The following is a 59,223-nucleotide window of genomic DNA, read 5'->3' on the forward strand; positions in this document are numbered from 1 at the left end:
GTTTATTTATTTATTTATAGAGATGAAAAGCAGTCTATTGTGTCTCTTCCACCATGTGGAATGTGTGTGTTATTGGTTTGCCTGAAGGGCAAATTAGGCATCACTTTTCTGAATTCCTCTAACAGTCATGCGGTGAATGTCTTTGTCTTAGTTCTACTGTTTTTATGCAACTATACCAAACAAGCAAACATTACAAAATCCATCACTGCTTGCCTTGCATCACTCAGTCTTGTGGTATGTTTGCCTGCAAGGCAAACAGAACAAAGTCACTAACAGGTCCAGATGCTATGAGAATAGTGTTTCATTTCATTAATAAAGCATGTTGAGCCATGTAGATGCTTCTGCTGTGCTGCAGTAAGGCTGAGACTTGAAATAATTTCAAATCAGTCCAGATCCAACCTGAGAAAAAGTAAGGCTCTAATCTGAAGCTTACTTGATGATCAATATTCCACAGAAAAGGAAAGAATAAAAGCCCTCCCTCCCACCAAAACACTTCCCCCAGAAATCTTCCACACCCTAAATTCAGAAGGGCTGGATGAAGCAGTAAGTAGAACAGGAACATACAGAGTACACTCAGAATTTAGCACAGATTTTCTGTATTCACATCTTTTTTCTCTGACTCATCCTTTTAAGTCTCTTTTCATCAACCAACCATGCATGTTTTGTGGAGAATAAAATACCCTCATTAATTCAAAGACTGGTATAATTTTCTTATTTTTTTATTTTATTTTTTTAAGATACTAATTTTCTTTGTTACTCAGGAAGTGTAGTAAAAAATAAAGTTTTCACATCTTAGAAAAAGATATTTTTCTACTTCTCAAAAATTACTTCAGTATACTTGAATCAAATACATATTTGTTTTCTACACTAAATGACTGGTACACATACAGGCTAGGGGATTTAAACTGTTATGCACTTTAACATCTTTCTAAAATAAAAAAAAAAATGGTTTAGATGTCTTTTGACAGATAGCATACAACAGAAATGCTAGATGACATGTATGTTTTCTATTGCAGTGTGCTTGTGAAATGCAAGGAATAAAACAACATTGTCATCTCCAAAGCAGTCCTTGCATTAGAAACTAAACAAGGAACTGGCTTTCCAGACAGACGGCCTTTCTCACCTGGTAATTTAAATTGTGTTAAAGCTCAGTGACAAGTGCTACAGGAGAAGGCTTAGCTCAAGTTAAGAAATGAACCATCAGGCAGCAGAAAGTATTTGGAGAGATTATCTTCAGCTGATAGGGTTTGGCATACTCCCAAAAGAATGAGAGCTCAATTTATATCCCCTATTTTTATCACCACACATGCATCTCCAGTTTTACTCCACAGAGGTTTTGGGCATAGGCAAAGAGAAGTGATCACCTAGCCTGACCTGTTCCTGCTGCCTGCCCACCCACCTGCTCAGCTGTCCCCAGCCCAACCGGCACTGTGTTCACAACACACATGGAGAAGCAGGGAGAATCTTCCTCTTTATCCAGACAGGACCCCAAAAAGCCTTCTTAGGCCCCCAAAACCACACTGACCTCCTTTCTTCCACAGCCACAAAATGTAATTTCCAGTAATGAAGGAAGGATAATATACTGTGTTCCTATTACTTAGAACAATAAAATAGATTTTTACCAATGCTCTAGACAATCCCTGTAACTCCGCATGCACTGTGTGGGGCTTATAGCTGCTTCAGGAAAAACTATTGTAGCTATCATCATCCTTTATTCATTTGTCATCTTGCACCAAAATCTAGTAATTTCGCACTCTCTCTGCTGCTGGTGTTAATGCAGTCACATCCCTACAGAGATGGACTCTTTAAGTGTTAAAAGGAAAGCTGGTTTACAATAAGAAGAGGCCTCAATTTCGTCTTTTCAGTTCAACATATATTTAAATGCAAGCTCATGCTTGTATGAGACTTTGCTCAATGAAGTTTAGTCTGGGGTGAATTTCTGTCCTTTTGAAAAAAGGCTGTACTGAAATCATTTGAAAAAAAATGTGTTGTGCACAAAAATACAACAAAATCACAATGGCACCTTTATTCTAATCCTGTTCACAAGTTTATTTATTTTTTTTTCCCTATTCTTCAGAATTATTGTATAACTAAGGTAGTTAAAGATCTGGAGGATTCTCTGAAAAAAAAAAATTTTGAAGAATGGTATCATGGCTAATTTGGTAATTCTGTTTCTTTCTGATAATTCTTTTTTCTGAGAAGGCTTTTTAAGTTAAGCAAAATTTTCAGATTAACCAATTGAAACTGAAGAAATAAAAGCATGTTTGTTGTTGAGATAAAAACAGTTTTATTTATTATTTATTTATTTTTTATTTTTTATTTTTTTTTACATTCTTCCAAGAGGCATACAAGCCACTGGAGCAAGAAAAAAAGGAAAACATTTTCCCATAATCTGATGTCGGCCATCATAATAATGCTAGACCAGCCACCCAGGTGAATGGTTGTTGCTCTGGTTTTGCTAGAGCCACATAATCTGATACATGTGGGTGCACTTTCTATAAACTGAACATCTTATAGGTAGGCCTCCCTTTTTTATAAGGTCAATTTATGGAGATAGGCATTAAAGATTCTAAAGGTCATCTGTAGATCAGATATCCCACTCTTTGTACTCCTATTAATGAGGACAAAATATGGAAATCTATCTGATCTTCCATAGAGTGAATATGCACAGTACACTTAAGCCACCATGCAAAAAGTGTTTGTGTCAACACAGATACTATAAAGATTGGGAGGACAGAAAAGCAACTTTGGGGGGATTAATTGTCAGTGTTAGGCTTTATTCCTCACTGGACAAGAAGAACCAGTATGCGTCTCCAAACACATGCAGCATGCTGGTGTCCCCTGTTGAGGGTGGTTGTTGCACTGTGCATCCACAGAGCTGGCAGGGCTGAGAAGTGGTGGGCTCCTTCTGCTACCCCCATGTCCCCAGCCAGCATCAGTCTGGGCATCACCTTCCTCCTGGCCTTCACACGTGGGGCCTCCCAGCACAGCAGTGTTCCTGGAGATGTTTCTCATGTTGGGTACAAACCTGCTGAGCACTCACCGATCCCAGCCTCCCGTCAAAAGTGAATTGGCCAATTTGAAGGGTTATACCAGTAAACTTCTTATATAGAGGCACCAGCAAAGCCTGGGAAAGGAGTATGGACTCACCAGTCATTTAGGTGTTTTCAACATCTTATCTTGCCTGTAGAGAATGTTCTTTGGACTTGTTTGGTCAGCTTTTTTTTCAGTTTACCAGAAGAATTGCCATGTAGATATGAGATTAGAGATAATCTGCTGCACAGTACAATAGCTGCAGTTTAAGGCAAGGATAAATTATAACAAGCTTTGAGGTCAGCATCAGGTTACAACGCAATGGAATTATTTCAGCAAGGTGGTTGTTTGGGGGCGGTGTTAAGGTGGGAGCAAAGCTGTGAATGATGACAATCACAGGGTTTGTGCAGAAGTTAAGCTTTTGCTGTCACCATGGTTACTTACCTCTAAAACCCCAGAAGCAGGGAGGGAACATACTGTTTGCTTTTTTTGTTTGTTTGGCTGTTTTTTTTTTTTTTTCCTGAAAGTAGCCCACCCCATTGAAGCTCTTATATTTGGGGTTAGCCTGAGCCCGGTAAAATTGTTCAAATAAATGGGACTGCTTTAGATGTGAAAAAACACAGAAATTAATCAGAGCGCTCCTGAAGTCTGGAAAACAACAATAGCCAAAGGAAGGAACTGATAACATGAGCAAAAGAAAATGAAAAAAACAGGTCAAGGTTTTGAAAAAAAAAAAAAAAAAAAAAGTTGACACAAGAATTATAAGATTTCGTTTTCATAAGGTGAAATATGATTCCAACAGACTTTCTGCACAAGGCCAGGAGGATTATTTAAGCTTTTAAAGTGAGTAGCTTATTCTGCATGGGATGTTTTCTAGGCCTTCTGCATTGATATTGAGGCAGCTCCTTCATGTAGCTGCCTTCCATGTCAGAAAAATATTCTAGGAAAGAAGTTAAGGTCTGAAAATAATGATTAAGAGAGTGTCCATGAAAACAATATTTCTCTTTATTTATGTCTACCAGCCAAAGGAAGGACTTTTTTTTATTATTATTTTCTTCCTCTGTCACTTGCTCAACTTCATCAACACACCCCTAATTAGGATGAAAAAGAGCTGGTTATTCTCGGAAATAAATTTCCTTCCATCTTTATTCTGCTTGAATTTAAGAAATTCCTTGAGTCCAATTAGTCAATAGGTGCTTAATTGACTGAGGAATACTTGTCCAAACATTAAGTCTTCACTGAAAGTTAGAACCAACTTATGCAAGTAGTAATAACTCCATATTGCAATTACATCACTAGTTTATTAGCACACTTTTTCAATACCTTGCCATTATAAACCTCTGAAATATAGTACTAAATAACATTATCACCTTGCTATATGTTTTCTTACTTAATAAAGAAAAAAATTACAGAGGAGAACACAGTTTTCTTTTACTATTTCCTGTCTGATCAGCTATATCAGATAAACCATTTCCCATGAGACTACACTGGAAATATGTGGGCAATACATTTTGTAACACTGGCAAAAGGATGCAAGGCTAAAATATGTCTAGGTCTATAGAGGGGCATATTATCTTTCATTTTAAAAAATCAGAAATTGACAAATACAAATGTTTGTTATTTGAAAAGCAAAATGAGTCTTCTTGTGACACGTTGTTCTATGTAAACCAGGAAGAACTTCCTGAGAGAAAGGATTTTAAAAAGCACAAATGTACATGTTTAGAATACCACCATCAGATTTATTCTGTAATAAGAAGAGTTAATTTTACTTAATTGTAATATATATATTAAAAATGTATATTTGATATTAATATCATCACTAACAGAAAACTGCATTGTGAATGTTGTAGGTTTCACACACACTTTCATTTCATGCTTTTGGTTTGTTCCTTAATTATAAATGTTTGCTTGCATCATAATTCATGGCACAAACATGATGACATCATCAGTTACGATTTCAACCAGACATCTGATTGTTATACTTTTATGCTTTTGACTATATATAGGAAGAGTTCTTGACAGCTAAATCATTGCTGGTGTAGCTAATCCAGACACTACATTAAGCAAGTGATTCATGAGTGAAACTGTGAACAAAAATTAAATTTTTGTCTACTGTATCTCCTCTGCAAAACAAAAGATAAAAAAAAAAAAAAAAAAAAAAAAAAAAAGGTCTATCTTTTCTTTTAAGCAAGTCTTAGACTTTAACTATAAAGGTTCAATTTCAAACACCTTTCAACAGAGAAGAACAGTGATGCCCACCCCCAGTGTGATGTTACAAATATAGAAATACTGTTCTGCAGTTACCATAGAAATGGTTTAATATCACAACAACAAAAAAAAAATATTGGGGAATTAAGAGGAAATTTAACTGATGCTGTTAAATTTAATCTAAGTTGCTTTCAGTGTATGAGATACCCTCAGCAGCAAAAATAGTCAAGCCTCCTTGTATTAAAACCACACAAAAAGGGGAGGTAGAGATTGTCAGGACTGTAGAACCTTGTATAGACTTTGGCCACTGGACAGCACGCAGGGGTGGGGTGGAAGTCCGGTCAGCAACAGGAGAGATATCCTCCCTCTTGGAATTCTTTGTAGCTGCCACAACCTGAGAAAGGGCTAGAAGAAAAAAAAATGTGGCTAAAAAAGCAGAAACAGCCAACTCCACCCTGCCCCCAGGTCTTTCACAATCAGAAGACATGTCCTTCAGCTCAACAGTCCGGTGATTTGGCTCAGAGAATTTGTTTCAGAAGTGAGTAGCAGTTATATCAACTTGTTGGGTGGGAAAGAGATTTACACAAAAATCTACTTTGTCCGAGTGTTCAGACTTCTGGAGCAATAATCACTAGCACAATACAAATTTGAAAATGCAAGCTCCACAGACCACTAGATTTAGTAGCCAAACTCATGTTGATTTTTACATAGTCTGGACTTGCCCAAAGGTAAATGAACAATTATGTAATTCTCAGAAAACACATCAGTACTTCCCAGAACATAAAAGATGCTGTGCTGCTCTATGAAGTACCATGCAGACCTTTAATACTAATTAAAACAGCACATAAGTGTGGACGTGGATGCTCTTACACATATGGCTAACTTTCAGAGATTACTGATCAGAATACAAAATTAATTGTGAAAGGAATAAAAAAGAGTTTAGTTTTCAGGAATGGCCGATGAATAGTTTCCAGATTTCTAGCCCCAAGCACTTACAGTTCTAACTTGTCCTGCTCATGAGCATCCTTGTATTCAGATTTCTCTAGAAGACAGATTTCCATGAAATGAAGTGATTCAGGAACATCTAAAAGAGAAAACACAAACCACCTCTCCTCTGCAAACTCAAATGACATCCTTTGATTTCAAATATTCAAATCATAAGCATGCAGCACTTTATGGATAATTATTTTTCTACAGAGCCTTCAAATACCTAACTAATGTGGGATTATTTTTGTTCTTGTTGTTGCTGTTTTTAAGATCTTTCTTTCAAGAAAGTATTTGCTTATCATGCATTTTATGAATACATCAACTAACTTTTAGTGAAAGACAAACATTTCATCAGTTTGATGTATGTGGATACCCATGTGTATGCTCACAAATTGTCTTACAAATTTGCTCAGTTTGTGCCTAGAAATGACCATATTGACAATGTTACAAATATTTATATTTTTGGTACTCAGAGCTGAGATTGCTGTAACTTAGCGACAATTCAGAAGGGAAACTCAGCATGTAAATATACCGAGTCTTGCTGGGATAGAATTGTGTTCATAGCAGACCATATATTGCTGTGCTTTGGATTTGTGACCACAACAGTGTTGATAACTGATGTTTTGGCTATTTCTGGACAGTGCTTGCACAGTGTCAAGGCCTACTTTCTTTCCTACTCTGTCACCCTTCAAGAAATAGGCTGGAGATGGTCAATAGGATTGGGAGGGGACACATCTGACCCAAATGAACCAAGGGGATATCCCACACTGTATGTCACAAAGCTCAGCAAAAGCTCAAGGCAATGAGAGGGAAGAGGGGGATGTTTGAAGATGTTTGTTTTCTCAAGCAACTAGAATGCTTGATGAACCCTGGATATCCAGGGACTTGCTAAACACCTGTCTGCCAATGAAAAGAAGCAAATTAATTCATCATTTTTCTTAGCTTTCACATGTAGCTTTTGGTTTCTCTGATAAACTCTCCTTATCTCAATCCACAAGTCTTCTTGCATTCCTTCTACTTTCTTCCCATCCTGCAGGAGGGGAGATGAAACAAGCAGCTGTGTGGGCATGCAGCTATTAGCCAAGGCTGACCCACCACATAAATAAGCAGGTACTTATTTAGATATAGTTTAGCATAAGAAGTCAGTCTTACTCTTTTTCGTATACTCCTGTTCTTGGCCGCCAGAGGAATTTTCTTCTGTATATTTTATTTTTTGTCCTGACACACACCTGCTTTAGGACCTGCCTACTAACAGCTCAGAAGTGCTCCTGAGAAGCTGCTGCTGAAAACACATTCTCCCAGTGAAATGTCGTTTGGTAGCAATGCTTTTCATTTTCAGGTTTTCAGACTTCATTTTCAGATTCTCAACCACTCTACACCAGTTTTCTAAGACTACTGAAGAAATTTGTAAGCTGAAGTTAACGTAACAATGTGTAGACCTTTTTCTAGGTGTGATTTATAAGTAGTTTGTGGACTGATCTATATATTTATTTATTTTAATTCACATGACAGCAGGCCAGAGTACTGAATAAGGACTTTAACCCTGCCTTTTTGAAAATTCTCTATTTGCTTACGTGCAATATTGCAGATACCAGGCTGGGAGGCATGGCATTTTAAGCTTTCCCTTAAAAGCAAATTCAAAATTTAAAGCAGAATTCCCCAGCTTAAGTGTCGGCAGCCCTCACCTGAGCAGCTGTAAGCACTTGCTAGCAGTGCAGAACACCCATAACCTGCTGCACAGATCAGGGAGAGCTGTACCCTTCTGAGGCAAAATCTGGCCAGCCAGCTGCAGCATGCGAAAACAAAGCACTTTCAGGACACACAGCCTGGAGCCCTGCGGGCACCGGTGGCTTTAAAAGCTCCTATCATCGCGTGATGTGAATTCAACTTCCAGGCCGACCTTTTCACTTTGTTATAGTGACACCTGGTGTTGTAAGGGAGTTTCTGCCACGAAGATGCTCAGAGGGCCGAAGCAGCTCTCCTTAACCTACAGGCTGAGGCAGTAAGGGTCGCCCAGCCTGGAGAAGAGAAGGCTTCAGGGGGACCTTATTAGTTCCCAAGGGCGCCTACAGGAAAGCTGGGGAGGGGCTCTTTGTCAGGGAGTGCAGTGACAGGACAAGGGGGAATGGCTTTAAACTAAAAAAGGATAGGTTTAGATTAGAGATTTAGATTAGATGTAAGGAAGAAATTCTTCACTATGAGGGCAGTGAGGCACTGGCACAGGCTGCCCAGAGAAGTTGTGGACACTCCATCCCTGGAGGTGTTCAAGGCCAGGCTGGATGGGCTTTGGGCAGCCTGGTCTGGTGGGAGGTGTCCCTGCCCATGGCATGGGGTTGGAACTGGATAGGCTTTAAGATCCCTTCTCACCCAGACCATTCTGTGATTCTATGATTCCTCAAGAAAGAAATGTGAAAGCAAGAGAAAGGCCTGCTAAGTTGATGTTAAATTCATTAGGAAAGATATTTTTAACCAACAATATTGTCTACTAAAGATCAGTAAAACGAACTCTTGTCACACAACTTACCTTTAGGAAGGGACAAGGCAGTTCCAGCTGGAGAATAACATGGCTCAGTAGGATTGTTTATGAAGCAAACACAACAGATCAACAGAACTCTGCTCAGTAATGTACATAACATTAAGCATAGCTTCAAGATGGGCAGGGGAGGGAGGGGGAAAGGGGAAAGTAATGAAAAAAAAAAAAAAGCATCAAATTACAGCAATAACTCTATATTTTGTCACTGTAAAGGCATAGCCTCAACTTCAGAAACTGTATTCTTAATCTGAATTATTACCACTAGGTAATTTCCACTTAAGCCCCAGGAGAACAACTACATTACAGAATAGTTTCTGTCCATTACAAAAGTGCTTTCATTTTCACCTAAAATAAAGACAATTCAAAGAGCAACAAGGTTTTTCATTCCTTGGAGCCTGCTTGCAAATCTCATTAAGCATGCTAGGGGGCAATAAACACTAACTTGTTGTCAGACTAATTATGCTAAAGAGGTAGGTTTGTTATTTAGATTAATTTCCATGCACATTACAATGACAGCTGGAGTCTGTGAAGAAGAAGAGAGGCGGTTGCAGGCTGTGTGAACCTCGTTTTTTTTCCATACTCACAAGCTTGGTGCTGTGCATATTTCATTTAATGTCCTCCCTCTCTCTCTCTCTGGCCTCTGAATGGCTTTTGGACAGTCCTGGCTTGGGCACCCTGCCTGACACTCTCAGTTTTTTGGCGGAGACCCTTTTCTCCATTTAAAGGCTAGAGGCATATACATTATCCTTTCTTTTGAGCCACACACTGTGTTCTCATTAATGGCAAGACTAATTTCCCCACTCAGAGGGGGAACAATACACACTTTTAATTCTAACCTCTATAGAAGAGAGAGGTCTGGGCTACCGCATGCTTGGAGCGGCAGGAGACAAGAATGCCCAATGGGACACACTTCTGAAATTGTCTGGGTGAGCGCTGCAGCCCTTTTTGAGTCACAGCCAGTCTGCTGCGAATGGGATTTTCTGAAGTAATGTATGTAGACAGCCGTTGCTGTTGTTTGGCTTCCACAGACCTTAGAGAAAAGGTGAGCAATGAGTATGTGAATGGATCAGCTAGCTGAATGTGGCAATCCAATATGTAATTGTCCTGATGTGGAGAGATCATAATGTCAGTACTATTTATACTCAAATGCAACCCAAGCTAATATAAAGACTGTAGAATGTAAGATTTTTATTTTTTATTTTTTATTTTTTTTTTCCCTGAAACACATTGAAAAGAGTTTGTCTAAGTTTCTATTCACTGCATAACTTTGAGATGACTTAATCATTCCTGTTACACTTTCCCAAAGGAGGAACTTTTTGGCATAATTGTATGAGGTCTTGACAATTCTAGATATTTATGCAAAATTCCTCATTGGCTTGGTCTTTTCAGGGCATAGGGTTACAATTTTATAACATAAAGGATATATTGTGTCTTTTCTCCAAATGTGCAAGCTTGTTCCATTCTGGGAGCATCCACCACTAGCTTGTAAGGAAGACCGAGCCACTGCTGGAGAGTTATTAACCTTTGAGCATGAGATATTTGTTATTCCCAGAGAAAGAGTTTTTTTTTTTTTTTTTAAATCTTTGTCATGTAAGTAATAGTAAATCTGCTGTTGGTGAAAGAACAGATTTTGTCTTCTTTTATGGGGCTTATTTTTCCTTGGGAAATGAAAGGTTTAGGGTTATTCTGCATTTGTCTACTATCACCCAGAGGCCCTTTTATTTGCTTTGCAAGACCTGTGGCTTCATTTCACTTCACATACATCTCAGAAGTGTCACGATTTTGAAGGAAGCAGCTTGCTTTATGATTCTAGCATCAACTCTGTTGCTGTTACTGGGAGTAATCTGGAGTAAATGCATCGTTATTCTCAGTCGAAGGCTGTATCAGCTGTCACTCAAGCTAGCAACTTCCACAGTGCAGAACCAGACTGTGGGATAAAGGAAAAAAACTCAGGAGACAGAATAAAATTTATGAGAAAAAGTAATTCAAACTGTCTTGTAGCTTGCTGTTACTCCTTTAATAAATGCTACAAGTTTCACTATTACTATGTACATTAATATGTAAACTGTGACTACTCTCCATGGACTCTTTTCATACATTATGTCACACTTGTTCACATAGAATGTAGGAAACAGCAAGCTAAGGGATAGAAACAGGTGTGACAAACTTGAGTCTCAGATGTGCAAGCTGTCCTAAAAAGAGAGGTTTAACGTGAGTGCTACTATTCAGCAGCATACATAACCCATATGTGCTTATATGTTTTTGTACAGGAACATGGCCTGTGATGCCATTGTAAAAATATATGAATAAATAATAAAATCATTTGTGCTGCTTTCAAAGTACTTTTAGTTATGCAACTAGACCAGACCCTTCTAACCTGGGTTTCTAAATCCATACTAAAGGTAAATGAAAGTACAGATGTTATGTATCTGAAATTCAGGTCAAATTCTAATGTGTTGGATACGGTCTTCAGACCCTATTTCAGGTTCTAAAATTCAAGCTTTTTATCAATAATCAAATTTCGAGTTCAACCCCCATTGTTACAAATAGTAGTTTTCTCACTGACTTCTGTGGGGAAAACAAAAAAAACAAACAAACAAGTAAACCCCTTTGTGATATCATCCTGTTTTATAGGTTCCAGCAGCAAAATATGGAACCTGAAATATGGCAAGTATTTCATTTCTAGCCCACTACAGATGATTTGTCTGAGGACCCATTATCAGATCAACCCCTAGACAGATCAACCTCACTTCAAATACTGGAGTGTTTTCAACTGTTTTGAGGGCAAGAACCCTGCTTTCCATACTCACCCTATCTGATGAGAGAACATATGCAGTAGTTCTGTATGCAGAACATGTACTTTCTTTTTCATACATAGCTTTTTCCTCTTAATAACTTAAGGCAGGCAGAAGAATGAAGTGAAACAGATGCTGACAGCGTGCATGACCAGCTCCCTAAACGTCTCATTATTAAGAATGTCTCCTCATGCTACTTACAAATATTTCCTCATTAGCTGTGTAAGTCAGCCAGATGCTTCCTGTAAGCAGAGGTAGTTTTGCGTTTTCTACCAGAGTCCATTTATTTGTGAGAACGCCTGAACAAAGAAGACATATAATTGAAGGGCTAGAGGGTTGCTAGGTGGCTCATATTTGACTACCTGCTACTTTTTTCCTCTATTTTCCTTGCTAATGCTAAGATTTGCATCTCAGCATCCAAGAACATGCCCATTATAGGGAGAAAACTAGCCATCCTTTTCTTAATTAACCTGTAGCCCTATGAACCTAGAGAGGCTGATATTATATACTCCAGAGGAATACAGATTAGTCAGTAGCCACGATGAGAACGGAAGAACCCAGCCCCATGCACAGCTAGAAGTAAATCATTGGCAATAATTTTTGTTTCATGTGATACTTAGAAGGATTTGAATATAGGATGTATCTGAGATACCTGTAAACTTTGACAAATAAGATTGTTAGGGAATTATGCTAGGAAGCAGCACTGTGTCCATACTGGATTCTCATGCTACAATGAATCCAGATTGTCCCAAGAAATCCTTATATATGGGAAATTTGTTTTCCCAAAATCTGATGAAGTCAACAATGACAAGTTCTGACAGCTCAAGCCTATGATAAGCATTTCCTCTCGTGAAGTGAGAATCATCTTGCATGCATTACTTAGACAGGCTGACAGTCCATTATCTAAATAATTACTGTCAGTGTTAAGTCACACTAAATGAGAATTGATAACACTCGTAAGGACAATCAGTTAACAGGAATCCAGCTGTGTCAGAAGCATCACTGCATTTCCTTTATTCGTCAGATTACTAATTATTAACATCCATCATTCTCTCCTTCAGTAATGCATTAGGTAAGCATCCACAAGGTTCAGTTAAAATCCTGAAATCCCCCAGTCATCAGATAATTTAAACTACAAAATTACATCTCAATTGGTGCAGTAGCACCAATGGTGGTATTATTTCCCATCTTTCAAAGCTTATGAATTCTTTTTTTTTTTTTTTTTTTTTTTTTTATTGTAAAAGAAAAGGTAGAAATCCTCCAAAATAGGTAGCAACCCTTCAAAATCCTTCAAAATATGTATATATATATTTTTGTTAAATCTAAATAATATTTCTAGTGTGTATCTACCCTAAGGATTGTTTCATAAATCTCTTGTGACTTTTGATCTCTACTTTGATTTTCTCACTATTTTATCAAAGATCAGTACTTAAAAGATGTTCTGCCCCTAGAAAATCCTATTAAATAAGCACATATATATATATATTTTAATTATTTCAGAACTGTTATTTAAGTTTTATATAAATAATCTTACTGTGATTCCAAAGATGTTCTAACTTAAATCAAAAAACAAGAAAACTAAGATTCTTCCTTTTATTCCCCTGCTAGAGGGAATAAAATATAGCAAATATATAGTAGCAGATAATAGCAAATGCACACAAACTCTTTAGTCAGTAGTTCTGTGAGCTCACAACTGCCATTATATGTTGTTTTAGTTGCAGCAATCATATCTAGCAGTGCATGTTTTAAGCACAGGTAAGACCAAAGACAGAACTCTTGCCAGAATCAAGGCCTATCTTCAGAGACAGCGACCACCATAGCTGTACTCTATCACAGCAGTTTCAACATCTGTAGTATCCAACTGCCCCAGTCAACTCCAAGCAGAGGATTATTTACGTCACGTAAAAGTGTTAATTTCAGATGTTTTCTAACTTCTGTGGGTTTTGTTCATCTAGGGGGCATTGCTCTTCCCCAGCACTGGCAGGTCAGGTCACCACTTTGACAAGGCAGCCCTTCCCCTTACTTTCCCATACAGCTATTGCCAGCTACACAACACGTTTTCCTATCATTTCAGGATTTCCTTTCACGTTTGGACAAAGGGCTAGACCATTACCAATTTTTTCCATGTGGAAGGAAGAACGTTTCCTGTACGTATATCACTTTCAAAAGCCACGTTCACTTTTTATGAAACCCATGGCTTCCCCTTCAACAAGCCCCTCTGAAGCTACCTCTGGATTACTTACTAACTACAACCCACCACCAGCAGTCATTTGCAGTGTGTGTTGGGGATATTCCTTGTTTACTCTAACTTTACCAATGTCAGCTGGCAGGACAACAGACAATGTCACATAAAGTCAGACGTCACTGCTGTCCTGGTGGGAGGACATATCTGTCAATGCAATTCGACCTTCAGGCCAGTTTCCAGTGTCTTCTAAACATACCTTATTACTTCCTTTTCTGCCATGAAGCACTTCTTGGTGCCCTACAACTTTGCTACCTGACTCTTCCAAGTCAAGCCATCACCCTTATAAGAATGTTAATGTGATTAATTTTTATTAGTTTTAATTAAGTGAAAGAATCTGTGTTTGATCACAAAGCTATTTATTTAACTTACCCAACATATAACAAGGTATTTATAGAGTGAGTGGGGAAGGAAGGAGATAGGCAGTTTCAGTTATAAACTCTGGTCCTTTAAGACTGCAGACAATTATGTAATAAACAACTCCAGAAGGACAGGCACAGAATAGTACTGAAATACTTAGTAAACTTTAGACTTTGTCTTAGTGGAGAGCCATAAAAGTCATGATGCATCACAGGAATTGAGAAGACCATGTTGTTCAATAGTTTACTGTTCATGGTTATCACAAAATACTTTGCAAAAATCTACCTATGCAAAAAATGCACATGGAGCAGAAAAATTAATCTTAGGTAATCAAATTCTACAAAAGCAGAAGGACAGCACAGAAAAGGAACAAAAAAAAAGCAGAACAAAAAACCATGCAGATTACTAGACCTTACAGATTATTTTAAAAGTATATTTTAGATATAAATATACAAACTTACAAATAGTAAAGGTAAATGGGATGTTTTAATGTCTCATCAAAGAATATAAACAAGAATATAAGAAAAAAGAATAATAAAGAACATAAACAAAGAATATAAGAAAAAGCTTATGCTTAAGACCTTATCTGTAGCAACAAGTATATAAGCAGTTATGAATAAACAGTATGAGCTCTGTGCTCCACGACTGATCACAAGAATTTTGCTGTTGTGTGTCACTGCCAATACTACACACTAAATACTGTCATTTCAACCCGAACAGACTCTAGGGTACTGACTGTTGTATGTCTTCGCACTCCACACCTTAGTAAGTAGATTTTCTTCTCAGTTAAGTGCAACTACAGCAACTACAGCAGCCACAGGGTGGCTATCTCCACCCAAAAGAAGTTTCAGGATTTCCCTCTTTTGATGGAAAAACAAAACAAAACAAATAAACAAATAAAACCTCACTCTAGAGTCCAAGTCCCTCACAATTCATTTGAAGAAGCCAGTTTGGCAATCAAATTTTTGCTATGTCTGCTACTGCAAAGCAGCTGGAGAGCCGTTATGTGGTCAGTAAAAACTCCATAGTATACCGTCATCTGTTCATAGGTCAAACCATTTAATCACCAGGAAGTATTTCTTCTGCTTTATTTATAGATGTAGCAGATGATAAAGAAGAAATTAATCCACCCTGAATCCAGTAAAAGTTAATTTCAGTTACATCTTTAGAACTTAGTCTACACTGAAATAACCCCTAGAAAGAACTGACAACCAGTAAGACTGTAACAACACATCTTGCTGCCTAATGTTAAAACACCTGAAGTAGTAATGAGGTAAATGTAGTTCTATACCAGCATCACTACATGACACCCAAGTGTTTTTGTATAAGAGCAAACTATTTAGACCTATGTTCAAAAGAAAAGCAAGTGTGAAACTTGTACGAGGAACCTCTAAAAAGTCTTAAACTTTTTTCATTTCCACATTGGTAATAAGATCACAAATATGTCATGCACACTTAGTGATGGCATTTAGGCACTCTTTGCACAGAAAAGAAATAGCAGGAGAAAGAGTAATGGGCACTTGGTATGTTCTAGGGTAATGACCCTGTCTGGAAATTTATTGACACAAAATGAAATTTCTTTTAAAATTGGTTAGCTTTTCCTTTTCATGACAGCGTTCTTTACTTGTACTACAGATATCCATGTACCTTTCTAAATGGCAATGCAACAGTCGTGTAATACTGAATTTAGAACAGAGGGTTTATTCATGAGAAGAAGTTGTTACATATAAGCAAAAAAAAAAACCACTGTACTTAAAATATTCAAATTCTGAGTATTTTCACAAGGAGTTCTGTCTTTAATACAAGAAAATATTTATTTGTACAACTTCCCCAATAACTGTCAAAATATACTGCACCAGCATTTATATGTGAAGACCTTACATGTCAAACAAGGTTGTCAGAGCAGAAGTTTATGGCAAACACAGTCTATCACATTTGGTTGCATGCAGTCTCTTATAGAAACTCAACTTTTTAGACCTCTGTCCTTTTAAAATTCATATTTTTAAATCTTTCTTCAAGCACATCAGCATCTTCTTCATTGTCTGTACTACTGAAGTTTGTGTCAAAATCAGGTCCATCCTCTGATCCACTCTCTTGGCCATTTTCAGCAGTCTTACTCTCAGTTCTGTCTTGTCCTTTATCAATCCTGCAGAAATCAAGATTAAGTTATCACCAACACTTTTGGACTTTCTCTCTTAAACAAGAAGATGATGGAGCTTTGAATATTCTACCTGGGATGGAAGGGAGGAGGGGTACATTAACCTCAAATTACTTTCATGTTGAATAGAAAAAAAACAGTAAAGGAAAGGAGTCTATGAGGAAAAAAAGAATATATATAGATATATATTCATATATAAATTGTCTGACTAAATAATCAACTGCTGGCCAATTGTCACATGCTAGCAAAATAATTCAGAATGTTCAGAAAAGACACTCTGCTAGTAGAAGAATAACAATAATAACAAAAGCCCACTAAACACATTACAATAACCTTACTCAGTATCTGTCCTCCTTTAGTTTATTTATGTTCTGAATCATCAAATGACACAAAAAATGCAAACAGTAAATTGTCTCACACATATTTTATGGTGCTCTATTCTTAAATCCATTTTGAAGTACTTTGTTCCTAAAGAAGAAATGTCATTTATCCTTTGGTATTAAAATAAAGTGTCTTATCCAAGTAAGAATTATTTGGCCCAGCCCTACTCAAATCAATAGGCATTCCATCTTGGTTTCAGCAGAAGAAAATGAAGCTGATGACTCCTACTGATTCCTGTCATGATTATTCAGAATATGGCATAAAGTACAACAGCTTCTTGGCAGTTTCCAAACAAGCTTTTAATAAAAGGGAAGAATGAAGCACAGTGCTGAAACTGTATGAGCTACTTACGGAATTACAATCTCTTCTTCCTTTCCACATTTGGCACAAATTTCCAGCTTACAAGCACATGGTCGACAAATAATATGGTAAGGATCTTTTACAGCCTTCTGGAGGCACTTCACACTGTGAAGAGAAAGAAAACATGATTAAAAAAATATTTGTGTACACTTATTAAACATTCTGTGTTCAAAGACACAGTCTTCAAAAGAAGCACTGTTAAAGGCCAGTTCCATATGAAACAGCTGTTTTTTCAACAAGCATCATTATCAAGATCATTGTCTTTTTCCCCTCTCCTTTAACTTTTTCAGAAAGTTTTGCTAAAACTAGACAAAGAAACATGAAAGTGGGAATTTTTATATTTAAAGTGACAAAAGAAATATTTCCATTCATTTCAGTAGGTTGTTTTGCTTTAAAAGCTGCATAAATTAATTCACCTGGCTTACTGATAAAAAAATAAGAATATAGTGTAAAAAGGGGAGAGGACTTTTACAGTTAAAACATTTCAATCCAAACAATACGTCTTCCTCTTGAATTACTCAGAATATAAACGAAGTCTGTGCTGGACTTTGCTTTCTACAAACACTAGTCTGCATGGAACTCTATTCTGAACAAAACCATCATAATTCTGTGGAGGTTTTTAGCTACTCTTTTTTAAGATACGGTGAAACTCTGTAACTTAATTTCTGAAACACTAAGGCTTAACAATCATCTGACATTTCTAAAGCCTTGTATTTTTGGTGAACAGAACCTTTGTTATGCAGCTGTCCTAAAAGTCACAGTTTCTTGGTCCCTCAGACATTCAGAGTCTGTCAGGAAAGCTTTAGCACACAGTTCTGAACAGGGTATTTGCAAACTTGGCTAAAGCAGGCTGAAGACAAACACCAAGTGTTTTTGCACGCCTTATAAGGAAAGATGCACTAGCTAGCATCCAGTGAGACAGAATTTTTACTTCCTTTCTCAAGTCCCATTCCTAAGCAGGATCAAGTTCTCCTTACTATCTGCATCAAGGCTTTGCTGAACTTTCATTATTAAGACACACAATTCCTTAAGAAACTATAAATTCACAAGAATTGTTGTGGGACACATTTGACAAAAGCAGAGTCTGAACTGCCTAAAGTTTCTGGTCTTCCCTCTCCCCCAGGAAAAAACCTTCAGTCAGAGGTCACTGAAAATACCTACTTAGTTGTTTAATTATTATTATTTTTTAAACTTCTTCCATGTTCAGTTGCAGTAGTGTTAATATCTGCAGTTCTTCTCAGACATGTCTCACCAAACAGGGACACTGTCAATCCACTGGACAGATTTTTATTTTCTAATTTTTTTTTTAAAAAATAATAATAATCTGCACTACCTAAATACTTGTTGATCTTTGACTAAGTTGTAGCTGTAATAAAAATCTTAATTTTAAAGAGTTAAAATATAAATAAATTAAGGTGCACAAAAGTCCTTTGTTTTCATCCTCTGTGATGTACAGAATTCAGTTTCTCATCATGAAACATGAATTTCTTATGCCTGTACTGTTTTACTTTATCTAGATGCTTCACCCTTTGAAATTCTTTCAGAACACTGGCGCACTCAGAAAGCATGGTATCCAACTGCTGTAGGCAAAGATAGAAATCACTGTCTGTAGAGTTAGAATGATATGAAATCTAGTTTACTTGTTCAAAAATATGATGGAAAACATCACATATTTTGTCAGAAGCAGCTGTCCCATGATGCCACCTTTTTATTTTATTTTTAATTTCCCACGCTTCCCTGATTTACATATGTTTTTGCCTGCTGTTTTTCCTTTGGGAGTGAGTAGAGAAGAGGTAAAACAACAAGATCGAGCACCACACGATTTATTACAGCTCACTACTTTTAAACAAGGTTGATGTAGTTATTTGAGAAAGAGTTACAAAACTCCCAGCTTCATCAATGGTGCATATAACCCAGTATGCTTACTTTGAGAACTAGGGAGACTGCTACCTAATCGTTTTTTTTTTCGTTAACATGAAAGGGTGAAATTGTTTACTAAAAGCAAAATATTTATTGCATATATTTTCATATTAAAAAGTAAAACTTCTCACAAGTGAGAGATATAGTATGAACAGACATTCCTTTCTTCCTTTTCAACTTCATGAAAACCAAAATAAAGTACGTATTCATTCAGGGAATTGCACATGTACTTACAGAACCTCTTCAAGTGGTTCAGAAGCATGTATTTCAAAAGTATGTAACACAATACCACACACATGCAGAAGGAACAAGTGTGACAAATCTGGTTATGTTGTGCACTGCGTCCGAGCTGTAGTTTCCTTGAGTTCCATGTCTCATTGTTGAGATATTGGCTGTGTCTGGAGTCACAGACATAAGGACATCCACAGATCAGCAGGTACAAGGAAGCAGAGTACCCATCTCAGAAGATTTGCCTATCACAAGCATAGGCTATTTTAAGGTATTTAACACCTTTGTTACGTTCTTATCCAAAATCACTCAATACAGTTCTGTTTGCAAACAATGCTAAGCATTTAATATGTAGGATTATAGTTTCATATATGAAAAGAGAACACACTAAGAGGTAAAGAAATACAAATACTGCAAACACTTTGTATGAATGTTATGTTTTGTAATAGTATTTTATGTTTTGTAACAGTATGTTATATTTTGTAATCAGTATTGCCAGTCAGTTTTGTTTTATATGACACAAAGTTAATAAAGCTTTCTTCTCTCATGATTTATCTGCCAGATAGTGTTTGTGAACAGAAAAAACAAACAAACAAAAAAAAAAACAACTGAGGTGTGCAGATTCCTCCAATACTTTACTGAAGTGCTACAAGGCCTTAGAAAATCACGTTATAACTGGTTCTGGTTTGACTTTTCCTTTGGGAGGACATACTGACACATTTTTGGAAATTTACAGGTACAAAGTAACCATTTAGATTATTCAAATACTCTAACAGAGAAGAGGGAAACAGTTCTTCTTCAACTGTATTTTCTTATCTGAAGTTTAAGATAAAAAGATTCATGAAATTGAAAATTAACACTGCATTTTTATTACTGTTGCAGACTCCAGACTGAAGAATGTAACATAATAGCACTTACCAACTACAAGTTTCCAAAAACGGACTATTTTCCAAAATGTTCACAAATTATACTGTCAATGATTGACATAAATAATTTTAACTCACCATTTTTTAGGTTTTGATAGTAGTTTGTACTTGTTGAATTTTACCCGCCACTCCAAAATATCTTTACAATGCTGACAGACTCCATCATGAAGCTTAGCATTTATTTTCTAAATAAATAAAAAATAAAATAAAGTAAGAGGAGGTTTCCTACTTCTATAATTTTGCTTAGAAAGCATTTCCACTCATCATATGATTCATAGTATATTTAGAAAATTATTTGATATTAATATAAGCATTTAATAATTTACTGCTAGTAATTTTCTTCAGCAGACAGAGTGGTGAGGTCACCTTCTACTTTAAGGCAGCCTGTTATTACTATAATAATATTAACATAGTTAATAGAATTATTTATGTTCTTATATTGTTTACAATATACTATTATTATTTTCTTGTTATTATTCCATCTCTAGAGCTACTACTAAACAAGACTTGAGTAAACCTGAGCCCTGGAATATGCTCTGTTTATTTAGAGAAGGCAGTTCAAAAGACTTAACATTTAGCTTATTATTGCTCCAACTACTGTTATACTACACATTTGAAGAAAGTAGTCTAAGATTTTTTTTTCAGACCACAATAAAATTGAATTGACATACCATTTACTGTCAAACCACTCAATGTTTCTTTTGCTACAAAATTCCCTTATAAAGTAATAGATTTTTGCTCACAAGTATCTAAAATAAAAATCCTCAAAACAGTCACTTAAGCTACAGTGTATTTTCAAGATAATGCCAAATTTACTCTAATATCTTCTGTAACTTTTTGTGTTTAGTTTGCTTGAGAATACAAACTGTCAACTGGCCAGTATGATTTGCACAGAGAAGTTATTTTGAGATGGGAAACCACACTTTTATTTCTTCTCTAACCAGAAGTGCCAGCAGTAATTATAATTATTCTATGGTTGCGAGCACATTCAGAACTATAAAAACAGTAATTTCATTGCAAATAGAAATATATATAATGCCTATTTTAAGAGAGCTTAAAACCGACAGCTGTACAAAAAATTGTAAGATGGTAACAATGGTCTAAAACATATTTATTGCTTAAAATACCCCAGAATTCATTGGGACAGATTCTGCATTGACTGGGATCAGGTTTTAAATTATCCTTTTAGAAATAAGTTCATCTATGCATACAATAGTTTCCGAAGTAATTTCCTGTTTTCATAACCCACAAGAGCTTCTTGCTAATCCACAGAAGTCTACTTCAATACACGAAATGATAGAATAAGCCTAGCTTTAAACACATGGTATCTTACTCCATTCCCCAAAAGGTACGTGGCAGAGGAAATACTACTTATGAGTGAGACTCTGCTATGGGACTTGCTTTCCAATGCTTGCTTAGCATGTTTAAAACAAACAAACAGGAGAACCAAAACAAACAAACAGAAACAACAACAACAACAAAACACAGTTTTTGCAAAATGCTTGAATACAGAAAGCTCTAATGTCAGCAATGTATTATCAATAAAATTTGTCGGGAAACGCAATAATTTGGCTAAAATGGTAACTTTCTGCGAGAAGAAAATCAATTATAAGTCCTCAGTGGGCACCTGTTAAAATGCTGGCAGTTCAACCTACTGCCAGCACTGACTGTACTCATTCTTTAAAAATGCAGGCAATGTGAAGATAAGCCTTCTTTTCAGTGCTTCACCTGCTCAAAGATTCAAAGTAGCATAGCCTCAGTAAGCTTCTAATAACCTGCAAATTAGCCTGAACTTCCCAGTTCTCCCTCCAACTCTCCTAATTTGCATTAATTAGTAATGCAGGAGGGGAGAAAGACACAAACACCGTAATTTGTATTCACAAGTGCACTTTACTGTGATCAACTATTTTCGGTATTTTTAAGGCAGAGCCCAAAAAACTTCAAAAGACTACAGTCACTCACACTGAAGACAGCTGTTTGTTGCTAAATGCTGTCTTTCAAAGGGGAGTTGGCTTCCTTGCTGATAACCACGTAGTTTCCAATAATCTGTCATGTCATCGGGGCTGGGGACAGGAGCCCTGGTACTGTGTGATGCAGGGATTGGCTCCATCATGCGTAACGCGCTTGGAATTCCGGAGGCAACGCTCCCAACTGATTGTGGCATAAACAATGCAGAAGAATAAGATAGGAATTACTTTCACCTCTCATTTGAAGGAAATTCAGTTTGTAAAACTGTCAGCCTACTACAAATTCTACTGAACATTTGTTATGGAACAATAAAATAGGTATACCTATTACTACCAGAGCTTCTTTTTCCCCATGAACACTTATCATGTGGCTCCTGAATATACAACAATCTTACAGTCACTGATTTTTAACTATATATTTTTTAAAGGTAAAATTCAGGTCATGCCAAATTCTGAAATGCCTTTTCCTATTACTCATAGAGCAGGCCTTTGCTTAACAGAGCACCTTACAGTAAGGCCAAGAGACCAGTCACATGTGCAGAGGTTATGTGACTGGATCTTCACCTTTGCTTTGAAGAACAAAGTCCCAAATCTTATCTGATGTCCTAATCCCGAAGATTAGTCCTCACTCTATAGTCCTTAACACATTGTTTCACCACTGAAAAAGGGCTTTAATAAAACATCAGTAACACACAAGAAGCTCTAAAAGAAAGTGAAGTAGTTCAATTTCACAGCAACAAGCATACTATCCACATAAAGTCAATCAATCTATATCAGAGCTGTGCAGTTAAGCTATTTCTACTTTGCCATGTTTCAACTGTTCCATTATTCTGGTTCAATCAAGTCACACTTCCAATATTCAGTGCAAAACTAAGGATTGAGGACATTATCCAAAACACCGTCAGCTATCAGCTTAGACTGAAAAGTCACAAAGAGAAAAAGACAATCATATTTTGAGGTGATAGATGCCATTTTTACATCAAGCTAGCTTGATTAAACAAAGCTTCTGTGAGGGAGGCAATGAAACTGGAGACTCCCTAGAGGAAATGCAGAAAAATGTAATTTAAGTAAAGAGGGCAGTGCTGTAAGAACGAAGGTGGCTTGTGCACTGGCAGATTTTTGAGTTACAGTAAAATGGTAAATACCTCAAACCAGGAGAGCTAAAAGGCCAAATTAATTCCACATATAAAGATAGGGGCCCTTATCAGCCTTTACAGAGGCACTGTGACAGGAAGTATGCAAGGTTGCTCCTGCTTTTTGATGCTGTGCCACCATCTCACATACCACTTCTGTGCATGACTCAAAGAAGAAATTTAATCAAAGAGCAGAAATGAGACTAAAGATAAGACTGAAGGAAAAAAAAAAAAGGGGGGGGGGAAAATTCAAATTTCGTTTAATTTTTTCAGATCACTGGCAAAAGGAACAGAAGTTCCCAAACCTTCCTACCCCACTAATTTTGAAAATATACACTGCAGCAGATAAAAATTCTTTTAAAGAGTTTTAAAATAAGTAATGAATACAAAGAATATTACCTAAAATCCAGACTCAGGGAAACACGGAGTGAAAGAAAAAATATCGTAGCAGTAAAAGCCAGGTCTTCAGGGCATAAAATAGACTGTCTGAGTATACAACACAGGTAATTCCAGTTAAAGTATTTTCCAGAAAGAAGGAATTTTGACAGAAAACAGTCTTAAGCATGTTTAATAAAATACCTTATTAAATCTCAAATGTTCATTTGTAATAGAAGCATGCCATAAATGCTATGGTATTACTAGTAAAAGAACAGGACAGCAAATTAGAGTGTAGCTACAAATATCACATTTATGTATAATTTAAGTCCTGGTTCAGGCATAAAGATACCTGGACTTAAAAGTCGCTTGTGGGACCACAAATCTTACAAAGGACCTTGAGGAAACAACATGGTATCTGCTCCGAAGGGAACAACTGGAATGAATACAACAGCTTTTAAGTTCTCCCTAATAGGATTGCATATAGCACATTCCTTTCCCCCCTTCAGCAATTTCCTGTATTTTTTAGCTCAAAGTTGGCACTTTAGGTATGGTGTGGCTCAGCATATCCAAATATGAAAAAGACTATGACTCTATGTTTAGATGTAGAGCTATTATATAGTGATATGGTTTAGTGGAAGATTTGTTAGTGTTAGGTCAGAGGTTGGACTCGGTGATCTTGGAGGTCTCTTCCAACCTAACCTATTCTGTGATTCTGTGATTCCACCCTTCTACCAGATGGCCATTTAGAAAGTTAATAGAGATGGATGGATGGATGTAAAGCAAGCAAGAAGGCAGATTTACCGTTTTACCTTGGTTTAACCTCAGCTGGATGTTAGGAAAAGGTTCTTCACTGAGAAGAACCAGGCACTGGAACAGGCCTGTTCCAGGCACTGGAACAGGCACTGGAACAGGCTCCCCAGGACTGTGTTCATAGCCTATGAGCTATGCTCTAAGACACATGGGTCTGTTTTTTGGGTGGTCCCGTGTGGAGCCAGGAGCTGGACCCAATGATCCCTTGGGTCCCTTCCAACTTGGAATATTCTATGATTGTGATTCTATGATTGTATTTGTCTTCTAAGTTTACCTTGCTTAGAAATAGTACCCAATTTTAAAATGTCAGTATCACAAAAACAAGCTGAATTATATAATTCACTGTGGTTTTCTATGCTAAATTCAACATTTCCTTTGACAAAAAAAAAAAGTTAACTTTCAAAAGCAAAGCAGGCTTGAAGAAACAAAGAGAGTTGTCCATAATTAAATATTTTGATGATTTTTTTTAATTTAACTTAAAAACATGTAAGAATTAAGTTCTCCTAAAAAAACAGGAAGAGAAACTTTCCTGCTATCTCACTTCCCAGTCAGAATGGAGCAATTATTAGTTAAATAAATTTATCTGCTGCTTATTTTTTCCTAATAATATTTGCCTTAGTATGTATTTTGAACAGTCTTTCACATATTTATCCTCCCTTTCACCCATTTAGTAGCTTGGTTTCCTTTAAAACAAACAAACAAAAACCACCACCAACAAAACAACCCAACCCCCACAAAGACCCAAACAAGGATTGCCAGCTTCATTATTCTGTTCAATCTTTCTTTTTTCTTAACCCAGTTTTCACCCAGGTATTTAGCTATCATGCACAAATACATGGTAATGCTTATGGCCTGGAATGTTTTTCTTGATGCGAAAACTACTCTAACAGATTATTTTTCTAATACAGCAGTTTCTCTACAAGTTTAACTCTCATTTCTCTGTTCTATTCAATACCTCTTTCCTGTTTCCCTATGCCATACTTTCTCCAATGTTTACAGTATTGCTATATATTCTCCCAAGAAATGGCAAGTGCAGACTTATATAAACATTTCAAAGTATATAGTCACAAAATATTCCATGTGCATATTATATACACACAGTCAGGTCAACTGCATCAATAAAACAGCATCCTCTGTCTGCTTAAGTAACCCAATATTAAATCATTTAACAACCTGCCAAAAGCAGTTCAGAATGTATTAAAGTAAACACATGCACCTACACCTACTAACTTGGCATACAAAATAATTCCTAGCTTATGCTAGCATTAAAGCAATCACAAGGAAGATATAATAATGAGGTTTCAAAGAAGCCTCACTGTCTGTCTGGAAGTTACTAATTATGTGTGCGTGCATGTGTATTTTGAGTTACTGTATTGACAGCAGACTTCTACCACTGAACACGAGTGGTTTATTCTGCTGTAAATGAACACAAAGTCAATGCTATCCACAACCACAAACTTCCTTGTCAGAAGCACAGATGATACTACTTCAATCAACAAGACTGAAGGCAGCATTTCAGAATAACTACACTTCTCAAAAAAAGATATAAAAAAAAAAACTATACAAACTCCAGTGTATGACTACAAAGCTGTTAGAAAAAAACAGTGCTAACTAACAAACCTGAAACTCTGTGATACAAAATGGCAGTGTCTCAGGGCTATATACTACACACTTCACAGACTGAAACCAAATACTCCAGAGAACTTCACTTGCTCACATATTGCATCATGGCCTTTAGAACACAGGAACCCAAAATCTTTCTTTAAACCAACTTGATTCTCCTACAGATCTCGGGATGTAGGAGAGTGTGCACACTTGGAAGGACCGACAGTCAACCCCCATAAATTTATGTATGTGTTTGTGCACATGTGTGCATGTTTTCACTAAAGACTTAGAATCCAAAATATACATTCTGTTTGCCCCTCATCTTCCTACTTGAAAGGCTAAAGCTAGGTGTGAATTCATTCTCAAACTCAGTATTGGAGGGATGGCTGGAGAGCAGACTTTAGCCTTCAAGTTGCCCTTGCGTTAAGAACTGAAACTAACCAAACTCCAGTACAGTTACCTGTCAATTCCAGTTGGCCACCAGTTTACCTATATCTTCTCTTCTGAGCTTTAAGTCACATTCACTGACTCAGCACTTAGGCCTGTTCTCTTCCCTTTGCCATCCCACAGTCTTGACCAGTGTCTCCACTAAAAGTGATTATTTATCTGCACAGCTAGCTGAAGAAGTAGCTGGCATCAGCGTTATGATAAAGCTGAGGTTCAGAGTTAATAACGTCTGAAATTTAGGAAAATCTGGATTATCATCTGGGGTGTATTTAATGAGAGGAAGAAATGGAGAAACAGATCAGTCATTTGGGTGTAAATATGAATCACTTTGTGGTTTACCATCTTATTACAATGGAATTCTAAATGCTCCTGTTGAATGCTATTTGCTTTCATCTCTAGCACTACCTTCATTTACAGTTTCCATATTGACTTATGCAATACACTTTATATAAAATGTATATTCATATAACATAATGTATATTCCTCAGCTCAGTGTCACAAACAGCTGTACCAGAATATACTACATGAATCAATCACCCATAAACAAATTCCCAGGTTCAGTAATTAACCACACTGTGTGTCTTACTCTGTCTGGCTCTTCCTTTCAGTTCATTCTAGCAAGCAACCTTTCCCAGTGCTGTTGTCGGCATCTAACGAAACGTAGTAGAGGCAGTGTGTGTTGCTTCAATTCAACTGGGCTATCCCAGAGTAATGCTGTAGTAGAGCCTGATCATGAGAGGAAACATAAACGGATCTTTCAGAATGTTCTGCAAATAATCTGAACTACAGTCTTTAAGATTGGAAAACAGATGCCAAGGTCAATGTCAGACAGAAAGCTCATAACCAATAAAAAAAAAACAAAAACACAGCCAGACAACCCAAACCAGCAACAATAACCTGGATAATGACTACCAGCAAGGAAGTCAGAAGACTAATAGATCAATTTCCTCTGCAGCAACTTCTTCACTGAGAAGCAGCAATAACACTGCAAATAACTTCCTCAACTCCACCCACAGTACAACCCGAAGCAACTGTACTTGATACTCAACCTTGTTGAAGCATTGTACAAATGTAGAAGGATATATATAAATTTTTAAGCTAAAAAACATTCTACAGCCTCTCAAGATGCTATTAAATTGAACTGTGTGTAACAATAGTCAAGGATATGCCAACACCAGACCTCTTCTCCCCACCCCCCCAAAAAAAAATTATTAGTGATTTGCAGGTGATCCACCCTCTTTCAGCAACCCTAACTATTCTATTAATCTAGTAAGAGCTAGAAAGGAGGAACGTCCCAGTCCCACATCAGTCCTCCTGGTCAAACTTCTACTATTTGTTCCTTTGCCTTGTCACAGTTCGAGTGCCTGTGGTACTCCAGATCACTCTGGGCGACAAAAATACATAGAAGTGACAAGACAGAGAAGCAACGCTCACTGTCATCATTAAGCATATTCTGTATCTATCCTATGACACCAATCACCACTTAAACTTTGTTAGTCCAACTCTTGAAATTTCTTAAGCAGTGGAATCAGGCCTAGTCATCACTGTAATAGCCTCTGTTGATCCCTCACCAGTAGAGGCCAAAAATTTGAATTTATATATTAGAGTACAGCAAAAGAAAAATAAATTATTCTGCGCACTGTAATAGGAAGCACCTTCTTCAAGAATCTTCTTTCCTGTATTTAGCAGTCTCCAAGTGGCAGGTACAGAAGGGAAAGCTATGTTCAAAAAATGTGTTTTTTAATGTGTTTAAGTGCATGGTACTGTATAACCACTTCTACGTGATATCAAATATTGGGAAAAATAAAAATAAAAAACACCCATACGTGTATTAAGCTGATTATTTCAGTTACAAAATTGATGTCAGAACTCATTTTTTCTTAAGGACTCTTCTGACAGAACAGCTCTCTAGGATATTTGGGGATGGGGGGTGTTGCAGACAGGAAAATACACTTATCTATACTATCAGGGATTGTACAATGACTCAAACAATGAATAATACTGGTGCTGCTTGGAGTACCAGGAAAGCAACCTGTTCAACTTGCAGAACCAGTTCTATAATCATCTAAAAAAAAAAAAAAAAAAGCCAAAAAAAACACCAACACACCTCCCTCTCTGGTGCCATTACTTTGACTTACTAGTTTCTCCCCCTCCTTGACAGCCGGGTCAGGTTACTTAAAGAGATACTAACACAACAGCAAAGAACACTCGTCCTGTGCATTGTTTTAATCGTGTCTTGAGTCAAAGCATCCCACTTTCGCGGTGTTCTTGCTCAGGCACACTGCTTGGTCTTCATCCCCTGTTATGTTACCACTGCCACAAGCAGGCTCGCAGCATGTTCCAAGCATACATTGTAAACTGTTCCCTTCCTTAGCTTAAAAAAAAAAATAAAAAAAAATATATACAAAAAAGGGGTAACAACAATCTTTTGTATCAATGGTGTGAAACAAATCCAAGCGTGGTAACGAACGCGATGATAACACAACAAGACACCTTGCCACATAACTAACTACCTCTCAGAACACCTCAGACGAGGCCGGGCCGAGGCGCCAGGCCGCGGGGCTGCCGGGAGCCTCCTCACGCACCGCGGGCCCGGGGCCTACTCAGGGCCTCCTCAGGGAGCTCCGCGGCCCGGTCGCGGCCTGGTCGCGCAATCACCGCGTCCCGTCCCGTCCCGTCCCGTCCCGTCCCGTCCCGTCCCCCCGCGGTGCCCAACCTTGCGGCGGCGGCTGTCGTCGTGCCGCTGGTTGCTGAAGGCCCAGACGTTCTGGTGGCGCTGCGGCCGCCTGCGCACCACGTTGCCCCGCTGCGAGCTCATCCCCACGGCAACCACGGCACGCGCGACCCGGAACCGCTCCTCCTCCCGGCCTCCCGCCCTGCCTCCTCTCCCATTGGTCAGAGCCGCCGTCTGTCACGTCCGATCGCCTGCGGCGATTCGCCGTCCGCTCTCCGCTCCCCGCCCACCCCCTCTCAGGAGGAGCCTCGGCGGCCGGGGGCCGCGCGGCCGGCGGCGCTCCCATTGGCTCTTCGCGCGGCTGGCCCCGCCCCCTTCCACCGCCCCCTCAGTGGTGCAGCCGCTCGGCGGGGCGACGGCGGCGCCGCTCTTTTAGGCCGCGCCGCTACCGGGGCAGGGGCCTCCGCCGGTACCGCGCCGCTGACGGACGGACGGTTGAGCCAGCCGCCGAGCCGTTACTCAGCCCAACCGACGCCCCCCCTCCTCCCGGCGGCGGTTGGGGCCGCCGGACAGGGCCTGAGGGTCCGCCGCAGGTACGCGAGGGGCGCCGGGGTGTCGGGGTGAGGCGGGGCGAGGCGAGGCGGGGGGGGGTGGGCGGCGCGGTGCCGCCCGGGGGGGGCGGCCCCCCCTCCCCCCCCCCCCCCCCCTCCAACTCCCCCCAGCCCCGCCGCCCGTCCGCGGGGCCCCGGCGGGCACCGGCTTCTCGCCGGTAGCAGGGCAGCTCCGTGGCGTTATGTAACCCGCCCTAATCCCGCGGTGGGGTCCGCCGGCGGTCCGCGGAGCCGTCGTTTCTCCCGTTGGTGAGCAGGAACGGCTGGGTCTTGCAGGCAGCGCCTCCAGTGTCCCGCTTCTCTTTCCGAGCCTGCCAGGAGGTTGTGAGGTACACTGAGCGACCGGCAGCGGCAGCAGGTCTCTGCGCTGCCATCCCGCAAGCCTGTCTTCCCGAGCCTGTGAGAACACTGAAACTTTCTGCTTTTCATCTCTTCTTTCTTCAAAGTCAGGCTGTTCCAAAGTGAAGCGTTGGTCTTGTCAGGCTGATCGATTTTTGTACAGGCTGTTACGCCCTTTGAGAAGTATATGAAAGCTTAAAGCATTACCTCCCTGTATTTTTTAGTATTTTTTCGTGTTATTATTTAAGAGACTTCCTATGTTCTTTTCTGGACCCACCACACGTACTTTCTTAATTATATTACTTTGTTTTATGTAGTACTTACTTGGATACTTATTTTACACTAAATACTTTGTTCCTTCAGCAGATGAGCTAGTATTCGTGCCCTTCTGTCCCACAACAATACGAGAGTTTCGGTAGTGGTTTGAACTCAAGATCTCACTGCATTATGTTCAGTGAACGTGTGAGGGGAAGTTACATTAAAGTTTCTTATTCCAGCAATGTATAATGAAAAATTATTATTTAGAAAACCAAAACCCCACAATATGAATATCTTTCCTGTTAGACAGTTAGAGCAACACTAAGATTTACAAACTGGCAACAGTATTTATGAGTTTGACTTTGTTCTTTTGAATAGTTCCTAGGTAATTTAATTTAAATACATGATTGGAATAATTTATGTTTAATGTAAATACAAGATTTCTAGATAAGTGATCACAAGGGCTGGGCTTTCAAGGCTAAGCTACTAATATGTAATGAAGTACTTAGAGATGTGAATAATAGAAATCACTCTGTTGTTATGATTTGCAGAGGGAGGAGGACAGGAATAATTGCTTATATGAAAGAACTACATTTGTGTTATCCTAGGAATCACAATATAAATATAAGTATTTGAGGTGTTCTTTCACATTAGATGAATTTTACCCCGTGTTCTGTCAGCCTTAATCATAAGGTTAATTGCTGAAGAATGGATTAAAACTACTGCCTGTAGGCAGTTTTAAATTTCGCATTTTGTATGTTACTTTTTTTTTTTTCATGAGAGAGTTAGATAAATTTGATATAAAATGATCTCTTTCTTTGAAATGCTGTCTCATGAAGGGTGGTTGATGCCACTTAGGTCTCCTTTGTTTCTTTGTCTTTCTTGGAGCAATAGCATAAGTTAATGCATTAGTATTTTTTCCTTTTTTTTTCTCCTACTTATATAAAGGAAAACACAAAATTCTGTACAGTTCTAAAGGATATATACAATTCTCATACTATATTCTTTTCCTTTTTAGTAATCGTATAAGGAACTGCATTTGAAGAACAGCACTGACATCTTTATTACTGTAATAACAAACAGAAGGTGAAATTGTTATGTTGTTAGGATGTGTTGATCTTTGCTTTGGAGATTCTGCTGTAATAAGGACAAAGTTTTACATCATACAAGCTCAAAAGGTGTTAGATTATAACCTAGCTATTCACTACGTATCTTAGAGCCCCATTAAAATTACTCATCTGTACTTGTGGAACTGTATGCTTGAGGTAATTTGTGGTGGGCGTTGTTTTTGCCCCAGTTTTAGTAACTGTGTAGATAAAAACAAAAGTCAAGCCTGTTCGTTATTAGACTGATTTTTTTAATTGGTATCACCTATGATAATTTGTTCATATTCCATACATTTTATTTTAAACTTAAAATAGACATTTTAGACTTAACTATTTGTCTCTTAATAAGACTATTGATCTGTAAGTGGGAAATTTGAACTGCTTTTACCAAGGTTCAGCAATGTTAATTGAAGATTTACTTATGACTCTTTAAAATTTTATCTTAATTTCTGTTTGGATAAGTCACTAGGAAATCATGTTATGTGTTTTCCCAGCCTTTCAATTAAAAAAAAAAAAGGAAAGAAAGAAAACCCCAAACTTTAAGTTTAATCCCTTCACTCAAGTATCTGAGCAGTATACCTTTTGAGGAAAGACAGTGTGTGTTTTACTTGAAGTAAAATTATGACATCTTGTGCATAACTACTAGGCTGAAATGCTGATTCAGTTGAACTTTTAAACAGTGATATCAGAATTACACTATGCACCCTGGGGACTCTCTCACATCCTGGTTCCATTCCAGATCCGGAGGTTAAGAACACACTCATGTGAATACAATGAATGACAAACCAGTTCCAGTATAATGAAAACGTTGTTTGCATTTAGCTGAAGGTATCCTCCTGAGGAAGTTCAGTAGGTGTTTTGTGACCGATTTGTTCGGTTAGTGATGCTAGGGATCTCCTGTGTTGTTTTTTTTCAGGTCTTCAAAGTGGAGAAAACAGCAAGTATTTCTTTCAAAGAAAATGTTGTTGCTAGGTGGACTTAGGTGGAAAATAACTTGGGAATAAGAATCTGTAGTTTCAATAAAGATAGTTCCCATTGGATTAAATGGATGTTATGTAAAGTCTACACTGCTGTCTGCTATAAGAGAGAAGTAATACTTAAGCCAGATTGTTCAGTATAAGTCTCTTGCCATATGTGGCAACAGCCAATTTTTAGTACATTTAAGCTATCTTGGGGCACAGTACCACCTCAGCTGAATAACTGCAGTTACTGCAGTAATGTGAATTCCGCAGGCCAGCTTCCAGTCTCTTGAAATGACTATGACAAATAGCAAATATTTTCTGAGTGAAATCATATTTGTAGTGTTGCTGGGCTGTTTATAGTTATAAATAATGTAAACGCCTGCTTTATTTTTTTTCTGATGAGTTGATTGGGAAGCTAGTAAGAAATTTTGTATCTATTATTTTATGCTAGAATAGAATGCAGTCAGCTATTCATAGAATCCTTTAGATTGGAAAAGTCCTCCCAGATCAACTGTCCTGGGCACAAGAGGTTTTTTTTTTTTTTTCCACTTAAGAAATTGTATTATCTAGCTTTGGCCTTCATCTTCTCTGAAAAGATAGGACAACTTAATTAATAGTTTCTGGTAGAATCATAGAATCATAGAATATCCTGAGTTGGAAGGGACCCTTAAGGATCATCAAGTCTAGCTCTTGACACCGCACAGGTCTACCCAAAAGTTCAGACCATGTGACTAAGTGCACAGTCCAATCTCTTCTTAAATTCAGACAGGCTCGGTGCAGTGACAACTTCCCTGGGGAGCCTGTTCCAGTGTGCAACCACCCTCTCTGTGAAGAACCCCCTCCTGATGTCATGCTTAAATTTCCCCTGCCTCAGCTTAACCCCGTTCCCGCGGGTCCTGTCACTGGTGTTAATGGAGAAAAGGTCTCCTGTCTCTCGACACCCCCTTACGAGGAAGTTGTAGACTGTGATGAGGTCTCCTCTCAGCCTCCTCTTCTCCAGGCTGAACAGGCCCAGTGACCTCAGCCGTTCTTCGTACGTCTTCCCCTCCAGGCCTATCACCATCTTCGTAGCCCTCCTCTGGACACTCTCCAACAGTTTCATGTCCTTTTTATACTGTGGTGCCCAGAACTGCACACAGTACTCGAGGTGAGGCCGCACCAGCGCAGAGTAGAGCGGGACAATCACCTCCCTTGACCTACTAGCGATGCCGTGCTTGATGCACCCCAGGACACGGTTGGCCCTCCTGGCTGCCAGGGCACACTGCTGGCTCATATTCAACTTGCTGTCTACCACGACACCCAGATCCCTCTCTTCTAGGCTGCTCTCCAGCGTCTCATTGCCCAGTCTGTACGTGCAGCCAGGGTTTCCCCGTCCCAGGTGCAGGACCCGGCACTTGCTCTTATTGAACTTCATACGGTTGGTGATTGCCCAGCTCTCCAACCTATCCAGATCCCTCTGCAAGGCCTTTCCACCCTCATTCGAGTCCACGACTCCTCCAAGTTTGGTGTCATCAGCAAACTTGCTCAAAATACCTTCTATTCCTACATCCAGATCGTTTATAAAAATATTGAAAAGTACCGGCCCTAAAATGGAGCCTTGAGGGACCCCACTAGTGACCGCCCGCCAGCCTGACGCAGCCCCATTTACCATAACCCTTTGGGCCCTGCCCGTTAGCCAATTGCTCACCCATTGTATGATGTTTTTATTTAGCTGTATGGTGGACATTTTGTCCAGTAGGATCCTATGGGAGACCGTGTAAAAAGCCTTGCTGAAGTCCAAAAAAATCACATCAGCTGGTTTCCCTTGGTCCACCATACAGGTGATCTTGTCATAAAAGGAAATCAAGTTAGTTAGGCAGGACCTACCCTTCACAAACCCATGCTGGCTGGGACCGATGACTGCTTTGTCCCCCAGATGCGCCTCAATAAGTTCGAGAACCATCTTCTCCATGATTTTACCAGGCACTGACGTGAGACTGACAGGCCTGTAATTGCAAGGGTCTTCTTTCTGACCCTTCTTGAAAATCGGCACAACATTTGCCAGCTTCCAGTCTACCGGGACCTAGTTCTACCTGGTAGAAATAGAAGAGTAATTAAATACTGGATCATGGATGGTACTTGGAAAAGAATAATCCTGTTGAGGTATTACAGCAGTTTCTCTAGGCTGTGAACGTGAACTTTCTGATTAGAGGTGAAAAAAGTGTCTTTTAGTGCTTACAACTGTAAGAGACATAAAGCAGGAAAAAACTCTGGGGCTGCTCTTTTGCATAAGACGGTCTAAGCCTTTTGAGAATCCCTGGACCTCTTCAGTAGATGTCTTCCACTTGTCCTGTCTTGCAGATTGAAATTAATGTCCAGATAATCTCACTTGAAAGGGAACAGATAAGCTGTTACAAGTTTGAGTGACTGCTTTTGCAGATTGCATAAATACATGAGGCTGTTATTTCTTTAACTGGCAAGTCATTTACTCAGGATTTGTTACTTGAGAGACAATCTGCCTTTTTATGGGAGGCAGTGGCCCCTCTCTGCTGTCTCCTGTAAATTGGTAGTGTTGGCCACCCTTGTCTAAATCTCTGATTTCCCTCTGTTTTGCAGAAAACCAGAGGCTTGGAATGAAAACACTTGACTCTACCACTTAAGGCAAATAAACTTTTTTATGCCTTACAAAGGGCAGTGGCATTCCAAGAATGCTCATATTGCATATTAGGCTGTATTGCTGTGTTTGTTTACTACTCTGTATTTTACGTGGCATTTATGGAGCAGTATACAGTTAAACTATACTAAAAGGAATAGACCATTCACACATCCAAAATAAGGCTAATTGCTCAGTAATCTGTATTGAAAGGTTCTTACAGTAGTGCTCTATAAAGCTTTTCAAAAGAGAAGCATGCAGGCATGAAGACTGCTTATATAGAAGTCAGAGAACAAACTTTGAAATGTAATTTCAATATTGCCAGATACTGTAGTTAGCAGAAAGATTTTATTTTTGGTTTCCACAAGTATTTCTGAAACTGTATAGGAACATGGACATCAGAAGCTAACTTTTGTTGTTGTTGTTCCTGTTTTTATGTTTGGATCTAGCAGTTGAAACTGGTACTTGAAACTCTGAGTGTTCCTGTTTGCATGACCTAGTAGGAACTGAGCATGAGATGTGTGGTAGAGTTGGAATGGAAACGTGGAAAAATTTTGTTTGTTTTTTTAAGTTCAGATGAAACATCAGATGCCTTCACACCAGGAAAGTAAATACTTATCATAGGTGTGCTGGTGTCCAGCATGGTTATTGGCAGATTACATCATCCCTCTTACCTCTGAGGAAAAAGTACTGTCACAACCAAGGATTCTTTTCTTCTTTCTTCTCCCTGTTGTAAACTCAGTGGTTGTTTTCCATGGCAGCTGTGTCTTTAACTACCTTGCTTTAGGTCTGTGTGTTTACTTTTTTGTTCTTTTTCAACCTCCCTTCCATCCCTACTCAGTTAGTTAGTATAGACTACATAGATTTGCCAAGTATCTGTGTTAGAGCATTTAGTTTGGAGTGTTTTTGCTAAAGCATAGAATAAAAGCAGTTGTATCATTCAGATGAATAATATAATCCCAATTCCTATGTGCAAGAAGGGAAAACTTAGCCAATAATTTATTTGAACGGCTTGGAAACATTGGTGTCAGCCAGCCTGTAGAGCTAGGTTGAATTTTAGTGGACTGAAAGTCTGAGTGCTTACTATACAGGTAGAAGCATCTAATTTTCCTCCTAAAGTTTTGGCTTTCATGTTCCTTTTCTACTGCTGATATTACCTGCAGGAGCCCATAACTCGTCATGACAGTATATTCTCAGCATTTGGTCTTGGCTATAGAGACCTGCATGGTCTTAGTATCCTGCAAACACTGGAATGTATTTTAATTGTTCTTTCTAACAAATATTTGTCAATGGGATGAATTATTCTGTTATTGCCTGAAGGTGAGGGACTTCATTTCCTCAAAAGAAACTCTAAAACTCATGCATGTTCTTGCCCTGGGTAATCATATTTTAGCTTTAATATCTGGCTGGGGTTTAGAGTTACCATTCTTATTTAACAATATGCACATTCTAAAGTAGCTAATATTATCAAATAAGCTATTGCGTAGAAATTTTCTCACATATCTAAATCTGTGCTGTTTAAATATTTCCACTAAAATTGTGTTATTTTCATGAGAGGTTAAGTTTACATTTTCAATTACTTTTTTCTTTTTATACAGAATTATAACTAGAAACTGATACAACTCTCTCTTCCTCTTTCAGACTAGAAGATGAATAATCTTTCCTTTAGTGAACTGTGTTGCCTCTTCTGTTGTCCACCATGCCCAGGGAAAATCGCCTCCAAATTGGCATTCTTACCTCCTGATCCCACGTACACACTGATGTGCGATGAAAGTGGTAGTCGCTGGACTTTGCATCTCTCAGAGCGAGCAGACTGGCAATATTCTTCGAGAGAAAAAGATGCCATTGAGTGTTTCATGACTAGAACAAGTAAGGGTAACAGGATTGCCTGTATGTTTGTGCGTTGCTCACCTAATGCCAAGTATACTTTGCTCTTCTCGCATGGAAATGCTGTTGACTTAGGTCAGATGAGCAGCTTTTACATAGGACTGGGTTCACGGATTAATTGCAACATATTTTCATATGATTATTCTGGATATGGTGCAAGTTCTGGGAAGCCAACAGAGAAGAATCTGTATGCTGACATTGATGCTGCTTGGGTGGCTCTTAGGACAAGGTAAGATATTAGTTGCCATGTTTATTTTCTAGCACTCTTTCTTAATGGTTGTACTTAATCTGCCTTGGTAGTTTAAACAGAAATGCTTTATTGGATAATTTAATGGATTTATATCAAAGCTGATTGGTAGTGTCTTATACCAAAGTCGTTGCCCGTATTGAGCAGGATTGGTATACAGTGTTGATATACTACAGAGTGACATGGGGTGAAATTTAACAAGATACCATTCAGCCTTACTTGAATAATTAGAAGATAGCATTTATTATCATAGTTTGGGATCTCCTTAGCAGGAAATCTTAGAAGAGAAGAAAAACCTGTAATAATCTTCCCAGTAACAGAGCCACTGGTATGACATGGGTGATAGAAAACACTTTTTTTTTTCTGATATGTAAAGGTCTTTATGGTGGTCTGACCCCATTTGTTTCAGAATTCAGTCTAGCAGCTACAGCCTTTCCAAAAGATATAAAGCTACCATAGCAAAATATGATGTCTGAGAGAATTTGTAATCGATCTGCATAAATACCTTTTAGTGGGAACAAAAAAACAGGAAGTTGATCAGTGCTGTTAGCTCAAATAAATTCAAGAAAAAAATCTGAGCTGTAAGGATGTTGTTTCCAAAGTTTCCGTGTTTTAAGCCTCTCCTTTTAGGGAGGTAAAGTAGTAAGACAAAATACTGTGGATGTATTCTCTAATTATAGTTAGGAGTCCCAGGTATCAAGTAAGTGCAGCACTGAATGTCTGCTGCTTAAATTTAAGAGCATTTTCTAACCATGGTTTGTTCAGTTTAAAGCAAAACTCTTATTGTGTTGTGAGTACCCAAGTGACAAAAAAATACTTTGTAATGATCACCAAAAAGAATCCCATTATATTGTGTATTTAGCACCAGAGAGCTGTGGAAAAACTGAATTCAATGTAGTGAAGCTTGTTATAGTTCAGTCATCACAACTTGATCATACTGTTTAATAATAAAATATCAGGGGTATAACTTAGGGAAGTGTAGATTCTGTAAATCCTGTGAATTGGTAGTTGTCATGGTGAATTTAAAACTCAATTTAATAATAACTATTGCCCTATTATTTTGGAGGGGTTTATCCCTTTTTTCAGAGTTCTAAGTAGTTATTTTCTCTTGCATTTCTTTTACTTTATGGAAGGTAATTTTAATGTAATTCTTTCTGTTAGAAGTGTATTTCATTCATAGATTAAAGTAGAAGGAACACTTACCATAAACCTCATACAAACAGGATGGCTATTCAGCCTTGTATTCTAAAACATCCGTATTGTGTTATCATATTAGTTTTTGGTATTTCTTTTTATTGTAGAGGAATGTTGAGACTTAACTAGACATCTGTTTGATAAGCCAAGAGCTGCAACAGGTGCTCTGGTGACTCATCTGTAGTTGATGGGTGATCTGGAAGACAGCCACTTGGTGAAATACCCAGTAGCAATGACCAAAATATAATGTGGTCTGTGGACAATGTTGAAGATGGTCTGAATTGTTCAAATTGTATTGGAAAAATGGAGACCTAGATGATGAAACTTAATCATTTGCTTTGACAGTTTCTAGGGTCTTTTTTTTATAATTGGTAATGATTGTCTCCATCTCCATTCTTGCCCTTCTCCATTCACCCCTTCATCCCCTAATAATTTTTGCATGAAAACATAAGAGGAAATGTGATAGCAAGTTGAATTCTCCCCTCCATCCGTAACCCATGGTATATCTTCTCTAATCAACTAAGATTAAGGTTCATAATAATATCCCATCTGAATATATCCTTTGTTGAACAGCCATTGAGGGAATATGTCTCTAAATACATACTCTATTTGCTTTTCCATCTTCTGTTTGGGAATGACCTCACCTCAAGCTTATTTGCTGCCTGTGTTTTTTTTTCTATGCCTAAACTTCTTGTACTAACCCCCCTGTAGAAATATATAGGGTGTCTAAAGCTTGGATTGGTCTGCCTAATTTCCATTCATTAAAAAGTGGTTGGTAATACTAGTTTCCACTGTGCTGCTTTCAACAACTTTCCTATTGGTAGTCCTGGTCTTGCTGTTGTATTTGAATGGAGCAGGACAAATTTCAGCACACGACTCTGGACATACTGTCTCATAGAGGATGGTTACCTTTCCATGGTATTCTCTTAAGCCCTGAGATGGTGCTCAGCTGCACTAAAATACTTGATGAATATCTGGACCAGATACCTCTGAGCATTAGCTGTGACATTGATTCACTTTTCTAGTGTAGCCAGTTTTGTCAGTGTTGCTCTGGCATGGTCTTCAATGTTTTATGAAGTTCGTGTTCTTTAAAAACAAATTACTCTATGGATTGTTTGTAGGATAGATGTAAGTATAGCTGTAATTCCTTTGAAATTCATGTTGATAGGAAGAGAGAGGAAGGGATCCTGAACTTACAGTGTCTCACAGATCATATGGTGCGACAAAAAAGGGAATGAAGAATTTGTCTGCTGGAGGTTGATCACAGCCACCCACAGCTCCCTCCATTATCTTTTGTGAGAAATGGGATCACAGAACCCAGCATTAAAAGGTGTTTCTGGGCTTATTGAAATGTTCACGTGGCTGTCATTTCTACAGTTAATGCAGATTCTTGTGGTAGAGACATGTTAGTGTTAAGTTGTATCTTGGAATAACAGTCCTGATTGTCCCTCCTGTAAACTGGCACAACGTCCCTGTGGTGATTGAACATAAGCTGGAAATAGTCTGTGAAGTAATATTCAGGGTGATGCTAAGATTACTACAAAATCGTTTAGTTAAAAGTGGTTGCTGTAAGGGAATATGAATGTCGTCATTCTTGTAGGTGAATATGGAGAGCTATTTTGGCAACATATCTGAAGAGGAAAACAGCAGATGCAAATTCTGAATTGTCCTTATTCCTTACCTGCCCTCAGTGTTTTAATAGCACTCAATAGCTATACCTGTGAATGCTGACTGTGGAAGATGGCAAGGTGATTCATTGGCATCGTGTTTGGGAAAGATACATGCTGTTACATATTCATATGCATGGCACTGTGTAAAAGCTGCAAGTGAGGACATTCTTTTTCAGACTGTCATAGCTACAAAGTGTTGAAATTCCAGTAGTCATTCTGGGATACGCCTATTTTCTGCTGCCCTGGACTCTGAAGGCCTTTGATGACACCCTAGGAAGGGTGGAAAGGTTTAACAAGCCTCAGGCAAATGCAGGGCAAGTGGTGCTCATTCAGAAATCTGAAGAGTTGCCAGAGTAGTCTCATGGCCAGATTTAACTTTGAGAAGCCAAGCAGCCTTGCCATTGTTGCTTAACATGGGCTGCACAATATTTGAAAAACTGAAGGATCTCACTCAAGCTGATGTGTCAAAGTGGCAGAACTTCTACAGTATGAGCATAATTTGAATCTGTTTTGATGTTGGCTGAATCTGTTTTGAGAGTTCACAGATTACATTGTTCATTTAAAAGTAGCTTTTTTTAAATGCTAGTAGATGGGGTATTGCTTTCTGGTGCCTAAACTTTCAATTAGTAGGGAAAAGTAGCCTCAATTTATTGTGAAAAGAAATTTTGCCAATAAAACAAATGTACCAGCAGCACTGTGAGGTTTAAGGAAGTCCAAACCATCATGGAAGAGGCAAAGGATGTGTGGCTTGTTGATTACTACATGCGTGGTTAATGGATGTGCCCCTCTTAAAACATTCATTCTTCCTTTCTGACAACGTTGCATGTTGTATACACAAAAGGGTGCATCTGAACTGTAAGCAACATTCCAGGCCATGAATAAAATTCACGCGATAGTTAAAGGTGTGGAAGATGTTTGTCCTTCATGTTCTACAATTTGCAGCTGTAATTTCATGTGTTATATGAATGATGACAAAAGGTTCTGAAATGTGCATCTAAAACTCCCTCAGGATGTTCCTCTTTATTCCCTGTGCCCCAAGCACTGCTGTCAGTTGGTTGAATCTGTGTGTTGCAATAGCTTCACAACAGTAGCTTCTTTAGAGCATCTATTGCACCTCTTCAGTTGTATGAATCTGAGAGAAACTATTAAAGATCTACCCTTTTAAGGTAGATTGTACTGACACCTTATTTTATATTGTAAAGGGACCAAGTCTTCTAGATGAACAGACATAGTTTGAGGTAATAAGACAAACTGCTTTCTGTCTCCATCAGATCTATCAAAGGCAAAATGGCAGGCACTCTAAGGGCCCACAAACCATACTACGGTAATTTCAGCTGGATTGTTAAAGGTAACTGAAGTCTTAAAAAAAAAGGACAAAAAAAAATCACTACAGCCAGTCATGCCTTTTGCAGTTCTCATGTGATGGCAATATTTATATTCAATAAAAAGGAAAATAATAAGTGACAGTTTGTTGCTAAGACAGGTGTAGAAAAGGTCTTATTTACAGAGACAAAAATGTAAAGGAAATGGAAAAGGAGTTTCTGCTACAGCCCATTGTGAAGGTAGTCACAAAGGAGAAAGGAATATTTGTGTGCAGTTTAGTACAAGAGAAGAATACTAGTTCTTCTTTCCCTGCCAGAAGATGAAAAGATCAAGAAGGAGTGTTTAGAGTTGCCTCTGATCAGCATATGTAGGCTCCCAGGAGAGATCACAGGCTTTATCAGTTGGCCTTGTGTTAGCTTGGGTGCTAATTCTTGGGAGCGGTGTGATGGTACAGTTATGGTGGTGTTTTGGCTTGCTCTTCCCTCTACCCCTCCTGTGTCGTATCAGTTCTTGTCTGACCCTAAAGACAGCACAAAGGAGCCAAAAAGTAGCTGCCCTCTACTCACAGAAGGGATTGCTTCCTAAACCAGCTGGGACAGCCCAGGGGGCACACCACGTGGCTGAAGATACAAATAGGAAAATGGTACTGTCCTGTACTCTTTGGCAGTATCTTAGTTTAGTAGTGACGTTAACCTGTGCCTTTAATGTGGTGATTGCACAGAAGTTTGAGTACTTAGACTCTGTGTGAATGCTAGCATACTTTTGTCAGCAGAGGTTTACTTTTACATTTTACATTAACTTGAAGAGCAGTACTTACATGTTTTCCATGCAGGTAAACCCTTAGGTGCGTAAACATAAAGAAAGGATGAATCAGATGTTGAAAGGAATTGAAATCTCAGTTACTGTGGGAAAGAGAAAAATGTTGTAGGCAGACTGCTGAAAATGTCTGAATTTTATGTCAGATTCAGTCCAGAGTAAATTGTCCCTGAGGAATACTGCTTTCTCTAAAATGCGAATCTGTGCACACCTACTTTCAGGGTTTTGTTCCAAGGACCGTTAAGGTGATCATGGCTAAAAATCCCCACATTACTGCCAACAGCAAAACAGTGAAGGTCTGACTATTCTGGCAGAATTTTTCTAAGATTACCTGAACAGTCAGTAGTGTTATTGATTTGATTCATTATTAATCTGATCAATGTAATGGTCTTTCAAAGGTGCCAACAGTTTTCACAGTATATCTTTGAGCTCTTGGCACCTGAACAGGTGTTTACAGGAGACAGCCCTATCACTTTGCCCTTTTTAAGGATGGACGGTAATTGTAAGGCTTTGTTTAAGAGAGAAGTGTTACTGTCACTTTTTCTTGATCTGACACTTCCCAATTTGGGAAACCAGGCAAAATTTTCAATTCATAATTCATAGTAATAACAGAACTATTGAATTAGTTAAATTAATAATCAAAAATTAGTTGCCTGGTCTCTCAAGTTTAGGACTTGGTCAATTACTAATTTTCTCTGAAATATCTTGGAATTTACCTGCTACAGGACTGCCAAAGGAGAAGTAGATTAATTCTATGAATAAAGAATTTGCCAGCAGCTATCTTTTCTGAGAATTCTTCAATTTCAGGCTAGGAAGTGATACTTCTGAGAGTGGTTGAGGGATGCTTGGACTCTCCCTCTTTCCTCAACTTTTCAGAAGCCTTTGCAAGGTGGTAAAAGAGGAAGCTGAAGACACAGATACTACAGACACTGTTCTTTGGATCCCAGGGGTTTTTGGTGGTTGTTGTTTTGTGTGTCTGTGTTTTTTTTGTTTGTTTTTCCCCAAGCCAGAATATTCAAAAGTCTGACAGCTTTGAACCACCTCCATGCTGATAGGTTTCACTGGCTTTGTTTCCAGATTGTGAAACAAATAGTTTCTGAGAGATGCTGTGAAGGCAGTTTGACTGGCTGTGGTAGAGAAAGCATTTATTGTATTTACATGAAGGTAAACCTATTCACAGATTACTTCTTGTAGCTACTATTTGGATCTATATCCTTCAGCCTAAGGTTAGGTGAAAATAAAGGGAAGAATAAAGACATTGGAGAATATATGCTTCAAAATGTACTTTTATGTTTTGCTTTAAAATTCTGTGCAGTGGTCTGCATGTTCTAAAATTTGATACTTGAGGAAAAGTGTGATCACTTTCAGTGTTTTTTGAGAACTGTTGTCACAATGTGCTGCACAAACTCAATGTCATACTAATGATGCGATGCCTGATTGCATTCATACTTATGATGTATTTGAGTTCAGATTGTAAGAAATGAAATACAGTGTGAAATACTGTATTTTCAGAGTGCACAAATGTGATGAATTAGAGCTGTTGTAACAGTTTTCAGGTGTATCAGAAGAGATAAAGAAATAGTGAGAGCTGCAGCTTGTTTAGGTTTCAAAGCATTAATTCATTGTTTTGTAGTATGTGTTGGAATTTTGAGAAAGTCTTCATTAATCAGAATGTTTGAATTTTTTGTGTGCTCTACGAACTGTTTTGAGCAGATGGTTTGCTATTAATGTCAGGCTGATGATTGAGTCTTAGTGTTTCAGAACTCTTAATCATTAGCAGTGTTCCATAGAAAGAGTTACTAGGGTAATCAGCAAATTAAGTAGTCATGGTATAGATGGAGTCTATGGATGTTTGTGATGATACTTTTACAAGTTTTGTATTTCATTCTTGCAGAACACTAATTATTATTTATTTAAATTTTAAGTTGTGAGTAGTGAGGCTTTTAGCCTTAACTTAGAAAGCTTATGGAGTGCCTAATGAGTTTTGAGGTGCTAATGATTTTTGCATTGTTGCAATGCTTAGATGTAGTTTTGTTTTTCTTGATCTAGACTTTCTAGATTATCTGTTTATAGTCAGTGTGTTACCTCTTGAAATAATACATAACAGTCTGTATTGCAGATGTAACACAAAGCATGTTTTCTGGCTTATTGAAAAGTACTTGCAGATTTTTTTTTTCTTGGTAATTTGAATGTTTTGGTACATGTCAGAAAGAAACATCCTTTTTTCTCTAATATTCTTGGGTTTGAGACTTTTTAGACCTTTATTTATGTAGTACTGTATGGTTACTATACAGATGTCCATATTTATAAAATATTGGAAACTTTTTCATTAATTCAATTTTTCTGTCTTTTCTGGGTGTATGCAAATAAGCTAGTTTGAGAATTCTGTGGGTATGGGTGTGCTCATTTGATACAGTTCTCCTGGCTTTGGCAGAAAAGATGCATACATTTATTGTAGAAGAGGTGATGATTGTACTTAACTTCCTTAACTGAAAACAACTGGTTGTCAGTCCTTTTAGGAGTTTTGTCAGTTGGCAGATATTAAACTTAATGTATGCTAGTACATAATATTGTTAGTCTAGTCTAGTGTAAATCAACTAAACAGGCTTCTGATAATACGTGAGAACAATGTTTGATTATTTTATATTTTTGAGTGCAGTTTGGTATCTTTCTATCTAAATTACACACTTTCCTAAATACATTTAAACAAAGGTATCCAGATAGACACACTTCTCCAGTCTCAATCTGTACTAAAAGGACTTGCTGGTATATATCAGTGTATCAGTAGTTCATGTCTGCCTTGAGCGCTGTCCTTGCTGGCACAACCATCTGCTTATAGACCTTTCCAGTACCATGGTGTTACTTGGCAATCGAGACATCTTTGTATCCACACTAGTGCAGAAAGGTGTTTTAGATTTGACTTGAGTGGGTGCTAATTAGATGTTGTACGACTCTTTGGTCAACCTCAGTTACAGAAGAAATAAAGGTTTTCATCTTACCAGGAGGGGAGGCTGACTTTAACTTTGTAGTGCTTGTTGAATTGTATTAATTGTGAGTTAGCTTAGGTATTTCCTCTGCTAACCTGCCTGTCAAATCGTGATGAGGGAAGTATCTCAGCTGTTACAGAGAACATGTAATGTTTTGGCCATTGTCTGTATGGGCATGTATTTCCCATGAAATTGCTGAGTACTATTACTAGCTTGCAATTTTTAGCAGATATCAGAACAGTAAAGCCAAACACATTTTTGCAGGTTTGACTATCATCTACTTGAAGATACAGAGTTAAACATGGCTGTAATCAGTTTTCTGTTGTAGCTTGACTGGAGGTAGCAATAAAGATACTCAACTTGCAACTGCATTCACAAGTCTTTATGTAAAAAGCAAAAACATCTTTCAGCATCATTCAGGCTAAAAATGTGCTTTAAATGCAAAATAAGTCTTCCTTTTAAAGTCAGAAATATTTGAAAAGGTACTTGCTTGCTCTTGTACCAGCACCTATTTAATCCTTTTTAGGAAACTTTAATGTACAATGATTTGCTTATTTGTGTGCTTTTGTCTACTTCATTCTAAATGCTGTTTTTGTTAATACTTTTGGTCTTTTAGGTACGGAATCCGCCCTGAAAATGTGATTATATATGGCCAAAGTATAGGAACAGTACCATCTGTGGATCTTGCTGCTAGGTATGAAAGTGCTGCTGTAATTCTTCATTCTCCACTGACCTCAGGAATGCGAGTAGCTTTTCCTGATACAAAGAAGACATATTGCTTTGATGCATTCCCAAAGTAAGTCGTGGGATTTTTTTTCTGCATGCATTTTTTTCTATTACAGAAGTTTTATACTAGGAAAACAGGTATTATGACATTCTCAGGATTTTCTTTCAAAGACTTAAAAATAAATCAGAGTGAGTAACAACAATGAAAAATGTTTGATTTGAAGGTGTTTCCAGAACTTTGTATATCGTCTTGGTTTTCCTCACCTCCAATCATTGCAATGGGTATCCGTAAAAGGAGTGATTAGTTTTTCTGTGTATGTGACCTCTAATATCGCTAATACTAACAAGCATTCTCTTCCAGTGAGTTGTTAATCTGACTCTAAAGTCTTTTGCATGTGTTTCAATAAGTAGTAGAGACAGGAAAAAATAAGTAGGCCTTAACTGAAGAAAATTCATGCCATTTATTTCAGAACTGTGGCACTAGTTGACCATTATGGACTAGTACACTTGGCTCAAAGAATACCTTGAATTTTGAACAGTAACTTGAGCCTTCCTACATATTTAAACATTAGAAGCCAAAATTCTTTCTGTTCTGGCAAGCATGCTTTTTATTGGAAAAACTCTGAAGTAGTATTTTCATTAGTTCAATGACTACCTTTATTGATGTTAAAAATCGATGAATACCACTTTTAGATGGATTGCTCTGTTGTTTGATCCTAATAGTTTTCACAAGTATTTTTCCTTTCTGTGTAGTTTTACATGTGCTAATGTAACTGTTCTTGGGAGTTGATAATTTTTTTTTAAAGTTTCTGATAATTTAAACAGCTTTAAAATTAAATAGTCAAAACTACAATGTGTAATTAAAATGTGAATATGAGTCTCTGGTCCTTGAAGAAGACTTAATACAACTGATTACATTCATAGATACAATCTTTTTCTTACAGCATTGACAAAATTTCTAAAATAACATCTCCTGTGTTAATTATCCATGGGACTGAAGATGAAGTAATTGACTTTTCACATGGCCTAGCATTATTTGAACGTTGCCAGAGACCTGTAGAACCACTGTGGGTAGAAGGAGCGGGCCATAACGATGTGGAACTCTATGGACAGTACCTTGAAAGATTAAAACAGTTTGTGTCACAGGAACTGGTGAACTTGTAATTTTCTTTGTATATTTACATGCTTTTCAATTTCACTGCAGAACTGTACCCCTTTATACATACATAACATAAAACCTGAAGGTTGTGTTTTCAAATCGTGTTGGTTGCCTTCATGAAATGTACAGGTAATGATTTGTCAACATAATTAATGAAGGTTTTAATGCCAGTATTATAAACTGGAATTACATGATCATACAGTCAGGTTTGGCAGTTCATACTACTTTGTGTGAGGCTTTTCTTTTTAGATGTACAAAAAAAATCACAAGGAGTACTGTATGAAATTTTAATTATATAAAATCAAATGCTGTAAAAGTGTTGCCAAATGCTTTAGCATATTAAAAACAAGTTTATAAATATTTTTTAAACATCTCAAAACATACTGTGACTTATTCTATTGCACAGGTGTAAATTAAAAACCAGACTTCTAAGCAGTTGTCCTGTAAAAATGCAATAGCCATGAAATTTGAGCAATTACTCATGTATGTAATAAGAACAAACAGTCACTGGAAATAACCTGTGCCCTGTTATGGAGGGAGGGGATCAAAATAGGTCTCTTTGCATATATTTCATATCTTTTGTGGTTAGTTAAACTTTAGTTGTTTTGTTTTCTTTGTGTGCTTTTTTTTAACCTGAAAAGTACAAATTTGCCCATGCATCTTCTCAGCAGTCCTAATCTTGCCAAAATAATATCACAAGTTACCATTGTAACAAAATAAATATCATTCACGTGATTGCTATGGAGGCCACTAAGTACTACTTTGAAACCATTAAGGCTTTAAGAACCTAGGAAGCTTTGTGAGCAATGTAGTTTTAAACATCGATTGGTTAGAGATGCAATATTTCAATAGAACCTGAAAGTCTATTTAACTTTGTAGTAAACAATTTGCAAGTTTGCAATAGTCTGTTCAGACCTACTTTTGGATGTTTAGTGTAAAATTATTTTTTTCTTTGAGTATTGTATAAAAATCTTACTAATTGCTCCTGGACAGGATGGGAGGAGGGACAAGAAGCGACTGTTCACATTTTTCTATTACTTCATATTAAATAAACTTTGTAAGTTGCCTTTCCCTTGAATGCATTTTGCTTGAATAAAACTATGAAAAAATAATGCCATGTAGCCTATTTGTAAACAAAGTAATACTCTGACGATACACACTGTGCTTCTAATTTAAAGGCCTTATGTAGTTTAATTGTTCTACTTGTTTTGTGATTGAGACTATTGTATAATTAAATGTAGCATCAAATATTGTGAAAACTTTGTTTTGGTTATGTTGATTAACAGTAAAAAATATTCCACACACTTGCTGTTCATTTCTTTTTTTTTAAGAAATAGCAATGGTTGATGGTGATAAAATAAGCATCTCCATATTTACTCCAAGAAATCTGAGAACTAAAACAGTAATCCACTGTTAATAATATTGGCACATTTCTTTTATCAGCATCTACTGTTCTGATCACCTTCCTACTCCCATGCATTGTCTTATTTTCTGCTGTCAGCTGTACAACATACAGCTTTTGTGCTGCAGGACTTCTTTATATACATTCTTCTATAATGACTAAGTTTAATTTTGAAATTTTCAGTGTCTTCTCTTGTGCTGTCTTGAATATAAACAAATTTAAGCTTGTTCTCAGCTGTTTTTTGTTTGTCTTTCTGATCAAATAGGAATCAGTATGTTCTGAACTTCAAACTAGTACTCAGTTACGATAATGTTACAGCAGATTTTCACCCCAATCCAATATTGCATTGGAAATGCACTTAAATAGGTATTTAAATCAGCTCTATTACATCATACTTTCAATACAGTTGAGTTTATTTTCTTACTGCCTTTCAGACACTGTCTCTGATTTAGATTTAGACTTTCCCTTAGGTGTTTGAGTACTTTCATTTTAATGCAAGTTTCCAGAGCTTCTTTCAGAAATATAGAAATAAAGATTGTAGAACTCTGAGAAGTGATACACAGTGGCTAGTAGTACTACAAATTGCAGGCAAGTGATCAAGTGTCATCACAAGAACTAACTGCTGGGGAATGTTATGGCACCCTGTAATTGAAAGGGCAGAATAGGTGACATAGCCACTTTGCTGCTCTTCTTTCGGTTTTGTTGAGGCAGAACAAAAGGCCTGACTAGCATTGTGTTGTCTTCAGTAGATGCAGCTGTGCCAGATTACAGTGGTGAGTAAAGATTCTGGTCTCTTTGGGGCCACTTATGCATTGTTAATTACTGCCAGTTTGTTCCAATTTATATTTTACACCTAGGTTTTTCAGATGAGTTGTTTACTGAAGGAATTAATATAGCTTTTATGCACAGCCTAGCTTGTATTGAGAGTTATACTATGACAACAAACATGTGACTGATGTAAAGCAACTCTGACCTATTGCAGCTTGGAGGAAAACATTTGACATGGTGGTTGTCTTGTCTTTAAACCATCATTTTGGTGAGATTGACAATAAGCTGTTGTTTTGTTATAAATGCAATTGTCTCATGATACATGAGTTGATTCAGCATTCATTAATAGCACAATGTCTTTATTTTACGGAAAATGAAAAGAGCATTGTGAACCACATGGTCTTATTCTTTTTTTACTTGTTTAGCCAGATATTTGACAGTAAACTCTTCTCAGTTCTGTAAACCTGGTAAATCACCTTTTAAAAACAACTTCATTTGTATAAACTGTGATTACTCTCTAAAGGTGTGGTCTTTGGGGGCATGTTTTGAGCCTACGCTATCTCACTCCCAGCCACAGATTTTAAAAAAGAAATAAAGGCCTGATCTCACTTCTGTTTGTTGTTCTAATGTGGCAGCAAAGTGCTCTAAGTGTACATTCAATTAGTTACTCTTATTGATGGATTTCCAAGTTGATTTACTTTTTTTTTTAAGAACATGAAAAATTGTGTTACTTCTGGACTCTTTAATTGGATGTTATTGTGCTACAGAGCTAGCTACTTAGTACCTCACTACAGAACATTCAATTTTTTTCTCAGGGTATAGTATGCATTGCTAGTGGAAGGTAAAGTGAAGAAACTAAGTAAGAAGTAAGGTAAATAGTGTTTGAGAATCAGAAGAGGAAAACACAACCTGTGTGTCTAGGGGGCTGATATCCTTGAAAGCAGTCCTTCAGAGAAGGACTTTGGGGTGGACAAGCTGACTGTGAGCCAGCAATGCATTCTCAGAGCAAAGAAGGCCAACAGCATTCTGGGCTGCATAATGAGGAGACTTGCCAGCAGTTTTAGAGAGGGCAGTGAGGACAGGGTGAGACATCTGGAGTGCTGTGAAGAGAAGATGTGGAGTTTCCATCTATGGATACTCAGCTCAGTTTATGGAACACAGCTCTGGGCAACCTGCTGCAGTTGACCCTTCTCTGAGCCATGTGGGTTAGACTAGGTAATCTTGAGATCTCTTTCAGCCTCAGTTGTGCTGTGATTTTGTGAAGTATGGTATGAAAATCTTTTAGATAGTTGGCACTATTCATATTTATACATCATTGTATACCAGCTCAGAATCGGAGACTTGAATGATAAGAATTGTAAGAATTATGTTTATTGACTGCCTCCCACATGTTTCAACTTTCAGCAGCAGAAAAGCATCGAAGACTGCTACAGGAAGTGCCCCTGTATTTTTTAATCCTGAGACTATGGATGGTTGATATGCTGCTATTGGGACTGATTCTAATACCAGAATTATACTATAGACAGTGTTATCAGAGCTCGTATTGCTACCCTACTGCTAAAGGAAGGTTGAAAAGTATAAACAGGCAATCCTGAAAAGGCAAATGTCTCTGCCTTTGAAAGAGGTCTTGGACCTTCTCACAGGTGGGAATATTGCTGTCACAACTGTTATCTTATGACCTTTGTGTTTAGCAAGCAGTTGATAAGCCCAAATAGGGATAGTGTTTTTTAAACAAAATTGGTTAGTAAAGCTTGGTTTAATCCACTTGAATAGTGTTTGTAAAAATGAAAGTGAAAAGTTTGTGTTCTCATTGGAGGTAAGAAAAAAAACACACAACTTCAGCTACCAGCTGAATTAAGCTTGCTCTTTATATAAATAGTTTGGATATTTGACACTTCATCAGAAGTTATCCTGAAGACCTATTGAGCTGACATAGCATCAGAGTGAAATTCCAGCATGAAATGGCTGTAGAATTCTTGATACGTAGAATGCATTGAGACAATATTAATTGTGAAGAAGCAGTGTTTCCCTCTGAAGAAATACCATTGTATGATGATGATAAATTATCCACTGTATTTTTTTCTTCAGTTGTCAGGTAAGATCTTTTGCTGTTTTTTTTTTCTGTTGAAGGATGTAAAATTCTAAAATATTTCTGATAAATTGCCAATGAAAATGCTTTGAAAACAGGATAGTGTAAAAACCCACATAGTGTAAAAATTATTTCTTTTCCAGGAAGAAAGGGGTCAACCTTAAAAACTATTCAGCATCAGATTTTCTCTAGAGGTGTTAGTAAGGTATTTTAACCTAATAACCTATTTCAAAATAATTAGAAAACCTCAAAAAGATTTTGCTGGCTAGAAGAGGTTTTGTGGTTGATAAATTAGGTATCATACAAATGGTTATGTGATTTTTACAGCGTACCATTTCCAAAGATTTCTTGCTTACTGAAAGCAAATAGTTTTTTAAACTATCATCACAGAAGAGAAGATACTGAAGGGATTATTAAGAATGTGGTCATCAATTTGTCTTCCTATAGTGCTGGAAGCTGTGCATATTATGTTAAGTAGGTTGCAGTGCCCCTTGTCCTGCTAGAGCATAGGTCATATTCACGTGAGCCTGGAATCAGGCTCTCCGATTGGGAACAACGTTGATTCTTCTTCTTCCAAAACCATGAAGCCACAAACATTTTTTCCCTAAGTTTTCATCTGGAGTCAGATAAACGGTGGATTTACTGTATTGTTCTGAAAAAGCTGTACCAGTGATCCAAATGAGTTTTAGCTGTAACAGTATTAAAACTTTATTAGAAATAAAAAGATGAAGATAATTTGGTTAATAACTCATGTGGTACCTCAAAGGCATGCAACAGTAGTACAAGTCTTTCTCAGCTCTCTTTTTAAAGCACTTTTCTTGGCTGGGCAAGTCATCTGCTTTTGAAGATCATACAGTCCAAGTATGCTTTAAATGTGAAGGAGTTGTAAGCCATCCCAGGGAGAGCAAAAGAATGTGGATGCACACCACCAGAAGCTTTTTCAGATTACTGATTTGGAGGCACATGCAGTGCTCAGTGAGTTTGCCCCGGTTCTTGATTGAGTTCCTGTGGCCCATTTGGTAGATGCTGCACTGTTCAGAACAGGATCTGTGCTTGTGTCTGCTGAGATCGCTGGTCAGAAATGGCCTCCCAAATGATGCTATTATGTTTTGTTAATGGGCATGTTTTCATTTATTAGAATCACTTCCAGGAAAAAATTGAGCAATGTAACCTAAGTGCTGACAAGAGGCATTGTGTTTTTCAGAACGTTCTGCTACACAAGGTGGCACGTGGGTAGTGCTAAATATATGGTTTACTCCTTTATATGGTATTTGGACAACCCTTTTGTATCATGCTGTACAGAGGAAGACAGAGTTTTGCGTGGTTTACTTACCAGATTTCTTTTTGTGTTGTGGTAACATATATAGTTAGCAACAAGTTTGAATAAAAGCCGCTATCTGTCAGAGATTCTGTGGTCACTTTAATGACATAACACAGAACTTGGAATCAGAACAGAAGGATAGATAAATAATACAATTTTAAAAAATCATATGAATTCCTTTTATTCTGTAGTATCTAGTTGTACAAACAAGGGAGTTCATAAATGATGCAAACATTGACTTGTTTCTGATTATTGCTTCAACAGTGATCAACAGCTCGTCTGGGCTGAGTCGTCTTTCTCTTTTTTCTGTGTGTTGTTTGTGAGGACGTGGCCATCTATGAAAATGTATGTATTTAATCGTACTTTTGTTCTTCTATTTGAACTGTAACACCATTACTGAACTGTAATTCAACTGTAGGCTAAACAGTTGGAATAATAGTAAGCAGGAATCACTTTAACGTATAGTGCGTGTACAGACTACAAGGTGCAGTGTGTTTATTTAAGTGTTTGATAAAATATAAGGAAATTACACGTTTCCATAAATCAATGTCAGTTCACAGAAGAATCTAAGTTAGAAGTATGTCTGTTATATACGTATAGTTTTACTGGAGTCAGTCATGAATGTTTATGGTAGCCAAGGATTTTATTCTTATTCACAGTAAATGATTTAACAGTCTGCACTTCTTTACTGTGCTTCTCTTTTATGTTTCAAAGAGCTGTTGGTTTTGTTTTGTTTTCCCTGTTACATAGTATGTAGATCTAAATAAAGAAGCAATTTTAGTTATGATGATGGGAGCTGATTCACGCTGCTGGGCTTCCATGAAACACAGAGGTCTGTCTGCAAATCAAAGTTTTATATTATTGCATCTTTCTGCACTGTATAGACTGCATGTAGAGTGGCAGGATATGGGTGCATAATATATGTTTTACCTTAAGCAAATGTACGGATTTCTTTTGTTGGTTGTTCTGCAAAACCCTGTGATCTTACCTACCATAAATGCAGGGTTGCTTATCCTTCTTTCCTTTAATCACGCTTCTATTTGGTCAGAAAATGCAGAGTAGCAGCTAATATACTGTAAATGCTTCCTTGCAGTAAGTTCTCTAAAAATATTAGAAATGCGGTAGTGAGTCAGATCGGTTGTCCATCTGTCCCAGTATTCTGTCTCCAATAGTGATAGTCAGAGATGTTATTTAGGAAGGCAGGCCATGCAGACCTTCTTAAATTACCGAACAAGAAATGTTAAAGGGTACATCGAAACTTGTGCCTTTTAATATCTTCTTATGTTTTGTCTGTGAATGTTTATGTCCCTTTTAAAGTTGTTGATGTTGTTCTGTGACAACAAATCCAAGAATTTCAGTGCTCACTGTAAAATAATAATAATAAAAAAATACTTTATTTTCTCTGTTTATATGCCTCTTTTACAAGTTTCAGTGAGTGTCCTCCATTTCTAGTTTGCAGGATTTAGTAAACAACAATTCTGCCATCATCATAGCCATCTTTCTGCCTGCCAGCAGCTTTCTCTCCATTTTTATTTGTAAGACAAGTGCTCTGCCTCCTTAATCACTGTAGTTGTTCTCTGCTATGTTCTGTATGAGAAGCAGTGAGGGGAACTGCAAAAAGAAACTGCGTTACTGAATATATGGGCACATACTTTCAAATAAACTGATAAAGAGAGTAGAGCCAGACTTTATAAACTATACAGTTTAGTACTTGCATATTATAGGTCAATACTTTTATAGACACTTATTTTTAGAGGTTATTAGGAAAAGGAAGTAGCACAGAATGCTGATACTGTTTCTACAGTATAATAATTCAGAAAAAAAGGAAGGAAGCATGTCAAAAAAGGAAATGGTTATCTTCAAAAAACACTTAGATTTTTTAACACTTATTTAAAGCAATAAAGCCATGTGTCTGCATATATTTTGTGGATGAATTTAAATATTCATCTTCACCAGTGAAGTTATCTGCTGTATACGGTAACATTTTGATATCTTTTAGCCAAAGGTGTGTGTAAACACAATTCTATAGTGACCATTTATTTTATTTAGTCTAAGATTTATTCTAAGAAATATATATATAATCTCCCTCAGTATCTACATTAATATTTTATTGCTTACATTTCATTGTAGCTGATAATTTCTTATGACATTTGGTATGTGGAAACACCTGGAGTAATGACTTTTTGAAAATGGCAGCAGTGGTGAAGTAACTTCAGATTTCAAGATGCTGTGACTTTTGACCACTAAGTTGCATGTTGCCAGACTCCTAATTGTAATGATTCCTGCTGTAATACTATAATTGAAATAATATGCCCTGGCATGTAATTGCCACCTGTGAGTACAGAAAGCCTTTTTTGAATTGTCTTGTTCTTCAGCTGCAGCTCACAAGCACATACCTGGTTTCTCACCATGTATTGTCACCCTCTCCCTCCTTTTGCCTGCTGCGCCCTGTCTGCCTGTCCCCGGGCTGGTCTCAGTGCTTCATGAGTCAGGGCATCCTCCCAGAAACCTCCCAACCTGCTGCCAGGAGTGGATAAGGCTTCACTGGTGGCACGCTGCATTGCGCATTTCAGTGGTGCAGAGGACCTCAGGCAGGAAGGGACTTGCTGCAGCGTGTGGTCAGCTATTGCTGCTCTGGCTGGGGGAGGTTTGCTGCCAAGAGAAAGGGTAGCCGGAAGGCTAGAGGAAACAGAACACCACAAAGGCATGTCTCTACTCCCAAGTATTTCTCTTCCCTCCTGTCATGGGAAAATAAAATAACAGGAAAGAGAGGATGTGGAAAATGTAAGGTCCCAGGGGGGGGAAAGAAAAAAGGTTAAGGTTGAGGGAAATGGACAATGGGAAGGCCCAAAGATGGCTCTGCAAGTAAGTTAAGGGGGGGTTGTGGTTAAGTAAAGGAGGGGGAAAAAGTGTAGAATAATACAGAAAAAGGGGAGATGCTGGGAACATGATGAGATTGTGGCAGAACTAGACAAAATGAGAAAAAGGAAATAAAAAGACAAAAGGAAGTATGAGCTCTGACTTTAAAGTGCCTTTCAAAAATTGAACTAGTCCAAATGGGAGAGAAAATGTACAGGACAGAAAAGTGCCAAATATAACTGTAAACAGAGAAGAAGTAGGAAAATGGAAAAAATAAAGAGAGGCAGAAAAGAGAGGAGGGGAATAAACATTGCAGATATACTACTTTTTTTTTTTTTTCTCCAGTTCTTGTGCATTGTCACACGTCCTTGGGGAAGTACGTACTTGATTTTGATTAAAAAAAAAAAAAAATGTTTAATGATGGCAAGTCCTCCATTTTTATTCATTGATACCATTATTGTACACCGCTAAAACATTTCATTTTGAGCAGGCACCCCTGATACATGTATCTATTAATTTATGAATTACATAAATGCACAGCTGTACTAGAATGTTATGTACATTATAAAAATATAAACAAGTTTAAAAGATTATATAAAGATGATGTATGCACTATTTTAAATTTATTTAATTTTATTTATTAATAGTACAAAAATATATTCTTCCTCTAGCAGAGTGGACTGTCTTGCACACCCCCTAGCCTGCATGTACCTCTTCCCCCACTGCTTTGGACACCACTGGAGAGCACTGTAACAAAATGTTTTAAGCTCTATAATGAGGTCTCTGCAAAGTTATTGTTGACATTTCTGGTGGCCTTGGTGATATCACAAGGTACGGAGCTGTCTGGGCTCTTCATGGGAATGGAATCTGGGTGTTTGCAGTCCTGTGCAGGAACTGATCCTAATATAGCTATTTAGTACAACAGAAAAACAAATATATGGTAATTCAGCCTGACCATATTTGAATTTTCTAGGTTCTTATTTGGTTTTTACTAGCTAGAAGGACCAAAACTACAGTTTTCCAAAAACATATACAAGCCATTCTGAAGGCAGTTGCCATGATTTTGAAGTTTCCGGTCTTGCTACAACTAATTAGACCTGAAAGTATTAACAGAATACATTGAGAATTTTAATCTGTTTTGGGTCTTCTATATTCTTAGAAGATTCTTCACAAAGTAGGAGCTGTAAATCAAAGTGGGTTTTGTAAGCCCTTTGAAGTAGACCTGCAATCAAGCTCCAGTTGCCCAGATAAGAGTAGACTAACTGCTTCAGGGGTAACTTTGTTTACATGTGTTATATTTTGAATTTCTAATGTGTTTAATGTAACATATTAATGGGAAATTCAAACCTTCAATGATAAATCATACCATGTTTTCTTGAGAAGTGTATGTCTGAAAACACCTGCCTTCATTATGTTATCTTTCCATGTGCTTTCCTGTGGAAATTCATATAACAAAGGTTATGGGTAGGTAACAGCTGTAAGCAGACAGAGAATTCTGTTTAAATAATACTTCTTTGTTTCTGTTTAATAATGTTTACATTTATTTTTTACTGATACACATTTTATTATGCCTAGAAGCAGAAATTCTGTGCACTAATGAACAGCAAACATTGTCAGTGAGATACAAACATGCTAAAACAATGAATTAAAGTTATTTCTAGATGAGATTACAGCTAAAAGCATTCTAATTTTGGTTACGCCATTTGCTGACATATACCCTAATTGCTAGATAGTAATACATTAAACATGCTAGGATGAAAAAAAAAAATATTATAGACAGTCTAGCTGATACTGTTCAATGGGAAAGGTCTGGTTTTGAATTCTGTAGGAACATATAAACATCTATGCATGCTAGCAAATGATATTATTCTCTTCAGATGAATTTATACTTATGTTTCAAGTATGTACTCCTAGGTCTGTGGTTGGTTTTTTTTTTTTTTTTTTTTTTTTTTTTTTTTTTTTTTCTTTTTTTTCTGACTTCCTTTTCATTTTACATGTTTTCTGGACAGTGTTCATCAGCAAGATTGACTGTCCTTGTTAATGACTCGAGGACCAGAACTGGTAAATCCCAAAATTTGTATTAAATCTTCCTGAGCTTGACCCTTCTGCTGAGAATATGAACTCAGTAACTGTTACAATACAGACTCTGGTTTTCATGGTATTGGACCAAGAAAATTGCCAATCTTCAGTATGCTTCCCCATGCTGGCATCAAGCAATTCCTCTGCACTTTGTTTTTAACTCACTTTATAAACACAAATCCATCATTCTTTTCAAATGCTGGAGAAGCAGTTGAAGTCAACTCAGAGATAAAAGTGTCTGTATCCTGTTAGCTATCTGCTACCCTTTAAGTAGTCTTTAATGATTATACTGTTTGTGAGAGGATACAAGCAGATTGATAGGAAGACAATGCTGTATTGTGAAATAGAAACGATACTATCAATTAGACTTTTTTTAAAAAATGTTTTCTATAGAGCTGAGTGTAGATAGCGTCTGGAATTTAGTTCCAAATAGAATGCGTTCTGTAAAGTTTTATAAGAGATCTATTTCCCTAAGGATGTTTATGGGCCTTTTCAACAAGGAAGAGCTAGTGAATTCAAGCCCAACCCTATCCGGTATATCAAAAACATATGTTGAACCACAAAAAGTCCTGAGTTTATCCCTCTCCCTCAAGACAAACTATTCCAAATCTAGTACTTCTGATTTACCTCTTGGGTTTTGAACTTTCAAAGGATGTTCAAGTTATATTGTTAAGCACCAGCTGCAACACACACTAAAAATACTTACTTGAAAAACCAAAGAGTAGATTCTGGTGTAACTATTGTATTCTAGTGAGAGTAGAGAGTCTAGAGTCTTCAAGGCAAATGCTGAAACTTCAAGCTGATGAAAGAGGCATGGGAATTGACTCCACCAAATACTAGATGCACTTAAGTTTGCACTTCTCTTTATGTTCTTCTACTTGCACAACCATTTCTGAGATTCTGCATTCTGGGGGCTTGGAGGTCAAGGACGGGTGCCTGAGGTTGTAATGGATGGGTTGCATTAGGTTACATGCCAGGGAAGATCACAGATTTGGCCTCGGTGATCTCAGGACTTCTCTGATTTTAGGAAATTTGTAATCTAGAAGCGATTTCAGTACTACAACTGAAATATCAAACATACCACTAAGTGTTAACAAGATATTAAATATAACCCTCTCATGCTTTAAATTTACTAGGTCCATACTGAGATGTTTTTCTATTCTAGCATTATCTAAATACTAAGAAGAGCCTTAAGCTGTGAAGAACTTTCTCCTAAGCTGTTGTTCCTTAAAATTCCTGTGCAAACCCACTTCATTTTTTTTTTTTCTCTCTCCATGGTCCTTTTATTACTTGGCCCTGAAACAATAATGGCCTTCACCTGACAATACTGTTCAGATCTTAAATACATCTCTAATTCAGTTTCAACTCAAGAGTAGTCCAAAGAAATAAATGGGCTTCCTATTTCTCATTGAGAAAACATTGGAAGATTTGGTGAGTGCAAGGGACATCACGTATATCAAGGTGGAAGTGAAATCCTGTTGAAGGGAGGAGGCAACCACGTTCTCCAGACAAGCAATTCCAGATCACAAGGCACTGCTCCACTCTAGTTCTGGGTTGGAATATGGTACTTTCAAACAGTGATGGCCAGATATCAGCCATATTAAACTATATTAAATTATTGTGTTTTTTTTTTTGTTTGTTTG

The 59,223-nt window shown here is 37.7% G+C and overlaps 2 protein-coding genes and 1 long non-coding RNA gene across 4 annotated transcripts; 1 reads left to right on the plus strand and 2 right to left on the minus strand.

The window, feature by feature from the left end:
• Window positions 1-15,836: 15,836 nt before the first annotated feature.
• CZH9orf85 (chromosome Z C9orf85 homolog) lies at window positions 15,837-29,338 on the minus strand. The gene is made up of 4 exons (XM_035310533.1): window positions 29,188-29,338; window positions 20,210-20,316; window positions 17,049-17,162; window positions 15,837-16,304 (listed from the first exon to the last, which is right to left on the minus strand). Exons 1-4 carry the CDS (start codon window positions 29,287-29,289, stop codon window positions 16,130-16,132), a joined length of 498 nt encoding a protein of 165 aa, XP_035166424.1. The 5' UTR covers window positions 29,290-29,338; the 3' UTR covers window positions 15,837-16,129.
• Window positions 29,339-29,519: 181 nt separating this feature from the next.
• On the plus strand, window positions 29,520-48,366 carry ABHD17B (abhydrolase domain containing 17B, depalmitoylase). 2 transcript variants are annotated; one of them, XM_035310316.1, is made up of 5 exons: window positions 29,520-29,738; window positions 34,573-34,779; window positions 36,695-37,169; window positions 45,794-45,973; window positions 46,848-48,366. In XM_035310316.1, the coding sequence occupies exons 3-5, from the start codon at window positions 36,703-36,705 to the stop codon at window positions 47,065-47,067; spliced, it is 867 nt and encodes a 288-aa protein (XP_035166207.1). In that variant the 5' UTR covers window positions 29,520-29,738; window positions 34,573-34,779; window positions 36,695-36,702; the 3' UTR covers window positions 47,068-48,366. The 2 variants fall into 2 exon arrangements, with proteins under 2 accessions (XP_035166207.1, XP_035166206.1); XM_035310315.1 differs by lacking the exon at window positions 34,573-34,779.
• LOC118156334 lies at window positions 32,968-34,583 on the minus strand. The gene is made up of 2 exons (XR_004746226.1): window positions 34,494-34,583; window positions 32,968-33,041 (listed from the first exon to the last, which is right to left on the minus strand). It is a non-coding gene; the product is annotated as an uncharacterized LOC118156334 (long non-coding RNA).
• Window positions 48,367-59,223: the final 10,857 nt, after the last annotated feature.

Source organism: Oxyura jamaicensis, chromosome Z (genome assembly GCF_011077185.1).
Source record: "Oxyura jamaicensis isolate SHBP4307 breed ruddy duck chromosome Z, BPBGC_Ojam_1.0, whole genome shotgun sequence".
Lineage (NCBI taxonomy): Eukaryota > Metazoa > Chordata > Aves > Anseriformes > Anatidae > Oxyura > Oxyura jamaicensis.

Coding starts and splice junctions, on each gene's coding strand:
- ABHD17B (XM_035310316.1), top strand. CDS start 36,703: ATGAATAATCTTTCCTTTAGTGAACTGTGTTGCCTCTTCTGTTGTCCA. Junction 37,170..45,793: donor TGGGTGGCTCTTAGGACAAG/GTAAGATATTAG, acceptor TTGGTCTTTTAG/GTACGGAATCCGCCCTGAAA. Junction 45,974..46,847: donor TGCTTTGATGCATTCCCAAA/GTAAGTCGTGGG, acceptor TTTTTCTTACAG/CATTGACAAAATTTCTAAAA.
- CZH9orf85 (XM_035310533.1), bottom strand. CDS start 29,289: ATGAGCTCGCAGCGGGGCAACGTGGTGCGCAGGCGGCCGCAGCGCCAC. Junction 20,317..29,187: donor ACGACAGCCGCCGCCGCAAG/GTTGGGCACCGC, acceptor TTATTTATTTAG/AAAATAAATGCTAAGCTTCA. Junction 16,305..17,048: donor GAAGAAGAGATTGTAATTCC/GTAAGTAGCTCA, acceptor TGATTTCTGCAG/GATTGATAAAGGACAAGACA.